The 61,675-nt window shown below is 55.3% G+C and overlaps 4 protein-coding genes and 1 non-coding gene across 8 annotated transcripts; 3 read left to right on the forward strand and 2 right to left on the reverse strand.

Annotated features, from left to right (window-relative positions):
* The first annotated feature begins 1,561 nt into the window (after nucleotides 1-1,561).
* Nucleotides 1,562-3,183, forward strand: VPS37D (VPS37D subunit of ESCRT-I). The gene is made up of 4 exons (XM_031591345.2): nucleotides 1,562-1,733; nucleotides 1,812-1,983; nucleotides 2,108-2,190; nucleotides 2,339-3,183. The coding sequence occupies exons 1-4, from the start codon at nucleotides 1,611-1,613 to the stop codon at nucleotides 2,729-2,731; spliced, it is 771 nt and encodes a 256-aa protein (XP_031447205.2). The 5' UTR covers nucleotides 1,562-1,610; the 3' UTR covers nucleotides 2,732-3,183.
* A 3,014-nt stretch (nucleotides 3,184-6,197) lies between these two features.
* Nucleotides 6,198-8,716, reverse strand: DNAJC30 (DnaJ heat shock protein family (Hsp40) member C30). Of its 2 annotated transcripts, none has more exons than XM_031591996.2 (2): nucleotides 7,820-8,716; nucleotides 6,198-7,241 (listed from the first exon to the last, which is right to left on the reverse strand). In XM_031591996.2, the coding sequence occupies exon 1, from the start codon at nucleotides 8,630-8,632 to the stop codon at nucleotides 8,018-8,020; it is 615 nt and encodes a 204-aa protein (XP_031447856.1). In that variant the 5' UTR covers nucleotides 8,633-8,716; the 3' UTR covers nucleotides 6,198-7,241; nucleotides 7,820-8,017. The 2 variants fall into 2 exon arrangements, with proteins under 2 accessions (XP_031447856.1, XP_031447855.1); XM_031591995.2 differs by having other exon boundaries at nucleotides 7,787-8,716.
* Nucleotides 8,684-13,511, forward strand: BUD23 (BUD23 rRNA methyltransferase and ribosome maturation factor). 2 transcript variants are annotated; one of them, XM_031591992.2, is made up of 12 exons: nucleotides 8,684-8,804; nucleotides 8,892-8,929; nucleotides 9,033-9,128; nucleotides 9,220-9,302; nucleotides 9,376-9,472; nucleotides 10,224-10,320; nucleotides 10,642-10,692; nucleotides 11,275-11,360; nucleotides 11,567-11,612; nucleotides 11,840-11,901; nucleotides 12,878-12,967; nucleotides 13,119-13,511. In XM_031591992.2, the coding sequence occupies exons 1-12, from the start codon at nucleotides 8,757-8,759 to the stop codon at nucleotides 13,171-13,173; spliced, it is 849 nt and encodes a 282-aa protein (XP_031447852.1). In that variant the 5' UTR covers nucleotides 8,684-8,756; the 3' UTR covers nucleotides 13,174-13,511. The 2 variants fall into 2 exon arrangements, with proteins under 2 accessions (XP_031447852.1, XP_031447853.1); XM_031591993.2 differs by lacking the exon at nucleotides 8,892-8,929 and having other exon boundaries at nucleotides 8,709-8,804.
* Nucleotides 12,398-12,534, forward strand: LOC116228254 (small Cajal body-specific RNA 20). The gene has a single exon (XR_004166735.1).
* A 175-nt stretch (nucleotides 13,512-13,686) lies between the features above and the next one.
* Nucleotides 13,687-59,162, reverse strand: STX1A (syntaxin 1A). Of its 2 annotated transcripts, XM_031591989.2 has the most exons (10): nucleotides 59,003-59,161; nucleotides 49,434-49,511; nucleotides 48,257-48,356; nucleotides 30,909-30,983; nucleotides 28,610-28,683; nucleotides 22,650-22,758; nucleotides 19,708-19,781; nucleotides 19,308-19,445; nucleotides 17,378-17,488; nucleotides 13,687-17,051 (listed from the first exon to the last, which is right to left on the reverse strand). In XM_031591989.2, exons 1-10 carry the CDS (start codon nucleotides 59,030-59,032, stop codon nucleotides 16,974-16,976), a joined length of 867 nt encoding a protein of 288 aa, XP_031447849.1. In that variant the 5' UTR covers nucleotides 59,033-59,161; the 3' UTR covers nucleotides 13,687-16,973. The 2 variants fall into 2 exon arrangements, with proteins under 2 accessions (XP_031447849.1, XP_031447848.1); XM_031591988.2 differs by lacking the exon at nucleotides 13,687-17,051 and having other exon boundaries at nucleotides 17,378-17,582; nucleotides 59,003-59,162.
* Between the last annotated feature and the right edge of the window lie 2,513 nt (nucleotides 59,163-61,675).

A 61,675-nucleotide genomic window follows, 5' to 3' on the forward strand; every position in this document is an offset into this window, starting at 1 on the left:
GTGAGTGATCTCCCCTTCCTTATCTCAACACATTTGTCACAGAATCACAGAATCACAGAATTGCCAGGGTTGGAAAGGACCTCAAGGATCATGAATCTCCAACCCCCCTGCCACACGCAGGGCCACCAACCATTCCACCTAATGCTAGACCAGACTGCCCAGGGCCCCATCCAATCTGGCTTTTAACACCTCCAGGGACGGGGCATCCACAACCTCTCTGGGCAGCCTGTTCCAGTACCTCACCACTCTCTCCGTAAAGAATTTCCCCCTGACGTCCAACCTAAATCTCCCTTCCCTCAGCTTAAAACCATTTCCCCTTGTCCTGCTGTCACTCACCCTTTCAAAGAGTTGATTCCCCTCCTCTTTGTAGGCTCCCTTTAGGTACTGAAAGGCTGCAATGAGGTCACCCCGCAGCCTTTTCCATCCTATTTTCTCCCCCTGTCCTTCTGCAGAGAGAAGTGAGGGAGCCACATGGTGGAGACCATGTGGTAAGAGAGAGTCTGGGGAAAGGAAGACTTCCACTTGGGCCATTGTTGTGCAGTGATCGGTTAGGGGGCAACAGTCACAATCCCAGACAGTTCACACCAACACAGGGAAGAACTTCTTTGCTGTAAGGATGGAACAGCTGCTGAGAGAGGTGGGGCAGCCTTCTTCTCTGGAGACATTCACAACCTGCCTGAATGCCTTCCTGTGTGACCTGCTGCACAGAACTGCTGGGGGGAATTGGACGGGGGGAGCTCCAGAGGTGCCTCCCCATCCCTATAGTTCTGTGACTCCATGCAGCTGCCCATCAGGGTGAAACCAGCTGTTGGTCAGTTAAGAACTAACCTTTGTACAAGTCTCTATAGGTGTGTCTTTAGATACAGCAAAGATGTACTTTTATCTAGGTCAGGATGACCATCCTAGAAACTGCTGGAGTCATTTATTAGAGGAACTCCTAAATTCACAGTGAAATACTGGACCCCACAGCCCCTTGCACAGTTTTCTCCTTCAGCACCAGCCAGGCAGGAGGATCTTGAGGGTGCAGCACTCAGTGCCTGTTCCCTAACGAGTTGCTGGTGGCACTTCAGGATGCAGAGATGCTCCCTGAAGCTTCAGCAGGGGAGCAGAGGCTCGAACCCTGAGCATGCTGGGGACAGCAGCAGGCAGCAAAGCATTCCAGAGTGGCCTCAGTGCTAGAATGTGCATGGAATGCACAAGTGCAATGCAGGCCAATACACTGCGAAGCAGGATGTGCACAGCATAGTGCTGCATGGGGCACATGCGGAGTGGTGTAGGATGCTGCTCACTGTGGTGCAAGATCCACACCATTTGATGTAGTGCTGCATATATACATGGAGTTGCAGCCTGCACACAGTGGGAGCAGTGCAGGCTGCACGCAGCAGGTGCAGACGCACACAGCAGGTGCAATGCAGGATGCAATGCAGGTTCGATGCAGGATGCACACAGAGGGTGCGGCGCAGAACGAGCACAGCCGAGGACGGCCCCGCGCACGCCGGCGGCCCCTTTAAGGCTGCGGGGCGGGGCGGCGCGGCGGGGCCGGGTGTGAGATTGCGGCTCCCGGTGCTGGCGGCGCCGGCGGCGGGGGGGGCTCCGGCTGTGCCCGGCCCATGGCCCGGCCCCCGGCGCCTCCCGGGGCCCCGCGCTGCTTCGGGGCGCTGAGCACGGGGCAGCTGCGGGCGCTGCTGCAGGACGAGCCCCGGCTGCAGCGCGCTGTCCGCCTCAGCAGGAAGGTAGGGCTGGGCCGGGGTGCGGCGCGATGCGGTGCGGCGCGATGCGCGCCCCGTGCCGCTCACCGCCCGGCGCCGCAGTTCCAGGCGCTGCAGAGGGAGCGGGAGGAGCGGCGGGCGGCCAATAGCGCGCTGGCCCGGGACAACCTGGCGCTGCGGCCGCGGCTGGAGGACGGGAAGGCGGCCCTGGCCATCAAATACCAGGAGCTGCGCGAGGTGCGCGAGGCGTGCCGGGCCAAGCTGCGGCGCCTGGGTGAGTGCGGAGCGACGGGAGGGTGCGGGGTTCCCGGCGGGGAGCGCCCGTCGTGCCGGGAGGGGGGACCCCGTGAGGGGAGAGGAGGGGAGGTTCCCGGCAGCACCGCGCTGTCCCCGCACAGAGGCGTACCTGGAGGAGTGCGGCCCGCAGCGCGCCCTGGATCGGCTCCGAGCCGCGCTGGATGCGTCCGAAGCGGAGGCGGAGGTGAGTGGGTGAAGCGGCGGCGGGTGAGAGCCCCGCGTCGTGCCCTGTCGTGTGCGGAGCACCGAGGGACGGCGCGGGGCTCGGGGATTTGGGGGGACCTCGCTTGTACAGCGCTCCGTCCGACGCTCCCGCACCGCCCGTCCCGCAGGCACAGATGCAGCTGTTCCTGGCGCACGAGGTGCCCCTCGATGCCTTCCTGGAATCCTTCTGCCGGAGCCGCGCGCGCTCCCACGTCTCTCGGACGCAGCTGGAGAAGCTGCAGGAGCTGCTGCAGATGGGCCGGGACCCTGCGGGGGAGACCCCGGGGCTCAACCCGGCGCCGGACTGCGGCGCGGCCTCCCCCAAAGCCCTGGAGCTGCGCTGCGGCTTCGTGCCCGCCGTCCTCGTCCCCGCGGCAGCCGTTGTACCCTTCGCCGTGCCGCCCAAGCACCGTCTCCCGGCCCTGGGACAGCCGCCGGTCGCCCCGCACCCCGCCCAGCACGCGACCCCGCTCAGCCCCCGGCCCTTCCGCCGCCGGGAGCCGGAGCTGCTGCAGCCGTAGAGGTGCGGGACCAGGGAACGGCGGGCGCGGAACTCCGGGAGCTGCTGCGTGCGGGGAAGAAGCGGCTGCATCCGCTGCGGGAGGGGGGGAGAGGGTGCGTCGTTGGGCCCGGGAGGTTGGAAGTGGGGAAGGAGGTCCGGCAGCATGGCCCACTGTGCGCTCCCCAAATAAAGGCTTTGTTCCACACCGTGTGGGCCTGGCTGTGAGCAGAGGAACGGGGCAGGCAGAGGCGATTCCTTGGCTTGGGGAGACCCCTGGGCTCGGCTGTGCCCGGGGATGATGATGGCTGCTCCAGGGTGGACACAGAGCCCATGGGCATGAGGAGCGCGGTTTTCCCCTGGCCAGGCACCAAGTGCAGCCCCCCAGCTCAGCCCCACACGTGGCAACAGTTTGGGGTCGTGTGGGGGCCTCGTGCCAAGCAACTCCCCTTTGCCCCCATACCCATGGGCACAGTGGGAGGTAAGCACAGCCTGGGGGCACCCTGCTGTGCTCTTAGTGCCCATTGCCCTCCTGACCCTGGAAAAGGCCACAGAGTGCTGAGCTGAGCTCTGCTTGGGCACACCCCGTGTTGTCCCACACTGCTCTGCAGTGGTCCTCAGTCTCGTGGGATGGATAGGGAGACGCAGGCGAGAGGCAGAGGGGAAGCTCTGCATCTTTCAGCCACTGCCCTGTAGCACTCCTCCCCACTCCCATGCTGCTGTTTCTGCCATTTGGTTTGTTAAAACATGGCTTTAAGATGAGGATAAAGGGCTGGTTGCAGGGATGATGCTGTGCAGGTTCTCTCCCTGGGGAAGCTCCATATCGCCCATCTCAGGGCTGTGCTGCTGGGCTGTGCTGTAGTGCCCCAGAGCCCTCAGGCTCAGGTAGAGTTGTGGGAGCAGAGTGGTGAGTGCTGCTGCACACACAGAGTGCCATGTGCTGAGCCACAAGGGCTCAGTGTATGGGGTGCTGGGAGTGAGCACAAGGCTTCTCCTTGGGGATCTGGCTACTCATATCTGGGAGAAAAAGGCCAACACAGCATGTGGCTCAGGAGGAACACATGCACGGGCTGAATGCTGGCAGTGGTGTGGAGATGTGCCATTTCCCTGCAAGACAAGACCTGAAGCAGCACTGGGACTGGCACTGGAGCAAGCTGTCTTGGAGGAGTCACACCACCCAGAACACAGCACAGCTGCAGGTGTGCCCAGAGCCTCTCAACAGGCTGCCAGGGCCAAGTGCTCCCAGGTGATGCCATGTGGGCTCAGCAGCAGCTCCAGGACCCTCTGACCCCAGGAGTATGAGTTCCTCTAGGCAAGCAACAGCCTCTCTCAAGCTCAAGAAGGCAGCCAGCAGCACAAACCCACCAGCAGCCCCAGCTGATTTCTGTCTGTGGAGTCCTGCAGCCCCCTGGGTCCCTGCCTGGCTCATGAGTGGAGGGACTGCACAACCACACTGGGCAGAGCTGGTTGCCCCAGCCTGGCACATTTGGGCCTTGTGGTCAGGCAGTAGCCATGGGCAGGCAGAGGAGTGCCTCAGTGCAGGCAGGTGCCTGGACACCCTGCACACCACAAGGTTGCTCTGCAGGGGATAAAATCCCTGGGGTGGGGCTGCCAACAGCAGTGGTGACGTGGCACAGTATCCCCCCTGGGTCTCCCTGTGTGGCAGTGCAGAGCTAGCAGCAGGGCTGTTAATGGGGAACTCTATTAACAGAGGTGTACTGCAGGGCATGCTATGAATGGGAGGGGAGCAGGTGCTGCCAACCGTGCAGCTCTGCCCTGGGACGTTGCACCAGGACCCACTGCAGCAGGGCTGGGGGCAGTGCTCTGCCCACGGACCCCAGGGCAAAGCAGGGCCAGAGCTGTTCTAGACTCCCACAGTCCCCTTGCTGCTGCTCAGGACCCTGTTTGTCCAGCCTGCAGCCCCCCCCCAGCCCTGTCCACAGGCCTGTCAGGTGCCAGGTCTTTCCCGGCTTCTCCATATGGCTGAAGAGGCCCTGAGGAGGCACGGAACCCCTATGCCTGCATACCACTCCACCCACAGCCAGGGAGAGCAGCCCAGGACTGGACTGGGGGAGGGCAGCCAGCACAGCACCAAGTACGAGGCCTTTTCAGGCAGCTCGTGAGCTCCTGTGCCCCTCTGACTACAGGGCAGCTATGGCTGCAGGTGTGGGGGCAGCAGCTGCAGCTCCTGATTAGCTGCAGGAAGGCAGCGGTCACAGCATTGCTGCTGCAGCACCAACCTATGGGCTGTGCCTGACTTCCAAGGGGCTGGCAGGCTCTGTGCAGACCTGTCTGTTTGCAGGGAGCTTTCATTTGATTCAGCATTGCAACAGCTAAGCTTTGCTTTTGTCCTCTCTCCTCTTTTTCTCCACGAGCTGCTGATCCCCGTGGGCTTTTACAACTTACACGGTCCCTGCTGTGACATTGGCAGGATTGCCTGCCAGATGTACTCTGGCACTCATGGCACAGGTAACCCACAAAGAGTGGGCTCACCTGGCTAAAGGAAAGCCGTGTGCACCTGGCAGCTCTCCATCAGGGAAAACAACTGGGGAATGAGAAGAAATATTGAATATGATAACAGCATGGACACAAGGTGATGAGAGGCTAGAAACCTCAGGTGCTGGAAGGTGGCTGCTGGTCTGTGAATCTGGACAACCTCCAACCTCTAGGCACCTGATTTCCTGACATCTGTCCTGCAGCAGCTGGCCACTCTGCCCAAGAAACAGAGGTGATGATCTGGAGAAACCAATGTCCGGCTTTTGGCTGGAATAGAGCTACTTCACTGGAACAGGTTGCCCAAGGAAGTTGTGGATGCCCCATCCCTGGAGGCATTCAAGGCCAGGCTGGATGTGGCTCTGGGCAGCCTGGTCTAGCAGTTGGCAACCCTGCACGTAGCAGGGGGTTGGAACGAGATGGTCATTGTGGTCCTTTTCGACCCAGGCCATTCTATGATACTTTTCTTCCTATTAGCAGGTATAGTGCTGGTAACATCCCAGACACAAGGGACGTTACTTTTGGGGTGTAACACAAGTGTCTGGTTGTAATGGGAGTGCATACTGTATACAAAGTGGCAAAAATAGCACTACAGCAGCTAATGGGAAGAAAATCTCCCCATACTCTGCATGCCACACTTCCCCTCCTCCAACCAAACCCAGCAGCAAAGCTGAGCATTTGCTCACCTCTTCCAAAGAAGTGAACCCAGCAGATATGTCACAGCTCAGCCCAAGTACATCAAAAGCGGCAGAGTGGGTCTGTAGTAGTAGGAGTGAAGTCTGCCCACAGAAGTCACCCCACCCATTCCCAGTGACTGCAAGCTGCATGTCCAGCCTCTCCCAACAGGTCTCAGGGTAAAAAATGCACCTCCCCACAAACACATCATTTTCAGGCTACTGTGGTCACTGAGTGAACACCATCCCACCTCCCACCTTCCATTTTCCAGCAAGTACAAAGAACATTTACTGCCCATCAAAAGAAAGACACGTCAGTTCATCATTAGTTTATGGATTTTTTGTTTTAATTTTAATGTTCAGGATGTGTCACGGAGACCTGAAGAGGAACAGGAAGAACCAGCAATATGAACTGCGCTAACCACCATGGTAAGGCACATTGATGAGCCCAGCTTTAGTGCCTTGATTTCAGACACAAGCACCAGGCACAGATCAGGAGAACCAGATATCTCACAGGAGTGCTTCCCTGTTCCAGTGCCAGGAGCACAGCGCTCAGCTCCTCCACGCTGCACTACACCCGACCCACTCCCTGCATGGAAATCCAAGCATCGTATACAAAGAGACCAACCCAAAGACAATGTGTGTTTGGCAGGACAGCCTTAAAAACTGGCAAATCACAATACCAGGAACTAAAGAGATGCTCCTTGTAGTACCTGCTGCTTCCCATGGCTGTGCAGAGCTCTCCCAGCCTCTGAGAGAATGCTGCTGGCCAAGCTCTTCCTGGGAAGCTGCTTCTGGGGGGCAGTAAGGGATGTGGCTTACAGCACAAAAGTGCATGGGTGTGCTGGCACAGAGCTACAGTTCTAGACTCTTCCACTCTATAACCAGTGCCCTCAAATGCCAGGCTCCCCCTGCTCTTCACATGCCAACATTTCAGGATTATAATCCCAACAACAACAGAAGATCCTGGAAAGCCCTCTCTTTTCTTGCACTGAATTTGCCCAAACACACAGCAGCCTCTGCAGTTAATAGTGGTACAATTCTTTGCAGAAGAGACAGGAGACTCCCTTGTAGCAGCACGTACCACCTACCAGTACACATTGCACTCTGCCCTGCTGCTGCCTCGGGCTCAGCTCAGTATCACAGAACTCCATCGCTGAAAAACACGAGGCATTTGCTTTTGTTTGTATTGAGAGAAATCACAACCCTGTGTCACAGCAGTGAGGGAAGGGCATATCTTTGGCACAGTCCAGCCCAGCAAACACAGAACAAAGTACTGCAGACGTCGTCCTTGGCACTCCAGGTGTTGCAACACAGTGTTCCAGCAAGCTTCACTCTCTGCCAGCAGTACCATGTAGGTAAAACCTTCACCCAAAGAAAGACAGGCACTCTTAAAGACAATCTTCAGTTCCTGAATCACTTCAGTACTTAATTAGGCAAACACTCCTATTGCAAAAGGTGCTCACAGACATGTCAAACAAATAATGCCACTGACAAAAGCATACTGCTCGAAGCCACAACAGCTGTACAAGACAGTCTTGTGCAAAGCTCCTAGCAAGCCCTCACCAAGGCGGGCTGCTCTGCACAGCCAGCTGTTTGGGGCAGCACCTCCAGGTGATGGCACACGCTGACTGGGACATGGGCAGCCAGAGGCCCACATTCCATTCTTTCAGGCTGCTGAAACCGAGAACTCCGTGCCCAGCACAGTGAGGCAGACCCCAAGCAGAGACACACAGAGTCACGGCGCAGGCTGGAGCCAAGCACTCCATAAACGTACTAAGTGTGACAGCACAAAGGTAGCAAGCTTGGGATTAATGGAACCCGCAGAGAGAAATTACTTAACATCAGCAAGCGCATATCCAGGAATGCATGCAGCACACAGACACTGCTGGCTATTATTTAATCTCTACCGTGGCTCAGCAGAACAGAGATGTGGTTCCCACCAGGGTCACAGCGCAGCGTCAGTGGAGATGTCAGAGGACACAGAGGTCTGTGTCCCTGCCGGGCGCCTCGCGTCGGTCCGCTGGCAAACGGGGCACATGGCTGCGGCAGCGCGGGGCCGCACGACTTCAGAAGCGACGCCGAGCCCCCGCACGGGTCCCGCGCCGCCTGAGGGCTGCCGGCACCGCGCCGGTCCGCCGCTACTTGAGGCCGTAGAGCATCGCGAAGCCCAGCACGAAGACCAGCCCAACCGTGAGGTCCGTCAGGAACCGCAGGCGGCCCTGGGCCGCGGCCTCCTCCCGGCAGAGGCGCAGCCGCTCCCGACGCGCCCGCAGCGCCCGCTCCCGCTCCAGCTGCTCGCCGTAGTGCGCGCGGTAGAAGGCGTCGAAGTCGAAGGGCGGCGGCACGGGGCCGCGGCGTGCGGCGGCGGCGCGGTCGGGGGGCGGCGCGGCGGGAGCGCGGCTCGAGGGCCGGGGGACGCCGCGCACGTCGTCGCGGCCGAGGGCGCCGAGGTCGTACTTGCGGCGCAGCGCGGCGCTGCCCAGCACGCGGTAGGCCTCGCTGACGGCGGCGAAACGCTCGGCGGCGGCCGCGCTGCCCGCGTTGCGGTCGGGGTGGAAGCGGAAGGATTGCCGGTAGTACGCCGCCTTGATCTGCGCCGGCGTGGCGGTGGGCGGGACGTCCAGCACTTCGTACAGCGTGCAGCGCGGCGCCTCGCCGCTCCCCGTGCTCCCGCCGCAGCGCGGGGCCGCGCCCAGCCCCAGTCCCGGCCCCGGGAGCAGGAGGCGCCGCAGGCCCAACGGCAATGGACCCATCGCTCAGCACCCGCGCGCCGCCATCTTGCCCGCTGCGCAACGTCACTCGGGCGCGACCGATCGTGACGTCACTCTGGCGCGACGCGGAGACGCGCGACGCCGTGCGGTGACGTCATCGTGCAGTATGGCGGGCAGCGGGCGGCGGCCGGAGCACCGCGGGCCTCCGGAACTGGTGCGGGCGGGGCGGGCGGGGCGGGCAAACCGGGCCGGGGGACCGCGCTCACATCCCTCTCCCCCTCTTTCCATTCTGTTCTTGCAGTTCTACGATGAGACGGAGGCACGGAAGTACACTCAGAAGTACGGTGGGCGGTGGGACGGGGGGTGGGCTGGAGGCCCGGCGGGTGCTGGGGGTCCGTGTGTGCCGCGGTGCCTCCGCCGACCTACCGCCTTCGCCCCGCAGCTCCCGCGTGGCCGAGATCCAGGCGCAGATGGCGGCGCGGGCCGTGGAGCTGCTGGCGCTGCCCGAGGGACGGCCGTGCCTCCTCCTGGACGTGGGGTGAGCGGCGTGGGGCGCGCGGCGGGCGGGGTGGGGCCGGGCCGTCCCTGGAGGGCACCATGAGCCGCCGTTGTCCCCTTCCCGTCTGCAGCTGCGGCTCCGGACTGAGCGGGGAGCACATCTCCGAGGAGGGACACTGCTGGATCGGGGTGGACATCAGCCGCGCCATGCTGGGTGAGCGTCCCGCCGCACCCCTCTCTGCAGGGAGCGCCGCGGGCGTGCGCTGAGCGCTGCGCTCCCTGCATAGATGTGGCTGTGGAGAGGGAGGTCGAAGGAGATCTGCTCCTCGCAGATATGGGCGATGGCATTCCCTTTAGGCCTGGCACGTTTGATGGCTGCATCAGGTGAGTCTGAGCACCTGAACGAGCTCTCCTGATAGTCTGCATAACAGCCACCTTCTGCAGTGTGCGCAGGGTGCGCAGTGTGCACAATGTGCTCATGTTCTGTGAGAGAGGAGTGCGACTCTCCCCGCTCTGCTGGCATGTGCAGTGTGCAGCTCTGTGGGCTGTCTGACTGTTTTTGTGGCAGTGAATCAGGAGCATGATTGGACTAAATAAATTAGAGATGGTGTACTTTCAGGTGAGTTGAGATGTGCACCAAAGCATTTCAGTACTGTTGATTAAGGGACTGGCTTCACAGCTGAGCAAAATTTTGATGGTTGGTTTGGGGGTGAAGGCCTGGAGGAAATAAACACTTTTGTTAATGAATGCTTCTTAAAGGTACTGGAAAGAAGCAGGGGCTCTCTGTCACCAAGCTTCGTGTTCTCTTTGGGGTCACTGGCAAAACCTGTGTGGCTACTTATGGGCTTTGTTAGGGCCACAACCAAGCACTGTATTATCTGAACATATGGCCTAGAGGAGAGGTCTGATGTTTCTGTTGCTTGACTATCTGCTGCACCAGGTTGCTCGTGGCGTAACTTAGTGAGTCTCTGTAATGACTTTACTGCAAAGCAAGGCAAGGCTATAGAGAAAAAATGAATCATTTTCTCTGAAGCCGAGCACATGCTCAGTGCTAAAAGAATGCTCAAAGGGAGGTGGGAGGCTCTGCTAAGGAATTGATGGTTCAGGGTCCTGTGGGTCTTGATTTCTTTTGCAGTATTTCTGCAGTGCAGTGGCTTTGTAACGCTGACAAGAAGTCACATAGTCCTCCAAAACGCCTCTATAGGTTCTTTTCAACTCTTTATACTGCCTTGGTAAGTGTCATGCTCTCTCAGTCAGCCCTCTGCCTATTTTGGTATCCCTATCAGTGCCTTGTAGCAAGATTTCGAGTAACTGAAATGTAGGATTAGCTACAGCACCCGTTCCTTGACTGCTTCCCTGTCTGCACAGTGCCTGTGTTTCTGCAGTTCCTGCTGCTAGCCCTGTGCCTTGCTGTGCTGTGGTGACTCTGTCTTTGCCATCTGAGCTGCTCTCCTGGGAGAGTTCTCTAGGAGGCTTCCTGAGGATTGTGGACTGGGCAGTAAGAGGGGAAGCCTGCTCTAAGCCATGCTTGTGACTGACCTTGTTTCCCATAGGCCCGAGGATCCCGAGCTGTACTGCAGCTGTACCCTGAGAACTCAGAACAGGTACAGCAGAGAAGCTACATGCATGTTTAAGGCTCAGGATGCATTATGTTTTCCTGCATTGGGTCTTCGTCTGTGTCCTTCCTCTCACTTGTAAAGCTCTGTAAGAACTAGAGGGGATAAAAAAGAAAAAAAAGAAAAAAAAACAACAGTAAGGAGAATGCCCTACGTCCTTTCCCCTGTTCACAGTTGATCTTGGGCTGAGCCTTAAAATCCAAGAAATTGGCAGGATGTGATCTACAGCTGCTGTGCTGTGTGTTCCTTTGTGTGATGGGTTTGAAGACTGAGCTGTAGTTATCAATGCTGTACTGTAATTTCCCGAGGCTGGAAAATCCCTCCCTGTATCCCTCTCTGAGAGTCTGCTCTTCCAGTTAACCCAGGGTAGGCAGAGGAGTAGGGAGAACTAGGGAAATGCTGCAGACTTTTGTCTGGATCCTACTGCAGAGCTGAGAGCGAGGGACAGGGATTAACAGGAGTAGGGTTGACTTGTCTTTGGCACACACAGTCAGCTGTGTCTGACAGAGGGCTGGGCATCATTGGTAGTGACTGCTAAATAAATGTCTTTTGTTTGTGCTCCTTTTTCAGCTGGAGCTCATCACAGCCCAAGCCATGAGAGCTGGCTTTACTGGTGGAATGGTCGTAGATTACCCCAACAGTGCCAAAGCTAAGAAGTGAGTTCTGTATCTTTGTGTATGGGCGTCTGTGAGGTGAAGCATAGCTTCAGCAGCTATTATTGTAAGCTGTGTTCCTTTCTCTCAGGATACAGTCCTGGGCAGAGATGACAGCTTGGATCTGACTGTGTTATAAAAGCTGACGGTCTTGCTTCAGAACTGGGAATTGCATGTTGACTCCTAGCTCCTCACTCTTGTTCTTTCAGGTTCTTCCTCTGTCTCTTTGTTGGGGCATCTGGCACATTACCAAAGGTAAGGAACTCAGCCAAGGAGCAGAAATGGCTGTTGGCTGATGTGGAAGAGCTGTGGGCAGGGGGCAGCCCTATGTATGCAGATACAGCTTTATTCATTGCCACAATTTCTGGGAGATCAGCTTGCTCCTGCCACAGTCCTTCTCCTGGCAAAGCACTGCTCCCCATAATTAGATGGCAGTGAACATTGGCTCTGTCTTCTCCAGATGAAAGAATTTTGTTTTTCAGGGCCTTGGTACTGAGTGTGCTGATGGAGAAGAGATACATCAGGCAAAATTCACCAATGAGAGGTATTGTTTGTTTAGTGAAGTTGTTCCCAAGTGTCAGGGGGTGTAAGCACTCAGTTTTGCTGGCTGAGGACCAGGGTGCTACCATGCATGAAGTGGCTGGAGGGAGGGAAGGGGAGGGGGGCATTGGGATGACTCTCTGCAGTCCAGATGGGCATTGCTCTGTCATGCTGAAGGGCATGACAATGCCCTTCAGGAAATGAGCAGGACAAGCTGCTTCGACTAGAGAGCTTTGCAGTGCTGTCAGGGAGCTGTCCTTGATGCTCACTGTGAAACTGCAGCTGAGCAATTAGTTGGAGGTGCACTTCTGTCTAGCACTCAGTGCTGTAGCATAGGCCATTGATGGTGGGAGAGAGGTTGTTTACAATGCTGGCTTATGCCAAGCATTGCTTTTTTGGTGGGAAGGCTGTGTCTGAAGTCTTATATTCCATTCCTTCCTCAGTGAATTTTTTTGCTGTGATTGCATAGCAACTGCTTGGGTGGTTTTTCCTTCTGGCCAGGTCTCCTTCCATGGTAGCGTTGCAAGGAGGAACCCCTCTTGCAGCCAGTGGAAAGAGACAGAGAACAAAAACCAGAGGAAAGTCGTCGTGGCTGCCAGGAGCTGGTGGCTGTCATGTTTTCCTGCCTCTTACACTGCAGTGCTCTGCTCATTCAGTCCAGAGGGTATCTCATCTTGTAAGGCTGTAGCAGAGCTGACAACTTGTTGGGAATTTGGGGCATTTGCTGTATTCAGAGTAGGGCAGACAAGGGTGCATGTGAGGTGTCAGATACAGCAGAGGGGAGTGCTGGCCTGCTGCAGCTGTGAAGGGTAGGTGTTTCTTTGCTCAAAGCCAGGGCAGGTGGCAGCCTCCCTCCTGCAGTAGTGCCTGGGCTTGGACTGTGTGGCCACACCTTGCTGTTTCTGAGTGGAAATCCTCAAGAGCACAGAAGTGTGCCCCCATTCCAGTTCCTCCCTAGCTGCTGTTTGCTCTCTTTGTAGGATACGATTCAGAAATGCCAAGGGCAAGTCTGTGAAGAAAAGCCGGGACTGGATTCTTGAGAAGAAAGAACGCAGACGACGACAGGGCAAGTAAGTTCAGCTGGGTCCTGCTTCAGCTGAGGCTAACTGTGCTGGTCTGGCTTGCTGTCACCCACTTAGACTCCTGCCATGATCCACCTTCCCTTCCTGTCCCAGAGTGGCCTGTGGATCACACTGAATTGTTCTTTGCTTTTCTCCCTAGGGAAGTGCGGGCAGACACAAAATACACAGGTCGGAAGCGCCGCCCTCAGTTCTGAATTGCTGTGGACATTGCTGACATGGAAGACTGTGTGTTGGCCTCATTAGTGAGCCTCTAGTGGATGGCCCCAATGGGCTTCCTTGGCTTAGGACTTGCAGAAACCACGGTGACCCGTCTCAACAACTGTAGACTGGCTCAGGTGTAGCCAAACTGCTAACTACAAATCTTCCAGCTGTTTTCTTCGTGAAGGGAGAGCAGCACAGTGTTCTGGCCACTTGGAGTCTGCCATGACATTGCTTGTCTTCTTAACAGGGCAGTGAGCCATCTGGAGCTTCAGGCAAGCTCAGAACATTATATGCAGACTTTTCTCTAAACAGTCAACAAGTTGAAAGAGTTGCTGGTCTTCTGTGTCATGTCAGTGCAGGGGAGCGCTGAGGTGGGAAACAAAGTAGCTGGTTCCCTGCCAGCTTCCCCTCTGTGTGCAAGGAGTAGCCAGGCAGTATTAGAGGTGTGTGTTTCTTCTGGGCAGGTGAGCACAACTGTTATTTGACTTCTCCTGTGGTGATTCCTCTTGCATGTTCTTCACATCAGCCCCCCTGTCTGTGTTACTGCTCTGAGGGTGTTGGAGTCTCCCCAGTCCTTGCTCCCCGTCACTTCCACCCTTCCCCTTTAACAGAAGTGCCAGCCAGAGCTCTACAGTTACAAATGTTTATTCTACATAAAAATTCCACAAAATGGGAAGCTGTTTTGCACCCAAAGCTTTTGGGAGAAGAAAGGCAGGCCAGCAGAGTGGGAAAGGGGGGAAGAGGGGAAGGAGATAAGAGGCAACAATACAGTGTCATCCAGCCCAGTGAGACAGAGCAAGCCAGGGTCAAGATCCACATAGAAAACAAGGACACTTAGCTCACAGTACAGCAACAGTACAACTCCACATGGGGCTTGGAAAGCCTTCAAGTACATTACTTACTAAAAAAAAAAAAAAATTAAAAAAAAAAACTGAAAAAAAAACCAAAACAATCCTCAGTTCAAGTGCAAGCTGTGTGTGCCCCACACTGCTCGTAAAATACTGCATCAACATGCTCCCGGCGCTGGGAAGGCAGGTGGCACTTGGAACAGAGGTGGTGGAACCCAAAGGACAAGTGGGCTGAGATTGGAGGTTAGAAAGAAAAAGTGAAATGTTTCCCCAAAGCACAACCACACTGTTGGTGATTTGGTCTGTACATGCAATGAGAGGCAGGTAAAAAGGAACTGAACGGGGCTTCCCGTAGTGCAGGGGTAATTATTGCACCAAAACACCCTCCCCTCACAGTGAGGGCAGTGCGAGACAGCCTGCGGGGCAGTGATGGCAGTGTGCTCCTCTGCCTCCCTCGTGTCAGAGCCTGCAGCCACTGCTGCCTGCACAGACCCAGTGAAGTGCCAGTGGCAGAATCACGGCTCTGCTGCTGGCACTGGCAGCACTCACAAGGAACAAGCGTCAGTTGTTCCAGCACTATTCTGGGCCCCGTGCCTTTACTGGGGCGGGTTGCAGCCCCGATGTCATGTGAGCTTGTGCCACAGGAACCACTTGTTGGAAGAAAAGTATCCCCTTGTGCTAGCAGTGGGCATTGCTACAGGGAGAGCCTGAGATGAACTTTCTTGCCTGCCTGCCTAGGAGCAGCGCTACCAGCAGTAGTTTTATTGCTTCCCACGGGGGGCCCGGTGCTCTCCCTCGCTCAATACGGCATTGTGCAAACTGCAGGAGCAGGCACTTGCACAATGGGGCACATTAGCCCCAGCTCTGTCTCCCATAGCCAGACATGCCCACAAAGCAAGGGCTGTGCCCATGCCCAACTTCCACATGGGAGGGGAGCTTCACACCCAGCCTGTCCCTGCTGGCAGCAATCCAAGTACCCCAGACCCTCGTGCCCACGCAGGCTGCAGCACTGGATCTCACACCAGTCATCACAGGAATGTGAAAGAAGGGGGCTCCAGTCTTGGATGGTCTGACAGCCACAGCTGCTGGGAGCTTGGGCTGGGCAGCACGAGGGGCCAGGCTGGACACACTGCCCATCAGCAGCCAAATGCAAGCAGGGGCCTTGTGGTGGTACCTTTGGTGGTGGTGGCAGGGAGCACTGCATCCTAGCTATGGCCAATGGTCTGCACCCTCCATCTGAGAGCACACTGTGCAAGGTTGGTGCCAGCACTGCAGCACCAGACAGGATGGAGCTGGGTGGGAGCAGGACTCAGTTCCAGTAAGGCCTGCCCTCACCCTGCCTCGTAGCTCAAGCCCCTCAGCTGTTGGGGAATGTGGAGGCTGGGTGTACTCGTCTGGCCCTGGTTGGAGTGGGGAAACAGCATTCTGCCTGCAGCTGTTCGTGCTGCCACAGTGCCCCTTTTCTGCTATCAGTGCCTGGGCTCACATCCAACCTCTGCCCCAGATGCATAACTGCAAGCTTGGCACCAGGTACCTGCCCTGCTCAGGCTCCTCCACGGTGCTTTGGCACTTTGTGAGCAAGCCACAGCACTGCAGTCCCCTGAGGAACACAAGGGCAGGAGCCCTGCAACCATCCTGAGGCAGGAGCACAGGGACGACAGCCCGGTGGCAATGCAGGCCTCTCTGCTGCAGCAGTCTCAGGTCACCTGCAGCAGGCAGCAGACGGCTGCAACCCACAGTGTGTGGGTGTCTCACTGGGTGGCCTGGGGAAGGGCGGGCAGCAGGGCACTGTCCCAGGAGAAAGTGGCAGGCAAATGCTAAGATGTGGTGGAGCTGGAAGGAGCAGTCAGGCATTGCCTTACTCAGGAGTTGGTGGCACAGAGGAGGAGGAAGAGTAGGAGGAGGAAGGCTGCTGCTCCTAGTTTGTGGGGGTGGATGCAACAAGGGCTGCTCCCTGGGACTGTGACAGGAGCAAGCCCTCCTGCCTCCAACCCCCAGCCCGAGGGCGCTGTGTGGAGGTGCAGCCTGGCTCCCAGCGAGCACTACCAGGGCTGTGGGTGTCAGAGCTATCCCCAGACACTGACAATCAGAGCCCAGGCCTGGGGGTGGTAAAAGCCAGGGTCACTGTGTGCCAGAGCTGAGTAAAGAACAAGGAAGATGTGGAGCAGGGCAAGCAACCAGTGAAACTCGCTGCCCTTAAAGTCCCTGTGACCTTTTGCTCTGCCAGCCCAGTGCTGGGCTGCAGCACTGAGCCCAGGCAGCTGTCCCCATCCCCAGGCTTCAGCGATGGACCCGAACAGCAGCTCCTCATCCCATGCTGCTCCATTGGGCAGGGCTGGAACAGAACCCACCATGCAACACCCACTGGCAGCAGCAGCACACCCAGCAGCAGCCCTGGGCACCTGCAGCATGGCAGCATGGATGGAGGGCCTGGCAGAGCACAGCCCTGGGAAGTGCCCTGTAGGAGAAGCAGCCTAATGAAAGTGGTTTGCAAGCACAGATGCGGCTGACAGACATGAGAGCTTTGGCCAGCGGTGACGGGAAAAGCTGGGGGGAGGCTGACTGGGCTCTGTGCTCCTGAGGAGCCTGTAACACCCCATGCTGGTCTCATCTCTGGGTGTCACCGACAGGCTCCTGGCCTGGCACAGTGCCCAACGGTCCCTCTGTTCCCCCACTCCCGGCAGCCTCCCAGGCCAAGCAGTGATGAGAGCTCAGGTTGCCCTGAAGGTCCCCCTCACACCCATCACCGTCCCCTGCACCCCATCTGCGCCCTGGGGCCGGCGCTCCCTCCACACAGATGCACCGCACCGCACACACAGCATCACAAACAACCATGCATTAGAAACTGAAATGCTGCTGGGGGGCTCCGGGGCTGCGTGGTTCGCTCCGGTCCCACAACACGCGTGGCTCCGTCCATCACACACAAGCAGTCCTGTCGGGGGAGTCTAGCCGAAAATGCCGCCGAAGGTGGAGGCGATGACGATACCCAGGATCACACAGCAGATAATGATCATGATCTTCTTCTGCTCAGGTGTCCCAGCACCGAAAGGGAGAGAGAGGAGAGGGGGCCATGAGTGCTGGGGACTGGGGCCTGCCCTGCTCCCCGGGCTCTGATCAGCAGCACAGGGCCTGATCCTCCTTCAGCTTGGGGAACAGGGCAGTGCTTGGGGTCAGAGCTCTACCACCTTTCTCCACCGCCTCCACGCCCTGTAGGCCCACAGCCAGCCAGGTCCTTGGTGTCCACTCTGGCCCTTTTCCTCCCCTCATGTGGCAGCCCTGTCCCACAACCTCCCTCCCGTGTCTGGGTGCTCAGCCCCAGCCCGGCCAGCCTCCCCGTGCTGCCACTCACCCGTCTGGCTTTGCTCTGGTACTTCACCGCTTTTTTGGTGTCGGACACAGCTCGCTCCACGTAGTCCACAGAGTGTTCCACATTGTACTCGATGCGGTCGATCATCTCACCCTGCAGAGCAGGGACAGAGCCCACCCACCGTGAGCTCCTTCCTTCCCCGCTGCTCCCTGGCACCATGCAGCCATCGCCCTGCCCATCCCTGGCCCTGTGAAGGAGAGAGAGACCGTCACCCACCTGCTGCAGGCACATGGGCAACAGGCACCCTGGGCAGTCCTGGGGTGGGGGATCAGACTGAAGAGTGCACTGACATTGTGCTGCACACTGGAGAAGCAGGAACGATAGAGGACAAGAGCCAAGAGTACATCCGCAGCAACATGTGGGATGCTCACAAAGCCACGAGCATGCAGGGATGACTGCTCTGATCTGCTCAAGCACCCTGTAGAAAAGCAGAGTCTCCTGGAGCGAGGCTGGTGAGTTTGGAGCACTGGGTCCTGCAGGAGCTGCTGCTCTGCCCGACTCTGCCCTGGGCCGATCCACACCCTTCAGCCCCTGCAGGTGTCAACGATGCACTTTCAAGGGGCAAGGAGGGGCTTGAACCCCAACATCCTCCTCATGGCACAGAGCTGGGGGTCACGACCAGCAGATTTACAATGCTCTTCTCTCATCTCAACTGCTTCCTGCGCCCATCAGTGCCATGTCTGGGGCAGAGCAGCAGCTGCCAACATGTGGTACTCCTCTGCTCCCTGCCTTCCTATGCCAGCAGCTCAGAGCCCCCACCCTATGGGGCAATGCAAGGCGTTGGCACAATCTGGTGGTTACAGCAAGGCAAGTGCTCTGCACAGCAGCCCACTGCACAGCTCTGTGCCTCTGCTTCTCCCAGAGAAGGCAGGTGAGGGCTGGTAGTGCCTCTTGCCACACAGGCACTGCACAGCACCCTTGGGTCCTGCAGTCCCTGCAGACTGCAGGGCTGTGGGGTGGCAGTACGGTTACTGGCAGCACACAAGGCCAGGAATGGTCATGGTGCCCAAAGGGCACTCCTTGTCTGTGCGTACCATGGGGGACTCACTGTCTATGGGCCTCATAGGGAACCAGGATGTAGTGGGGACAGGCAGGGTTTTCAGCAGTGGTGACAAGGCACAGGGATCCCAAAGTAATAGCAGCGTGGGGACACAGGACCTGGCAGCTCTGAACAAGGTGAGGGCGGCCCTGCTCAGACTGACACTCTGCTCACACTGGGGCCAGTAAAGGGGGGACAGAAGATAAAAAGACTCTCCTCTCGGAAGCAGATGGCACTGGCCCTGTGACCTGCCCAGGGAACCTGGCCTGGCCTAGCTCAGCAGATCCAACCCAATGCCCTGCAGAAATCAGGGAGAGCTGTAGAGATGCAGAGGGCCAGGTGTGTCATGGGCAGGATGCACAGACACCTCCACCCTCACCCCACGTCCTTGGGCCTGCCCCAGTGCCACACGAGAGCCGCAGACATGCAGAGTGCAGCCATGCAGAGCCGAGCATGCAGCACTGGCGAAGGCCAGGCGAGGCTTTACCTGCACCGATGTCTCCTCGGGCCGCGACAGCATGGCGGGCAAGAAGGGGGGTGAGCAGAGACATGGAAGCATAGGCCTGGGGCTCACCAGGCTCTGCAGTGGGGCACAGTCCCACACAGGTCCCCCAGTGCCAGTGCCCAGCTCCAGGGACAAGGACTGGTCTGCAGCCACATGCCGGACACCCACTGCCCTCCTATGCCATCCCCACACCTCCCACCCCACTCACAGAACCGCACTCTCCCTGCAGCACCCACCCGGCAGGGGGCTGCATGGGGAAGGTGTGCCCATGGGCTGCCCCACGCTGCCTACCCCTGTGCCCTCTGAGCCCCAGCCCTGTTCCCCTCCAGCCTTGGGATGAACTGGTCCTGAGCCACAGCCGTCCCTACCTGGCTTTCCACCAGCATGGCCATGTCCATGAACATGTCATGCAGCTCTCGAATGCTGTTCTCCAGCTTGATGATTTCACTGTGTCGCGTCTCGATCTCGTTCAGAGCCTGCTTGGTGATGTTGGAATCCATAATGATCTGTGGGGAGACACAGCCAGCACGCAGCTCAGAGCAGTCCCTCGCTGCTGGGATGGGGCACCAGGAGGGGCAAGGGGAGGGCTGGGAAGGAGTGCACCTCCTGGGGTGGACAGGAAGGTGCAGCCAGGCCCCAGCAGCATTTTGCATGTGCCAACGTCCCCGTTGCGGGGCAGTGCTTGGGGCAGGGCCACCAGAAAACTCCTCCAGGGACAGGGGCTGGCGTGGCTGCAGGCCGGCAGCAGGGCTGACCTGCGGTACTTACCCCAGAGGAGAAGATGGCCGGGTTGCCGCTCTCCAGCATGTCCTCCAGCTCCTCGCTGGTGGTGGTCCTGCCAGCTGCAAGCAACACACAGGAGTCAATGGAAGTTCCTAACCTGGCTACAGCCCCAGCCTCGCTGTCTCCTCACTGCCCCATTCTCCTTCTGCAGAGCAGAAGGCTGGTAAAGGCCCTGAAGCATTCAGGGCGCCGTGTGGATTAACAAGTGGAGGACTGGTCAAGCTGGCTACAAAGAGCTTGCTTTAATGCTAAGGCAAAACACGAGGCCCAGAGGCTGCACCTTGTCTGCAGTACAGGAATGGCTTCGGGGCAGCACAAAGTTCATCACACCACATCATCACCATGAGAGGCCAGCTGTGTCCATCCAGCTGCAGCACCTCAGAACTATGTGAGGCAGTTGTGTGTAGTCAGCACAGCTGCAGAGTACCACCACAGGAACAGCAAGGAAGGCAGCACTCCCGACAGCCTCAGCACACTGCCACTGCATACAAGGCACCAGAGGCTTTCTGCTGCCACAGGCTGCAGGAATCAAGGGGTTGTGCATGGATCTGTGCACATACCCTGAACACCAGCTTCCCCCAGAAGAAGACAGGACCCGCAGCGTCACTAATAGGACACCACTGCACCCAACACTGTTAGCCCTGAGCAGACTCTTCCCCATGCCCTGATGGCATGACGTGACAGCTGTGTAGCACGGACAAAGCGCTGCATAATGTAAGCAGATTGGCAGAGTGCTTTCAAAACCTGAAAAAAAAGTTCCTTTTACATTTGTTTCACAGCTTCTCTGCAGATGATTAAGATTTGGGAAAGTCCTTCCAAATCTTCTCTCTTAGAAGGGAGAAATCAGGATACTTCATCTGCCTGCTGTAAGACACCACTGTAGCTAGTATCACCTGCAGCATGCCATGAGCTCACAGATATCAGCACCTGCAGGAGCTGACACACACTCTCCATCCTGCTTCCCACTGAATGCCAAGTGCTTGCTGAGCCTTGTGTCAGTCCCTCTTCCACTCAGACAGCATAAACATTTGTTATCACTATACATCACACAGAGGAATGATGCACACAGTGAAGCCTCCTCCTGGCTTTCCACAGGAGCTGCCCACACCCACAAGCACCCATATTCACAGGCATGATGACTTTTCCACCCCCCAGGTGACCCTGCAGGAATCCCTTCAGCCCTACCTTGCTGTTCAAGGTGGGTTAGAAAGGAAGAGGCACTGACTTATTAAGAAAAATAAAAACAAAATAAATCAACTGGACTGCACTTTGTGCTTTTATGTTCTGATCACAAAAACCCATGGTACTTCTCTGCCAATTAGCAAAGTCTGTGGAAAGACTGTTTACAAGAGTGGATAGTGATAGGACAAGGGGGAATGGTTTTAAACTGAGACAGGGGAGGTTTAGGTTAGATATTAGGGGGAAGTCTTCCACTCAGAGGGTGGTGGTGCACTGGAACAGGTTGCCCAAGGAGGCTGTGGATGCCCCATCCCTGGAGGCATTCAAGGCCAGGCTGGATGTGGCTGTGGGCAGCCTGGGCTGCTGGTTGGCGACCTGCACATAGCAGGGGGTTGAAATGAGATGGTCATTGTGGTCTTTTTCAACCTAGGCCATTCTACGATTCTATGATCTGCTCGCCCTGACTTGGTGCTTATTTCCCTAGTTATGGTACTCTTTTTTGGTGGGAGATGACCCATTTCTCTAAAGCTGACCAGGTGCCACCAATTCCCCAGAGCAAGCAACGGTCTCTGGATTACATGGGGGGGTCTCAGTGAGATCTCAGTGCCACAACTGCTGCAGCCTCAGAGATGTCACCTGGGGCCCACCTGCAGGGAGAGAACACCACTGCTGCTCAGAGCCATCACATCAATAGGGTCAACTGTCGGGTCCTGCATTTTGGTCACAACCCCAGGCAAACCTACAGGCTTGGGGAGGAGTGGCTGGAAAGCTGCCTGATGGAAAGGGATCTTGGTGTAATGATGGATAGTGGGCTGAATATGAGCTAGCAGTGTGCCCAGATGACCAAGAAGGCCAAAGGCATCCTGGCTTGTATTGGGAATGCTGTGGTGAGCAGGACCAGGGAAGTCATCTTGCAACTGCAGTCGGCACTGGTGAGGCCTCACCTCGAGTTCTGTGTTCAGTTTTGGGCACGTCAGTACAGAGAGGACATGGAGGTGCTGGAGCAGGTCCAAAGAAGGGCAACAAGGCTTATGAAGGGCTTGGAGAATATAGCCTACGAGGAGAGACTGAAGGAACTGGGGCTGTTTGGTCTGAGGAAAACGAGGCTGAGGGGAGAACTTATTGCTCTCTTCCAGTATCTGAAAGGTACTTACAGCAGTGGGGCTGGTCTCTGCTCACTGATGACAGGACAAGGGGAAATGGCCTCAAGTTGCATCAGGGTAAATTTAGGTTGGATATCAGGAAACATTTCTTTACAGAAAGGGTTGTTAAGCATTAGAATAGACTCCCCGTGGAGGAGGTTGAGTCACCATCCCTGGATGTGTTTAAAAACCATTTGGATGTGGTGCTCAGGGACGTTATTCAGTGGTGGGTTGTTAGAGTCAAGGTAGCATGGTTAAGTTGTGGTTGGACTTGATCTTTAAGGTCATTTCCAACCTGAGCAATTCTGCGATTCGATGATTCTATGGTCACAATGCTAGGACAGGGCTGCTTCGAGGGGGAACGCTGGAGCAGAGCGTCCGGGTCTCAAGAGCTTAATTCTCTCCTATTACTTAACACCAGCACACCTGGAACAAAAGCAAGGAGCAGCTCTCTGCCATTCTTAACCTGAGCAGCTGAATAAGCACCAACCGTGGCTTTAAGCCGCAAACCCTCAGGATGATGGCAGCCATCCCCACTGCCCACAGCCCCGGTCTGCTCCTGCCAGAGCCCAGCAGCCAGCGCAGCACACGGCCCGTGTTACTCACTGATCTCCAGCTGCCGCTGGATCCTGCCCTTGCAGCGCTCCCGATAGTCGGTCTGCGTGGCGTTGTATTCAGACATCACCTCCACAAACTTGCGTGACAGCGTTGAGTGCTGCAGAGGGAAAAGCAACAGAGGGGGTCACTGCCTCCAGCCGCCCACACACCGCCTGCAGGCCGGGCTGCCCCAACCACGGCAGGGATGCACAATTTGCAGCCTCAGCACAGTGCCCTGTGCCAACCCTGTGGCCAGCACACAGCAGCACTGAGCTGGAAGCCCAGCACAGCCCGCTCACGTCCCCAACCGCTCCTGCAGCACATGGGCCTGACAGCACCGCGGTGATCTGTCAGAAGCAACAGGGTATGTGCTGCTAAGGGAGTGGGGCCAGCGCAGCTGACAGACAAAACATCGCTGAACTGGTTTCAAACCAGGCTGTCCTCACTGGGAGCGGGCAGTGAGCTGGCAGCCCCCAGGTGTGCTGCCCAAGCCCTCCTGCTCATGAGGCATGGGCAGGGGCACCTGGACACAGCTAGAGAGAGTGACTGCCTGTGATGGAGGTCACACCGTGCCCTGCAGCCTCCACACAGTACTGCCCCCCTTCAGGAACCCTAGTGACAGCAGAGCCTTTAAATGGAATTACAGCATGGTTGGGTTGGAAGGGAATTCAAAGACCTCCAGCCCTATCCTTGCTGTGGGCTGGGTGCCCCCAGCTCAGGCTGCCTAGGGCCCATCCATGGCCTGAGGTACCTCCAGGGATGGGGCACCCACAGCTCTCGGCAGCAGTGCAGCATCACACTGCCCTCTGAGTGAAGAATTTCCTCCTTTTATCTCATCTCAACCTCCCCTCTTTTAGTGTAAATCTGTTATGTCTTGTCCTAACATGATAGCTGCAGTGAGGTCTCCTCTCTTCTCCAGGCAGAACACACTGCAGCTCCCAGCAGGCCTGATGCTCCAGTCGCACGTCCACATGTCCTGAGCCAACACAGCCCCTACCCCTGGGCACGGCACTAGAAACATCTTCGGACACATTTGCCTTTGCTTCACAGCTATTCTCAGCAAGCAGCAGCTCGGTATTTATGGCAGAGCCTCAGGCTCAAGCAATCTTATTCCTCCGCTGCTGGCAAATCTCCCACGGAAGCCCAGGGCAGCTCCCATGTCAGCAGGCAGCCTCTGCTCCAGGTGCCATGGCACAGTGGGAGTGGCTGCCATCACCCCCAGCTCACGGCTCAGAACCCCATGCGGCTTCCACACACATTCTGAGAGACTCTCGTTCTGCCTTCTCAAAATGGTCTTCCTAAAATCCAGCTCATCCTCCTGAAAGCTATCAACATATGCTGCTCTGAAGCCAGATATCACCTTGGGTGCTGAATGACACTCCTTGCTACTCAGCAGCATAGTGTACCCTTTCTCTTTTACTTAAGAAGTTATTTAACTCGATGTTTATTTAATCAGATTGTTATTTTATGTTCCCACGGGCGTCCCACATGTCTACAAAATGCATCTGATTTTCAAGGAACACGAAGTTTCATGAAAATGGACTAGAAAAGGCATTTTAAACAGCTTTTAGTCATTAAATAAAAGCCACCTGAATACTTGGAGTAAATAAAAGCACATCACGATGATCTTTCATTTGAAACAAATTCATTAAACAGCAAATATTAACTGGAGTTCTGAAATGGAACTGCTTCAGCTAAAGTCAGCGCCAGGGGAGGGTCAGAGTGGGTATGAAGGAAAACCTCTCAGAAGGAAGGGCAAAGCATTGGCACAGGCTGCCCGGGGGGCTGGTGACCGTCCCTGCGGGTGTTTAAGGAAAGGGCAGATGTGGCACTGAGGGACGTGGTCAGTAGGAAACTGGTGGCAGATGGGCACTGGACTGGATGATGTCAGAGGTCTTTCCAGCCCCTATGATTCTGTGCTTGTCCTTGAGTGTTTCCATCATTAAGAGACATTTCTAAAGTGCTTATCCTGAGGGGCTCCTGTGGTACAGCCCAGCCCTCCCCCATGGCTCCCCTGTGCTGCACAGCTCTCACCTGCTGGGCAAATATTTCCTCCAGCTTCAGAAACCAAGTGCAGAAGCAATTAAAGCAAAAGCTATTCTGAATAACAAGCACTGACATTTGGAAGAACATAAATGCCAGTGTTCACTCCGTTATGAACTCGAAATTACTTTCATACTTAAAAGTCCATAATCTTAATGCCTGGCCACTCCTGATTTACAGTCTGCTAACAGGGAACCAGCTCCTCGTTTCACTCAGAGGTCTGCTCATAGCACAAACCAGCGAAGCCCTCACTGCAGAAATACCTACATAAGGATTGCACTTCATGTACCAGACATCTAAATCAGATCTCCAGTTCAACCTGTCCTGACTCCCACACACAAATGCGCCTTTCAGAAGAAGAATGGCTTCCTTGGGCTTCATTCTAGACAGATCAGAGCATGCTGCTGAACGTATGACAGGAAAAGTTTAAAAGTGACAATTTTGACATCTTTGGAGGCTTAGCCATTGCAAAATCTTCCTTGCAGACCAGTGATTTAAAATTAGTTTCACTCTGGTTCCCAACAATTTTTTTGGATCCAGATAGCACAGCCAAGTGAAGGTGAGCCTGGCCACACAGACGGTGGTGTGAACTCTGGCAACACTCAATGCAGCTGGTGATAAGCAAATGCATGGGACCAGACAGGATGCATCTGAGCGTGGAGCTGACCAACTCACTGCAAGTTGCCTCTATGTCATCTTCTGAAGACAGAGGTGATCGCAAGTTAACCAGAGGACTGACAAAAAGCAAACGTGACACCAATCTTTCAGGAGGAGGATGTGGGAAACCCATGCTCAGCATCCTTGAGTCACTGCCAAGGTCTCTGGATACAGAACCATCATAGAATCATCACAGAATGGTTTGAGTTGGAAGGGACCCCTAAAGGCCATCAGGTCCCACTCCCTGCAGTGCACAGGGACACCCACAGCTCCATCAGTGCTCAGAGCCTGACCTTGGCTGTCTGCAGGGATGGGGCACATTGTCCCTCTGGGCAACCTGTGCCAGTGCCTCACTGCCCTTATTGTAAACAAAATTGGAAATGGCCAGTGTGAATATTCCAGGGGTGAATCATGCTGTACCAATCTGATTGTCTTCTTCAATGGTATGAGTGGCTGTGCAGATGAGGGAAGGTCAGGAACAGTGTGCACATCCTGAATTTCAGGCCTTTGATGAGATGCAGACTGGATAATGCAGAGAGAAAACTGGACTGCTAGGCAAAAAGGATTGCGAACAGCGATACTAAGTCCAAACAGATTTTTAGGTGACCAAGATGGTCTGAGCTGAAGCAGGGGATGAATGAGGACAGACAGAAAGACAGGTATGCTCACTTGGAGGGACAAAGCTGAAGAGATCTTGTTGTTGACTACAGCAACCGAATGGGAGATGAGAATCCGGAGCCAGACTCATCCTGGAGGTGCAGAGTAGTGGGACAACAGGTGATGGACCAAGCTGGGATACTGGCAATTGGAAATTTCCCATAGGAAATCTGACAGGGATTAGGGGCAGTGGAGGGGTGGAAATCATTACAAAGATGATCAAGCACTGGACCAGGGCCCAGAGAAGCTACGAGCCTGGTGCCCATAATGTGTCCATCCTCATGCAGACAGTGAGAATGCAGACCAACAAGGGCATGAGCAGCCTAGTATGGCACTGCTCCAAGGCAGAGGCTGTGGTCTCTTCCCACTGAAGACACTGTGATCCCTCTGTCAGGACCTCATCCGCGTGTCAGACTTCCAGTTGGGCTCTTGGCTTGTTGCTGGATGGCCAAGTCCAAGCACCAGGACTCAGAAGAGTAAGAAGAGGTAAGAGATGGCCCAAATTTCCTCTGTCCCTGCTAAGGAATGAAGTGAGATGACAGTTCAGAGGAGGTCCTAGCTCTGCTGCTATTCCTTTGCCTGAAAAAGACCATTGGGGATGGTCGGTGGGACTGTGCAGCCACAGCAGAGCTGTGCCACGATTCCTCCTACAAGCAGAAGGGAAGAAATGACACACAGAAGGGCTTGCTGCCATCCTGCTTTGCTGCACACTGTGCACTATGCTTTGCTTTGGCTTTGCTATGTCCTCCTAAAAGCATGGCCCTGCACTTGGCATTCCCACTTGCTCCTGAAACACATATGAAGCATTTCTCTTGCACTCATTCTGCGCAGCATTGCTTGTACACCACCTCAGGCTCAGCCTCCCTCCACCTGTTCAGTGTTTGGATCATGCAGGACTCTATGCTGGCAGCAGCCTCTGCAGAGGAGATTTACTAATGTCACAATGGTATTGATTAGGGGCTGACTGCAGCACAGGGGAGCAGTGCTGAAAAGGAATAAAAACAATCAAATTCCTCTGGCTTACCTGCGAAGTGTTTTGAGAAAATAAGATTCCTGGTGAGCTATATTTCTGGGTAAAACCCCCATGAGAGCGAAGTTGCCTGCATCCCCCCACTCATGGGCACTGAAGAACAATGCTGGCAGCTGCTATTTGCATTATCAGTTTAATGGCTTGCTAAAACAAGACCTTTGCTGCAGAACAAGGCCTTATTTGTCTACTCTGAGATGTCTTGTTTTTGTTTACATCTGCCACTGCATTCTCTGAGGTCAAAGCGCCAGAGCCTGCCCTGAAGAAAAGGAGAAGCAATGGCCAAAGAAGCACTGCCAGAGCAATGGTCCCATTCTGCAAGGTGTTTTCTCATTGAAGGCCCACTGGTAGATTGGCCAACCCATAACAGAGACTGCAGCATCACTAAGCAGTGCGGCAGCAGATCACAGAACCACAGAGTCATTGAGGTGTTCAGCCTGGAGAAAAGAAGGCTGCGAGGTGACCTCATTGCACCTTTCAGTACCTAAATAGAGCCTACAAACAGGAGGGGAATCAACCCTTTGAAAGAGTAGATAGCATCAGGACAAGGGGAAATGGTTTTAAGCTGAGGGAGGGAAGATTAAGGTTGGATGTCAGGGGAAAGTTCTTTACTATGAGAATGGTGAGGAACAGGCTGCCCAGAGAGGTTGTGGATGCCCCGTCCCTGGAGGTGTTCAAGGCCAGGTTGGATGGGGCCCTTGGCAGCCTGGTCTAGCATTAAATGTGGAGGTTGGTGGCCCTGTCTGTGGCAGGGGGGTTGGAGATTCATGATCCTTGAGGTCCCTTTCAACCCGGGCCATCCTGTGATTCTGTGATCATCTAGTTCCCACCATGCCCACTGAACACGTCCCTCAGTGCCACATCTCCATGGCTCTGGAACACCTCCACACTTCCTGAGCTTCATTATAAGGATGTTGTGGGAGACAGTGTAAAAAACTGTGCTGAAGTTGAGGTACATAACACTTCTTGACAATTTTTCTTTCTGAGGTGGTGGGAGGGGATGTACTCAGAATTATATGATATTTCAGCCCAAGAAGGGACTTCACTAGGTCATGCAGCCCAACATCAAGCTCAAAGCAGGATCAGTGACTCCCGGTTACCAGTGCGTGTTGCTGGACCTACAGAACCCCATGTCCCTCAGCCCCCATCTCTCATAAAGCCAACACACTCCATCCCCCTTGACAAGACCAGAAATGAGAGCAGCACACATATCTGTCAAAACCAAGCAGCCATGGGACTGAAATACAGAATATCCTAAGTTGGAGGAGATCTGTGAAGATCACTGAATCCAACTCCTGACTCTACACAGCACCACCTAAAATTCTTACTCAATGTCTAGAAGCATTGTCCAAACACCCTTTGAACTCTGTCAGCTCAGTGCCTGTTCCATGCCCACCGCCTTCTTGGACATACCTGGAGGAATAGGTACAGCCTTAATACCTGAGTCTCATTAACAAAACCCAATTTAGCTTGTTAATCTCACATAACACACCAGACAGAACATAACACTTCAGACAGAACAAGGTCTCATTCCCCCAAAAAAGCCATGAGAATGCCACCCAGTGCCAGCAGGGCAGAGACTCACCTGAGTTTTCCTTATCCTCAGGTCGGCAGATGACCTGTTCAGTCCTTCCTCTTGTTCGATACTCTGCTCAATACCTGGTCAGGATAGAAAAACATGGATTATTTCAGGCTGGTTAGAGAAGAAAAAGAGATTGTTTGCCAAAGAGACTTTAGAAATGGATGTAATGCTTGGCTCTGACCTCGGAGCTTTCCCATATCCAAACAAAAAGGAGCACAGGGCTGCCCTCCTGCTGTGCAAGAGGAGGGAACCCAGAGCTGAAACACCTCCGCAAAACATCAAAGCTTGAGACTTCTTCTGGGACCCTACGAATGGCAGCTGCACAGGGACAGCCTGGCAGCACCGCAGAGGATTGTCCTTTTCATTTTGCTAAAAACCCTGGAAGAAAGCTCCTGCCAGCATTTCCCTGCCATTTCATCAGCAGTCAGCCTTCTTCAGCATTTGTAATCAGTTGCTCCCTGTTCCCAAGAAACGGTATTGGCAAACACTGTACGTTTACAATAATTAATAAAGTCACATTTTCCCAAGAAGCCAGTAATTAGAATTAGCCACTGCATGAGCAATATCTCTCCTAAAGGAGTCAATCCGCTGTGAGCAGATGGTGTTTTTGATCATTCCTGACTGTTTCCTTCCAATGATCACACTGGCCACAAGGTGGAGCGGGACAAGGCACAAGGATCGACAGGGAAACACGTACTGATGAGTCTTTTCTGGAAGGGAAGGAGAACCAGAGCTCGTCCTGCCATTCTTTGGGCTCTTAAAGCTCCTTTAAAAAAAAAATACAAAAAAAAAACAACGGATATGGGAAAGGACTTTTTTTTGCATAGAAGCCTGAAAACCTGTGATTTGTACAGTTGGTTACACGTTCACAAGAGGAAGAACCCATGCTCAGCTGTTCTCCCGGTGCTGGCTGTGAGGTCGGGCGTCACCACTGCATGTGGTGCCTGGAAGCTGTCTTGGACATAAATACCATGAAATGATGGAGTTCTCTGCACTTGGTGAAGTCAGAAGGAGGGTCAGCAAAGCTGACCTGCTTAGAATGTTGGTTGGGAGAATCCCATGGGAGTCAGCCATGAAGGGCAGAGGGGCCCAGCAAAGCCAGACATCGTTCAAAGAGGAAATCCTAAAGGCACAGCTGCCTGTCTGCCTTCTGATGGGCCAGAGGGGAAAAAGACTGGCCTGGAACAGGGAACAATTTTTGAGACTTCAGGAGACAAAGAGAGTTTATGACCTTTGGAAGAAATGTCAGGCAACCTGGGAAGAGTTGCCTGTGTGTACACAGGGTATGCAGAGGGAAAATCAGAAAGGCAGAAGCCCAGCAAGAACTTCATCAGGTCAACGTTGTTATAGATAATAAAAAATGTTTTTACGAATATAGTAACAGCAAAAGGAGAACCAAGGAGAATCTCTACCCTTAATTGGTTGCAGAAGGGAACATTATCAGGATGAGGAAAAGGCTGAGGTTCTCAAAGCCCTCTCTACTTCTGTCTTTAACAGACTGGTTATCCTCAGGGTACTTGTGGTAGTGAGGGTCTGGCGCCCGGAAGATATCGCGTTGTACGGGATGACAGGGTCCCCCTCCCGATAGCCAATAGCGTTCAGTGCCCAGGTTATATAAGGCTGTTTTTCCCGCCAATAAACGCCATTTGCCGTCCACCACATTGGTGTCAGCGAGCCGATGGACCGAGCGACCTGGGATTGGTCGCCGTGCCGTTCCCGAACCAGGTCGCCACGCCTACGATAGGCAACAGTACTCAGGCCTTGAGCTGGAACACAGGAGTGGGAGCAGAGTAAATCCCCACAATTCAGGAGGAAAGAGTGAGCGAGCTGCTGCTCCACCTGGGCTGCAGCACATCTGTGGGACTGAATGGGACCCACCTGAGGGTGCTGAGGGAAGAGGAGGTGGAAAAATCACCTGGATAGCAGGTAAAACTGAGGGCACATCTGATGTTCCAGGTGAGACTGCTCTGCCCGGTCACTGCCCAGAGCAGCAGGTGCCCAGGGGGTTTGGGGCTGCCTCTGCTGGCCTGTCCTTGGAGCTGTTCAAGGCCAGGTTGGATGGGGCCCTGGGCAGCCTGATCTGGTATTAAATGTGGAGGCTGGTGGCCCTGTCTGTGGCAGGGGGTTGGAGCTTCATGATCCTTCCAACCTGGGCCATTCTGTGATTCTGTGATGGGCTCACACCAGAGCTGGGGAAAGTGAATGCCACAGCACAACAGGGATCATTGAGAAGTGCTGGCCTCAGGGACATTGCCAGACCCCCCAGTGCCTTGCAGCAGCAGCAGCACCGGTGTGTACTCACTCTTTAGCTTGGAGCGCACTTTGTTCGCTGTCTTTTTGATGTCTGACATGAGCTCTTCCAGCTCCTCCTTTGTTTCTGCAGAGAAAGAAAAGAGCAAACATGGGTGTGCTGTGGACACTGCTCAAATCTGCTCATCCATCCCACACCGTGTGGGGCCAGGAGCTGGCAGCACTGCCCCTTCCTGGTCAGAGACAGACGCCCAGCTGGCAGCACTGCTTCCCACAGTGGAGAAAAATGACTGCTGTACATCAAAGCCCTTCTGCACATCAAGTGCCGCAGTGTGGGCTGACTTCCCTTTGGCCCTGCCTCGCTGGGCAGTCTTCTTCAGAATACATCTCCCCCAAGGACAGCCTGCTGCTTCTCAGCTCTCTCCTTCCCTGCCGAGCAACAAGGACTCAGCCCAGCCGTGCCCTGGCTCCTCTTGTGGCCACGTGGCCACAGCACCTCTGACACCATCCGATTAACAGCCACTTCGTGCATACTCACTGCTTTTCGCAAAAAAACATACAGGCTACAGCAACACAAGGCCAGAGAACACCCCCAGTCCCACATCTCAGAAACGGCTCTGAGGAGCACAGTAGCACGGCTGTGTAACACAGCCCTCACAATGCAGTGTGCAGGGGCACAGGAAGTGCCAACAAAAACATAGGCAAGCAAATTCCTTCCTCCCTGTACTCCTTCACATTCCTATGCGCTCACATGCACATCCAGAGCACAGTACCAGTAGCTGCAGGCTCCTGCTGGGAGCAGAGCCCTGCTGAGCACCCAGAGCCCCGCAGTGAGTCCCTGCCATCACCAACGCCTTCTCCCAAGGACTGCAAAAGCTTTCTAGCAGTGATCCTCCTGGGCTGCCAGGGATATTGACTTGGCTACAGAGAGAAGGAAACCAAAGTGTATGACACGCTTCAGAGCAGTAAATCAGCTGCGAGCCCTGACTCACAGACAAGGTTTGGCACACAGCTATCTATCCTCTTTCCCACGTGCAAGCAGTGGAAGTCAGGCAGTAAGGCTCTGAGCTCACCACTAACAACAGTGCCATCATTAGAACGTCTCTAGATACCTTGCAGGACTTCTCCCTGCACTGCAGCACCTCCACAGCACCACCAGTGCTTGGCAAAACCGATCAGAGCAGAGCCCCTCCATCTGCATTCCCAGGAACCAAAGTGCCGGTGGCAGAGGCCAGGCCTGCTCGCCCATGAGAGCATCAGCATGGCATGGGGAGCTCAGCTGGCTCAATGGCAGCTAACTCTGACCTCCAACTGCACGACCAGCTCATCACAGCAATCCATATCCCACAAACTACCTGCCATTTCAATGCAACTTCTCAGCAACGCTGCCATCCTAACAGTCCCTCTTGATTTTTATGAGATCAAGACTTACTTCATTGAATAGAACTTTGTTGAATAGTCTCTAGGCACATTAACTGAGTCATTTCGATGGCTGTGGTAGCTATGATGCTGTATGCTTCCAGCTGGCATGGATGATGATGATGTGTTGGGGGAAGGTCACATCCTACTGACAGTTGTACACATTTCTGAGTCAGAGCTAGGAGCTTAGAAGGGCTGGGAAGACAAGGAGGTCTGCGAGTACCTTCAGCCAGGCTGCCATGAACATGAGGAGAGCTGGGAGCTGTGTCTGTTCACATGGAAGCAGGAAAATAAAGAGGATCCCACAGCTTCCTCCAGTTGCACAGTCGGAACGGGGAGAGACCAGGAGGGAGATGCTGCTGGGAAGTGCAGAGGGACATCACAGCAGAGATGGAGCAAACTGGGACATGGGTCATTCCAACTGGAGGTGGGAAAAACTGCGATTGTGAAGATGATGGTAGATGCAGAGAGGATAGGGAACAGATGCCCAGCCTTTTGGCTTTCTGGGCTGCAAATAGTGAAGAAGAATCGTCTTGGGCTCCATATATGTAGGATGCTCCAAAAGTAATGCTTCCTATTTATTTCCATGGAAATGACAACCGATAAAATGAGCACAATAACGCTATTTGATAGAGAAAATTCTCTGCTACAAAACACTATTTTTCAACAGTCACCACCATTAGCTATGAATTTTCACCAACAAGGAGCAAGAGCCTGCAAGCTGCGCTGGCACAAAGCTGCACCAGTGGAGCTGACCCACTGCTGATATGCACCACCCATCATTTCACTGTGCTCACATGCACGGGCTGGTCTCCATCAGCATCCAACAAGCATCAGTGAATGTCAGTGGATGCCACTGTTTCCACATGGAGGAGTTCAATGACACCCTTTGCTCCATCCACACTTCTGTGTCAGACACCGTTCTGTCAGACTGCCCGTCTGCTGCCAGCTGTCACACAGCAACAACACAAAATGGGGCACTGGTGGGAAGGCTCAACCTCTACTGCTGCACCACCAATATCCACCTCTGACACTGTGGGCTGACACCATAAAATGGGAGGCATTACTTTTGGAGCAGCCTTCATAAAAGATACAGTGAATGTATACAAGTAACAAGACTTATTTTAAGTTTTATTTTAACTTTAACGTTTGTCAAAACATTAAAAAACAGTAGAGCAACAAGACCCATAAAACCAGGGTCTGACAGCGAGCCAGGCACTGACCTGCAGAGGGCATCTGCCTCCTGGCACCCAGCGCAGGCTGGTAATGGGAGCTCCAGAAATGCATGGGCTCCCTGGCAAAGGGGAAATATATTCCCTCCTACTCCCCTGCCCTGCTGATTCCAGAGCTCCTGGTATTTTTCCCCTATGTGACAGGGGAAGGGATGAAACAACCCGCTGAATGCTCCCACGTGGGCTGCTGCTACAGCCTGACCTGGGCACTGATGCTCAGCGTCAGCAGGCAGCAGACTTCCCATCCCACTGTGACAGGCGACTGCCATCATGTCATCACTGCCACGATTCGATGTCAGCACATAACACCTCTACACAGGAGCAGAAGAGAGATGATGTGCACAGGAAAGCTTTTACAGACCCCTGACACTGAAGGTATCACCCTGAGCACCACCTGTCCTGTCCTGCAGTGAGACCTCTGGATGAAGCGCAGCTGGTGCTGGGCAGAGCCAGCAGCCTGAGCCCCGTCCATCAGCTCCACCAGCAGCTTTGCCTGCCTGCTGGTTACAGCCCAGCAGCACCAACAATGGGCTGAACTTTGCCTGCAAGAAGCAATTTGATTTTATGACCAACCTGTGCAAAAGGTGGAGGAGACAGACAGCCCGGTGCCTTGGTGCCTTTCCTCCTGGGAGGAAGTGGCGGGATTTGATTTTCTTTCCAATTACTCAAAGGCAAAAAGCAATAATTACGCATCCCAAGTTACAATGCAAACCAGAGAGCTTAATCCTGCTTTCCTAGCAGTGAGACCCTCCTAAAGCACAGCTTAAAGCAGCCAAGATGCGGGCAGCTGGCACCCACTCATCCCAGCCCACGCAGGAGCTGTCTCCTCAAGGAGCACTCAATTAAGACTGCAAGATTTGGGATAACAAACAGCTCTGACTGGCTGCTCCCATGGGCTGTGAGCATGACCATCTCACAAGCCCAAGTCCTCCCTGTGGGAGGCTGCGAGCTCCTCCTTGCCTGCAGGGCACTCAGCACCATGTGGAGCTGATCAGACCCACTTACCAACGCCTTGCGGAACTGCACGAATTGTATTATCCTCCCTTAATTCTCTATTGATCGAATTCCACTTCAAGGAGTCCATTATTCTGCCCAGAAGCAATGTCAAGTTAATCAGTCAATAAGAACTCGGCTCCTTCCCCTTCTCTTTTTTCCAAAAGTGGATGCTGTGCCACCTTCTGAGCTCCCAAAGCCTCTCAGGTATTTGGAGTCTTAGTGGAAATCAACACTAAGGGCAGACAAACCACCTTACTCAGCTCTTTGCAAGCTTCCCTATCAATGCCTCCAGGTAGACTGGATCCAGCGTGGTCTATTTTTGGGGCCCGCTGTTTAAGAACCATCCAAACTCCTCTTGCAATGCAAGAATTCAATCATCATAAAGTATATCACTTTTCCCAAGCACTCAAAAAAGGCATTTTCTTTATATTTCCATCCCTTCTGCATTGTTCTGCCATTGTCATTGATTAATGTGCTGGAACTGCTGATCGTTATCTGCTTGTGCTGAAGGGCACTTCAGGCAGGCAGGCCATCCTTCAGGCTGCTTCACTGCTCTGTGCCCCTGCAGCACCAGGAGAATGTGTTCTCCTCCTCCTCGTCAGCCACGAAGGGATAAGCAGAGACAGTGGGAAGAAAATCTCCCCAAGTAGGAGTTATTGAAAAGCAGTAAGAAAAGAATGTGCGGAGGACCTGCAGCATGCTTCAAATTTATTCCATATGTGCGTGATGTAAATCATCGAGTCGTGACCATCTGCACCGAATTCATGGCGTTTCATCCTGCTGGTGGTTTCCCATGATAAAGAGCAATTACCACCTAACACTGGAAATACCCTCTCCTGGTGCTGGTGGGAAAAAACGACTTGAGCAAGTCTGACCACCCAGAGCTGCAGCTGCAGGAGAGCTCTTCAAGAGCCTGTAACTCTCTTACAGAAGCAGATGTGAAATGCAGTACCAAAAGGAACCTGCTGCAGAGCTCAGACACTCTTCTGACCAATCCAGCCTTTTTTCTCAGAAAAAAAATGGCCTGCTTTGTATTTTTGAGCACTCGCCCACAGCCCCGGCACAGGCAAGGGGTCATGGCCACTCAGCAGGGCTGCAGACCCTCTGCCACTGCTCTCCCCATTCTGAGCAGCAGCTGCACAGACACACGGTGCCCATCTGACCACTGCCGCCTGCACGAGACCTGATGCACCAATACCTGGCCAGACCCAGCAGCCACTGTGACCTGCTGCTCTGCTGGGTCTCACAGCATACAGCTTTGAGCACGCTACAGCCAGGCAAGTCTCAGAGAGCTGTGCCCCATCCCCCTTCCATGGGCACGAGGCTGGGGACAAGGCATGGCTCTGGCAGCACTGGACACATGGGAACATGGGCTGCACTGCACACTGGTGTGTTTCAATAGGCAGCAGTACACGAGCAACAATCATAACGCATTTAATCAGCAAAGAGAAACAGGCACTACTTGTCAGGATACTCCAGGAGCAGCCCCGGTCACTGAGCATCATTAAATGGCAGTAGGAAAGTAATGGGAAATGGCAGAATAAGGAAAAAGCTGCACCTCACAGGGCCAGGCACTGACTGCAGCACCTTTCTGCTGGGATGTGCTGTGAGACAGCGCTGGGCTGCAGGACCCCCACACTGCCTGCTGTGCCTGGGACACCCCGCAGTATAGCCAGCTCTCCCCAGCTCCAGGCGCTGGATTCCTTCCTCGTTTGGAGTCACCCACGCCACCAAAGCTGTGTGCTGAGTGAGGAGAGGCAGGCAGCAGCACAGTGAGGTTACGTCCATCCCCCCTCTTCTCCCCATCCTGCAGCTCCCAGCATGAAGGCTGCACGGTGACCACCACCTCTCCCTGTAGCCCCTGCTGCCCAGCAGCTCAGCACTGCCGGCCCTTCCTCCTCCCCGGCACAGAGACGTGCTGCCCGGCACGCTCACCCCACTCCTCCCCATGCTGTGTCACTGCCAGCGTCACCGCCCCTACTTCCCTGGTGCTCGCTAATTCGTCAGACCACAGCCCTGCTCTGTGCTGCCCGGCTCTGACACGATGTCACCACTGCCATGTCTGAGAGCCTTCAAGAGGGGACACAGCCAGTAGCCGTCCTCTGGGGGGCAGAGGGGTTTTCATCTCCGGCGGAGCTGAAGCAATGTTATGGAACATGTGCTTGCCCCCACCAAAGGGGGGGCCGCAGCCCTGCTGCCCCAGGAACACCAGGGAGAGGAGAATGGGGAACCCCAAAATCACAAGGGCCACAGAGACCACAAACCTGTGCAGCAACACGGCAGCTCCATGGTAAACCCACAGCTCCAAACCTAACCCCTCCTTTCTCAGAGAAGGGAATGGTAACTCTGACTGCCTGAAATAAGAGCCAGCTCTGGGAATGGTGGCAGGAAGGGAAGAAAACCCCATTTAGTCCGTACAGAAGTGACGGGGAAATATGGACAGATGCAGGTCTGGCTACCAGCACTCATCTGACCTCCTCAGCTTCTGCATAGTTAATATTTTCGTTAACTCAGCTCATGCCTCCTCCCCAGCATGGCTCATCTGCTCCTTCACACCCACAGACACCACCAGCAGCACTGAGTGCTGTGCTGGGCTCCTCCTGGAGCTGCAGTCTGTCTCCCTTAATTACGGCTTCCCCAGCCCCTCCTTCTCCCCACACTGCAGCTCTCCCTCTGCTGCCGCTTCACACTCTGCATTTCTCTTTGCCAAGATTTGCCTTCCCCACTCACAGTACTGCTCATTCCTTGCTAATGGCTGCACACAGCAGCAGGCTCTGCCCCGGCAGCCTTCCCACTCCACCACCAGCTTTTTGCCTGGCCAAACACTGCTATCTCTGTCATCATTTGTGTGCAAGCATAAAAATCCCTTAAAATCGAACTACCAAGCAAGAACAAAGACACCTGCATGTGGCAAGGTAGCTGCAGCCACGGGTATTCCTTCCCAAACCGGGTTTGAATAAAAACAACATTTGCAACAAAGGTGAGGCAACGAGGAGAGCACTACTAATTACCCTGTAGCAACAGGAACACAGCCCCAGCTGGGGGATCAGATCAGGAAGGAAGGATGGATGGGTCAAACTCCTGGCTCTGACCTCCCACTGCCTTCAGAGGTGGAACAGAGTTCCTTGCCAACCTCCCCCCCCCCGTGGCTCTGTAAGGAACTGTTTTTTACCGAGAGGTGACCCAGAAATGCCATAACTCTATTACTGGAGATGTTCAAACACGACCCTGGGCGACCCACTGTGAGCAGGAGGTTGGGCCGCTGACCTCCACACGTCCTTGCCAACCTCAGTCACATCGCTCTTCACCTGCCCCATGCTGCCTGTGCATCCCAGAACGAGGAACTTCGCAGGGATGTGCAGCGCTGCACTCAGCCAGGATGCAGCAGTGAGGGCATGAACAGCACCGCCGACCCCACAACACCACGCACAGCCAGCCTGGCACGGGTGAACCTGAGCAACGCTGTTTGGCAGAAGGTTTCCCAGCACAACACTGTTTGGAGCAGCAGCTGCTGCTGTTGGTTCTGCCTTTCCACAGTGATTACAGACACAAGTGCCAGCAATAGAGCAGCTCCCTTTCTGGCACACGCAGTATCTGGGACAAACAGAATTACTCTTATCATTAATTACTGCACATCCTACTAGACATAATAAGGAGCATGCGAAGTTTTAATAACTAATTAAATACGGGTGCCCAACCTTCTGGCTTGCCTGAGCCACAATGAGTGAAGTGGAACCCCATTTAGGTTGCTCCAAAAGTAATGCCTCCTATTTATTTCCACAGAAACTACAACTGATACAATGAGCACTGTAACTCTGTTTAATAGAGCAAATTCCCAGCTACAAACAGTATTTTTCAGCACAGTCACTACAACTACAAATTCTGTAGCTGTGCATTTTCACCAGCAATGAACAAGAGCCTGCATGCTATGCCCATCAAAACCTGCATCAGCAGTGCTGCTGCTCTCCCATTGCAGAAACACACCATGCACCCCCACTGTGCTCACACCCACTGGTTGATCTCCATCAGCATTCAACAAGCAGCAATGAATGTCAGTGGATCCACTGCTCCCACAACAACAGGAGCATTTGAGCCTCGCTGAGCTCACTTGGGCTGAATGCGGCTTCATGCAGCAAGAGAAAATGGAGTAGCATTTGCCACCTGGGCTCACTGCGCTCTCATGGTGGGACGTGCAAATAGTTAAGCAGAACATCCCTAAAGCCCAGAGGAAAATAAGGGAGGTGAGGTTCTGCTCATGTTCTTCACATCGTTTTCCTGCCTGGCTGCCTCCTGCAGCAGTACCAGCTATTCTAAGCTATTCTAAGCCCTCGCAGCACTCTCAAGGCACAGAATTAACTCCCAGATTGGGAGCTCCGGATTCCTTTCGGTCACAGTGAGATATGGAATCTACACATGGTGCCGTTACCCACTCCAAGCGTCGCCTTTGCAAGAATCCAGATGGATGCCAAGAATAAGGCACTTCTTATAGCTGTAGCATTTTAAGAGATGCTAACATGTCTTGCATAAAACTGCCCTAATTTCCGACTTGGGCTGAACATGCGATAGATGCATGAGTCACTCGCTGCATTCTTCAAAAACTCATCACAGATCATACTTCTACAGCAAACACCTGGGGATGAGAGTCACAGAACAGCTCAGGTTGAAGGACCCCAGGACCCCAGGCTGCCAACCACCATGGCGTGCTTCCAGCTGTCTTCCATCAAATAACAGTGTGGGATGCAAAGAAGTGGAGCAGGGATGGCACTGCTCCTTCCAAGCTCAGCACAAACCAAGCAGCTCTCCAGCACAGGAGGACACTCAGAGCCAAGTGTCCTTTGAGAATCCCGCCCTCCTTCTTCTGATATCTGAGCCATCAAAGGAGGGACCACTCCTCGTGTTCAAGCTGCACAACTAAGCGGCTCAGGAGGGGCTGCAGGCAGTAGTAAGCAGTCTGTGCCTGAGCTGTTCCTCAGCTCTGCATCCACTGCATGTGCAGATCAGCAGCCAAGTTCCGACCTGCTGGAGTCCACACCAGTTGACTAATTGTGTACCTCAGTACTGATTAATCACCTATTAACCCTTTGTGAGATCTTTTACCAGCAGGGTGCACTCACAAAGCGACTCAATAAATGCATCTATCATCTACAGCTTCGTCTAATTAAGAAGGAAGATCTGCCAGCGGACAGCCCAGCCCGAAATCAGCAGCCGCATCCCAGCTGCTCTGCATCTCCTTCCCTCATCCTCCCTTGCTGATTAACCACCACACCGCAGGGCTTAGTTTTGACTCTTTTCCCTTGTATCCAAAGCAGCTCTTTCATTTGCATTTTTGCTACTAATCTGATAACTCAATTAGGGAAATGCAGTTCTGCTCCACCTCTGTGGGGCCTGAAAGCTCATTACAATACCACCAGACTGCCGACATTCAGAACAGCTCGAGATTGATGCTGCCTGCCTTCAGAAGGCGATTCTCGGCAGCAGCCTGTGTCTCTCAGGCAGACAGGACAGCTGGGGGCTCTGGGGGAGCACAGCCACTGAGGTGGGAGCCTGAGGCGCATACACTCCGTGCTCTGCTCACGGCATCTTAGATCCCAGTGCTGAGCAGCTGCAGCCATCCTGCTTCAAATGACAACACTTTCTCCCCCATTTTCCTAGCAAAATGCCGCTATTTTATTTTTTTAAATCAAACATACTGGCAAACTGATGCTGACATTTCAGGTAGCATGCGTAAACTCCGCTGTTACAGACCCTGCACACGGATGCTGGCACAAGACACGTGCACCTTGCTGAAGGGCTACTAGCTACAATGGGCAGCCAGCTGCCAAGCTGCTGGCTTCCAGCACGTACCTGCAGCCCCAAATGCTCCCCTTCCTGCTGTTGCTGCTGCAGCCATGCAGCTCACCCCCTCTTTGGTTCCCATATAAAGTAACTGCATCAGCATCTGTCAGCTGTGCACATTCCCCGCTGCTTTTCCAATCCATTGCTATTTGCATTTTATTTTGCCAAAGGAATTCTCTTTCTGCTTAGTCTGAAGCTGCAACTCATCGGGTTTCCTGGGTGGATGAGAAGTACCCAGATGACCCTGTGCCAACATCTCCCAGCTCCTCCATGGTGCTCTGATGTTCAGGGTCTGTCACATTCTGTGCACTCGCGTCCAGAAACATCTTGCTCCCACACAGACGCAGCCTTTCCACACACCATCCAGCTTCATTTGCTTATTATTACATGCAGAATTCGGTCTGGGATTTTTAGGGGGCTTTGTTTCCCCACATCTTTTGTTTCCCACAACCCCACGCAGGGCTGTGATTTGGGGTCCCTGCCCACATGTGCTGGGCATTACATAGCTGCCACGAGGGGCTCTCAGCCCTACTCCCTGCAGCTACACCACCTGCTCAGTCAGAGCCCAGACCACTCCTTTTGGAGCTGTTGGAGCAAAGGGAGACTGAAGCAGATCAGCTGCTGATCACCAGCTCTGTAAGCTCCATTCTGGCAGAAATGCACCAGCTGAGCAGAGTGATGGAAAACAGAGGTGAATAAGGCGGGATGTCACCTGGCCATCACCCTCAGCAGCCCCACAACATGCCCAGCTTTCTGCAGCTGCTTGAAGACAAGACCCCAAATGACCCCACAGCCAAGCCCTACGCACCATGACATCCAGATTAAGTGACAGTTTCTGCATCCCCCCAACAGCTGCCATCCCAAATGCGACTGCCATCTCTTGTGACACAACCAGCACTACTGGGGCACAGGCTGCCAGGTAAGTGGTGCATCACCATCCACAAAGGTATTCAAGGAAAGGGCAGATGTGGAACTGAGTGATGTGCTCAGTGGGCAATATGGGCAGTAGGCGGACAGTTGGACTGGATGATCTTACAGGTCTTTTCCAACCTCTAATTGTGTGATTCTGTGAATAAGAACCGATGATGTACACTAAGTCCCCACTGAATCAGAAGCACCACGAGCCTGCTCAGGAGAGTGAGCAGACATAAAGCCCAGTAATCCAGCACCCATGGGCACTGGGGGAAGGATTGGGGCACTGGGATTAAAAACCTCATCAAGTCAAAATGTCGGCAAAGGGGTTTGGTCAGAGCACCTCCCCCAAGACAACAGAAAACACAACCAAGCAAACTATGACCTGGGTGAAGGAAAAGGGATGAGCACAAGGGGAGACCTCACAGCAGCCTGCAGGTACACGAGAGGAGCTTACCAGCAGGAGGGGGTTCTTACACGGTGGGACTCTGCCCCACGGCCACCAGATGGCATGGGCCAGGAGATGCTCCCACAGGCAGGACAGCCCGCAGCGCAGCTGCTTCATCACCGCTGATGTGAAGTGACACCGCTGCAGAGCTTTGGCTGGGGGGACAGTGAGGGGATCTGCACCCGGAGGCGGCAGGGTGGAACGCAGCACACATGGGCAAGCCAAGCCATGCCACGTGCTGGGAATTAAAGGCACACCAGGGCAAACAAAGGGAGGCTGCTAACCAGGGCCTGCACCTTAGTGAACAAGCTGCTAATTCACTGTTAATCCCAAGCAGGTCAAGCTTTTACAAAGCTCACCCCTATCTGAGCCCTCACAACTGCTGGAGTTTTTGGTGAACTCCAAAAACCCAGACAGCCAATGCCCCAGGTGGGACTCACTTTGCAGCTGCACAGCATGGTACACCTGCAGCTCTCACCACGTGATCTACGAGCTGAGAAGCTGCAACGAGCCCCTGCTCATACCTCCTCCTTCTCTTCCGTGGTCAGAAGCAGATTTCAAGGAGCTGCAACAGAATAAACAAAGGTTTATCCTCTAAACCTCTAAACAAAGGTTAAGTCAGCAGCTTGGATTTCCAGTACCCTCAGCCCCAAGAGAGGCAGCAGGGCAGAGCCCAGGGACACACATATTGCAAGACCATCTGCAGTGTCTGCATGGGCAGCCAGCGCTGCACCGAGGCCGGGGCAGAAAGGAAAGAGAGATGCTTGCTCTCCTAACAGCCTGCACACCCTGCTCAGGTTGATGACACCTGCGTGGACACCCACGTGCCTTGTGAGCAACGGGGTACCCAGCGGCACTGCAGAGCTCAGCAGAGGCAGCGTGGGGCAAACCGGGTCTGGTCGCTGCCAGGGCACAGCTCTGCAGGGCTCCCAGTTAACAGCGAGCGGGCAGCAACGTCCCCTGCAGCAATTAACCACCTTCCTGGTGCTCGGCGCTCCCAAGTGCCGCCGTGCAGCTGCAGAGCAGCCGCCCCTCCGCCGGGCAGCATCCCCGGCCGCAGTCACGGCAGCAGCGGGAGCAAAGCAGCGCCGTGCTGGGACTGTAGGCGGGAGCGACGTGTTGCGGGTGGGCGGCGACGGAAGGCAATAAACGAACGGCATCTGGGGGAAGAGGGAGGTCGGGGAGATATTTTCTGTGTGAATATTTTCTCCCAAAACCGAGCGCTGAAAGATTTGGAACAACATCGCAACACTGCAGCAATTCAAGCAGATACACTTCAGCGCGGTATTAACAGCTTTCTGGAAAACAAGCAGGATTATTTTCCAAATCTTCCTCTAAAAATAATTTATTTCTTTACCACGCCGTAGTATTAGGCCACCCTTCTGCGTACTATTTCTGAGCACCGAATCAAACATTCCCCTCCGAGCCGAGAGCACAGATTCTGTTTGCGCTCAGCGTTCTCCTCGCATCCCCCCCGCAGCCCCGGGCTCTCTGTCCCTCCGCATGAACGTCCGGGCGCAGCGCAGCCGCAGTGCGCAGCGGGGTCAGCAGCAGCCTGGGGGCACGGCGCCAGGGGAGGGGGAGCGCAGGAGGGGAGCGCGGCGTGCTGCAGCCCGGACAGCCGGGGGACAACGGGAGCCGCTTCCGGCCGACATTGCACGGATTGCGCCGTCCCGTCACCTGGAGCGAAGGGAACTGGGAGCCTCCTTCCACTGCTGGGGAATCAGAACGGCTCAGGTTGGGCTCCCACCAACGTGTCGCCTGGCCTTTCCCCACACCCCGCACAGAAACGGAGCACTTCTCCCATTACCGCAAACGATGGCACCTTTCTTGCTGCTGGCGCATCAAAAGAAAATTGCTCTACATGGCGATTTTAGGATTCCTAGTGTTTCTCCATGTTTCCCAACCTCTTCAGCATTCCGATGTCCTTCTCCATTCCCCTGCTCCCTCCTAGACCACTTGCCTAAAATTTCCACTTCAATCCACTCCTCCTTCTCACCTGAAACACAGCAGCCATTTCTCCAGCCGCCCCATCTCAGATGGGTTTTCATCAGTAAATCCCCACCAGCTGTTTCCAATCCATCGACCCACGGTCCAGGATGGACACAGTTACAGCTCTGCAAAGCCAGTTCTTGTAACCCCCTGCAGGCTGTGGATGACTGCAAGGTCCCCGGCCCCATCCTGCTGTCCCAGCCATGGCCACAGCCTGCATTCCTGCTCTTAGCGTGCCTGGAAAGCACAAAGCCCACAGCCCTGCAATGTGCAGCAGTGCCCACGTAATCCCCAGTAACAGGATTTACAGCTTGCTCATCTCAGCCTCACTAAACTCATTTTGGCAAATAACGGATTATCCCTGTCTGTCAACACCAAGACAAAGGAGATTTTGTGAGAGAAAGCCGAGGTACAGCTGTGGAGCGTGTGCTGCTGGGTCTGGATGCTGTCTGCTGGAGGGATCACCTGCTGCCATGCCATCCCATCCCACCCCATGGCACGGTGTGGGATGCAGACCCACCCAGGGGCAGCTCTGCAAAGGCCACGCACACATCTTCCAGAAGGACCACCGTTTGGTCTAAATTAAGCCCAAAATAATCATAGAGCAGACAATTGGGTTTGGTGTTTTTTTGTTTGTTTTTTGGGTTTCTTTTATGTTGCCAATGAATCAGACTGCAGTTAATTGCTATTTACTCTGCGTTCACTCAGTGTGGCAGATCACCCAGCAGCAGCACTCCGGATGATGGAGCAGAAAACAGAGACCATAAACCTGGGCATGCAAGGGGCTGCATTGTCCAGGACGTGGCACACCACTGGGACAGAAGCAAAGCACAGCTGCATGAGGAAAGGGGAAACTGGCACACCACACCAAGCTGCAGGAGCTGAGGGCTGAGTGCACGGACATCCAGGTAAAACGGGGATACAGCTCTGCTACAGCAAACAGCTCCATGGGGCAAGAGCAGCCCCCAGCAATTGGCGGGGACAGGTGGCAGGGGATGGGAAAGAGCAGAGATTGTGTAAAGCCCTTCCAAAATGAACAGGCACAGACCCAACAGGATGAAGCCAGAAGGGCAAAGAGCTATTTAAGCTAAATATATTTGTTCTTGCAATGACGTTGGTATTTAAATTGATCATAAATAGACTCAGGCTGGAAATGAGAAGATGGATCCTGACCACTGGAGGTTAAGTCCTGGAGCAGCCCTTCAACAGGAATTACTGGAACAAGAGACAAAACTACTTCAAGATGGAGCTGGAGAAACGCAGCAATGCACAAAAGGGTTATAGAAAGCATCTTGGTGTGAGACAGAGGCGTGATGCAGAGAGCCAGGAGCACCCCTGGGCACAGCCCTCTCCATCACACAGCGGGCGTTCACAGTGTGGCACAATGCTGGGCAGGGACCTGTGCTTTGCCCCAGTGCTCGGAGAGCAGGCTGCCGGCTGTAACACACTGTCAAAGGACCTGGCGAGCAGCAAGGTTACCGACAGTGAAAGCACACAGCCCCCTCAGAGGCGCACAGCCAGCGCTGAGGCACTGAGATGACCCAAAATTGCCTTCTTAGCAGCAGACAGCTTAGCTTCAACATGTCACACAGAGCCCAGCAGCTACGATTTGCCTCCTCGACCACCTGGAACAGCTCTCTGCCATCAGATGTTCTGTAAGGAACATAAGACCTCTCCTCAAACAAAGCTGCGCAAAGACTTGGGAGCTGCACCAGGGGAAATTCTGCCCCACTGCAGAGCAGTAACAGACCCACTGCGAGGTCTGAGATATCTGTCGGGTCTTCTGAAGCCTGCAGAGAGGGGCTGAACTGACATGCTGAAAGACACGACTTAAGATTGAAGATTTATGTTCCTGGAGGCAACTCATTCACCAAACAGCATCTCTTATATAACTCAGCACCAAGGAACTGCGGGCACGGAAGAGGGGAGGAAAGCTGTGTGCTGAGAAGATGAATGGCACAGAAGTCCCTCCCGACAGCTCCAGCAAAACATCATTTAATCCTTCTCCGTGAGGTGACTTAACATTCAAAGCCACCTTTTCTGGGAACCAGCCCAGCCCAACCAGCCAGGCTAATGGCCTGCTTCAAGCCCCACGAGGGGCAGCAGACGCAGCAGCTCTCCAGGAAGGATTTTAAGAACAGATCTAGCAGGAGTTTATTCAACCCAGAGGAGCAGCAGCAGCCCCTCTGTGCCGGCACACAGCTCCAGTGCCGCTCCAGTGCCCCTCCGAGCGCCCACGCCTGCAGGTGGAGCTGCAGCAGGTGCAGAGCTGCCCAGCAGGGAGGTGCTGCCGTCCCCCCCACCTCACTGGCACGATGGCAAAGCGAGGCAGATGCCCACCCACAGGGCACCAAAATAAGCGGTACTGCAGGCGGCAGCGGCACTGCAGATCTGAGAACAGTCTGTGCAGCCAGAAGAGACCAGGGGAGGGAGGAGAGGAGTACGATGACATGAGTGCAGCCTGGCACCACACAGGCAGGCACGGCAGTTGTCACACTGAGCCCTGACCCCTCCACTTCACAGGGGCAGTACCTGGACCTGCCTGAGCACGGCCATCCACAAGGCAGGCTCCGGCAGGAGCAAATCCTCTCCTCTGTTAGATGCCCTGCAAACAACTCAACCACTCCCTCCCTCTCTCCCTCCATCCATCCATCCTCTTGGTGCTCCAGCAGCATCTCTAACCACCGCTGATCTGTTTCCCAGCTTATCAGCCCAGCTCTGCTCCCACCTTCTGAAGCCCTGCCCCAAGGGCAGCTCCAGCGTGTGCTTCCCCGTGCTGTTCTGCACCTCCTCATGCAGGAGCCAAACCACACACAGAGCCAGGCAGCACCACCAGCAGCACAGCTGCCTCCAGACAGCAATTACAAGTCTGTATTTTTTTTTTTCTGAAACTCAGAGGAATCATTTCCCACCACCTTTGCAATGGAGGTCTTACAAGATGCTGAAGCACCGAGGCAATGCTCCCAAGGATTCAACTCCTAAAACACCAACCAAAATGCAAGGCCGAGCTTCAGCTCTTTTTGATCTGCCACTACCTCCTGGTTTGCTACCTACCACTGAGCACCTGGTCAGCCCCACTGCACCTTCTCCATGTGCGACAGTGTTACAAAACATGGATTACTTAACAATGCAGAGGCTCCTCTGCGCTGCCCAAATGGTTTCTGGCATCACATGCTGAATTTTCTGCAATACCAAGGCAAGGTAATTTTGTAAAACAAAACCAAAGCACTCCCAATGCTCCTGCTTCTAGAAGTCACACCAATGTCACAGTATCTTGTTCGCTGCAGATCTCAGACTTTTAAATAGATCATACTTTGAGGCCATGAGTGCCCTTTGCAGCTGGAGCAGTGGCTCAGTGCTGAGCAGGCTGCTGCATGCTGAGTGTGCCCAGCAGCAGGAAGCAAAGTAGCAACAGCTCCTTCCTAACAACACCCGAACAGAAACACTGCTAAATCCTACACTGCAAGCACAGAGCAACTGAGCCTAGAGGACGGGCAAACCGCAGCCTGAGACGCGGTGCTCCTCTTTGCAACTGGAAAGTCCCCGTCCTGAGAACACCAGCTGCCCTCACCAAGTATCTCCAATGACCGCCCAGCACCTCAGCTGGCAGCCAGGGCACAGCCTGCACCTGGGACAGCTTCAAGTCAGCAATGAGACGTCCTGAAGGACGGAGGGGACAGGGCCAGCAGCGCACACCTGCGGCTCACAGGGCTGCACCGATGGCTCTTGATGCCGAGTCAGCGCGGGCTGTGCCTGTTCTGCCTGCAGTTGGTGTAACAGATACAAACAGGGATGCTGAACAAGCACTTGGGCTGGGCAGAGCAAGAAAGCAGCCACCCAGCCTCAAAACTGCCACTGCTATTTTCAGCCTCTATGCTGCCCTGTCCTTCAGGAATTCTCCACCAGCCTCTCTGGAACCTCACCTTCTCTCTCAAGGTCAGAAAGCCAGCAGGAGTCTTTCTACTTTCTGTATAGGTCTCATCCTTCTCTCACATGGACTGCTGTACTGGGCTCACAAAGCAAGGTTCCTGGCTCCCAGCAGTGTGAGGAGCAGGCTGTTCCCATGCAGCCCACGGGCACCAGGCAGAGCAGATCTCCCCGTGCAGCTGTGAAGGACCTCACATGGAGCAGAGGCACCAGCGGAGCAGCAGAGACAGAGCACCCTATTGCTGAGCACAGCACCACTCCCCTGTGCTGTTCAGAGGGGAAGGGAGGACAAGTGGTAGTCACTGACAGCACTGTCACTGTGAGTAATAGGCAATAAATCGCATTAGCCTCCCTTATGCTGGGTCTGTATTGCCCATGACGGTAGCTGTTAGTGATCTCCCTCTCCTTATCAATTCATTTTCATATTCTCTCCCCCGGGCTTTTGAGGAGGGGAAGTGAGAGAGCAGCATAGTGGAGCTGCACTGCCCACCAATGTGAGACCCCCACAACTATTGGCCACCTCAGGAATGGAGTTTTCCAGACATCACTGCCTGTAGACAAGGAGACTTCCACCCATCTGCTCAGCCCAGGAGCAGCCCCACGGCCAGCAGGGACATGAGCAGCTCCCAGCTCACTCACTCTCATCAGGGTTGGGTGAAGCAAGAATGGCACTATGCTTCCTCTTCACTTCCTCCACATTCTCTGAGATTTTATCGATGAACCCTCGTATTTCTTCCACCTGTGGAGACAGAAAAGAACACAAGACTACCATGAGAAGCTATTGAAAGGCATCCATGGCACATCTGACCTTTAACAAAGGTATTCCTGGGCGAGTGTTTTCCAGTGAATTTTCACACTGCAGGGCTGCCATGAAATCAAGCTTTCTATATCACAAGCTCTGCAGTCAGAGCAAAGCAGTATAAGCTCTGGGTCCTTGTGATAAAATGAGAAGCACCGAGGGCCTGTTTAAATGAGCATCAGATCTATGAATTTCCAGACTCCACAGCTCTGACATGAAGCACGTGGCTCAGGCTGTACCAGCCCTGGCTCAGACCCCAGCCTCTGCTCCAGGGGCTGAGGACTCCTCTTTGTCCCTCACTTGTGGTGGCAGCAAGGCCAAATGAGATGAGGTTTCTCCATGCTGGCATCTTTCCTGCACCTCAAGGAAATGAGGTAGTGAGCCAGCATCATCAAGACTGGGAACCTCTGCTTGTGCCCTCTGCCTGCACACACTCAGCTCTGTCTTCTTCAACTCACACCACCACTTTGCTAATCTTCATTCAACCACATATCAGATTTTTCATTCCACACTCCATTGCCTGCACAGATACATTTCTACACTCCCCACACACATGCCATGCTAAGGGTAGGCTAAAAAACCACATGCATATCTCACTGCCACCCACGTGCCATAAGACAGCCTCTTGTTTGGTAACGAGGCACAAAATTAAATCAGTCCCATGCAGAAAGTGCTACTCTGCAGAGGTGCCTTCAGGAGACACGTTAGAACCTGTCTGCTCTGATGGCACTCTGGAGGCATGCATGCTGCAGCAAGAAAGCCTCCTATATGGCAGCCTGTGTCCACAGCCTCCCATGCTCCCACTGAGCAGTCAGCTGCCTCAGCTGCCCCGCTGCTTTCTACAGGAGCAGCCCTTGGGTCAGGGAAGACCTGTGTGGCAACCGCTATTCAGTGCTCGGTGCAAGCCCAGGGACCTGGAGGCCGAGCAGCAGCAGAGCAGCATCAGTCAGGGCAGGACATCCAACCTGAACTGGACCACCTGCCCTAGGAACCCACATCACAAATGAGAGCTCTCACCTGTTCAAAGAACTCATCCATGAAGCGGTCCCTGTCCACACTGACGGTGACTTCATCATCGTCATCACTGTCCTTCGCCTGCAACAAGACAGAGAGAAGGATCAATGAGTTCTTCCTGCAAACAGACAGACCCACCCAGGAGCTCCCCTCAGGTGCCCCTTCACTCAGCAGCTCCCAGCAGCTGGGACAGCACTGCTGCACCACGGGCAGCTCCAGAGAGCAGATGGCGTCCGGCTCCAGCAATAAGGACACGACGAACATCACTGTGCAGCAGGCCGTGCCAACCCTCAGCCTGCTGTGGCGAGTGTAGGAGGCTCACAATAGCCACACACACCTGATGGGAGAACTGCATGTGCTCACTGAGCTGTCCTCAGCTCTGCAACAACAGGAATGGGACAGCAGGGCGGATGTTACGGAGCATGGGAAAGATGGGACAGAACAGAAAATACATTCAAACTGGTAAAAGCTCAGCAGGTAAAGGGAAGGGGAATAGGGGAGGGCCTCTCTGGAGTAACACGTGTCATCATCACCTTGTGTCCCAGCAAGGCAGGGAACACAAACTCACAGTGGGAAGAAAAATAACAGCCTTCATGTCCTCTGTATATGGAGACATTTAAAAGACCATCCAGAGGAGATAGATGACAGAAAGAAATGGAAAAGTAATGGGGTAGAAAAGTTTCTTCATACTCTGTTCGAAGCAGTAAATGGAATGGGGAAGATTTAACAGTGAGGACTGCCTTTGTTCATCTAATTATTGCCACACACTGCACGCTGCCACACAGCAACTCACTGCCCTCGGTCCATTGACACATGCACACAGCTGGCCAATACAGACAGCAGGGATCTACAGAATTCCTCTCACTGTGAAATATGCCAGGTGACAGCCAGCTTTTTCCATCTGAAAACTGTTTTTCCAACCTAGGATGGCTGGGTTGGGTGGAGCCCTCTAGAGTAGACCCCAGCTTTCCATTCTAGCCACTGCTCATGGCACCATTTGCTTTGGTAGCCATTAAAGCCATATCCAAAGATATCTGAGAGCTACTAAGATGTAAGTGACAGTCTGGCCCCAATAGGCCAAAGAACAGTACTGCTGCCCAGACCCATCCGTGGGCACAAAGAAGGGTGTCCAGCATCAGAAAGGATGACAGAGCTGTGGGGCACGGACCAGACGTTGTCCCCAGCCCTGTCTATGTGGAGCAGGGTACATGCAGGGCATGATTCAATGCTGGGCTGCAGATCTGCTGTTGGCAGCAGGGTTTGAGGTCCTGTGCTGAGGCCATCCACTCGGAGAGATGGGACCCACCTGGCAAACCAAGGAAAAGACACTCTTTGCCAGGAGGATGCAATGCCTGACCTCATGAGGAAGGCGTTACACCAAGAATGCAAGGAGGAGTAACCAGCAGCTCTGTGCAGGAGGGATGAGACCATGTAATGGAGGTCTCACAGGATCAACAAAATGGGGTTTAAGTAGAGTCACCTCCAGCACCTGTAGGTAAGCAAGGAAGTGCCTACACAGCACTATCACAGAGATTATCACAAACCCTTTCTAGGAACCCTGCATGTTGGGGTTCCTTATTGGTAACATCCCCCTCCAAAGGACAGAGCAGGCAACGAGGAGAGATGCTCAGCTGGCCCGCAGTTGACTACGAGGCAGTGATGTGCCCTCCCAGAAGGAAGATTGATGGCATCCTGGGCTGCATTAGGCCAAGCAGTGCCCACCAGCCAAGGGAGGTCACCCTTCCCCTCTGCCCAGCATGAGGGTCCTGGATCCAGATCTCCATCCTTGGCACAAGAGAGACCTGGAGCCACTGGGGAGAGACCTGTGAAGGGCCACGAGGATAATTCAATGTTCGGAGCACCATGTTAAGGGGACAGGTGGAGAGCTGGGGCTGCTTAGGCTGGAGGCGACCCAGAGCGATCTCATCAGTGTCTGTTAGTACCTGAAGGGAGGGTGCAAAGAGAACACAACCAAGCTCTTGTTAGCAGCACCCAGGGCCAACATAAGAGGCACTGGAATGCAGGAGGTTTCTCAGAACACAATGAAGTGCTGTGTGTGTGACCAAGCAACGGCACAGGCCACCCAGAGAGGCCACAGATTTCCCTCCTTGGAGATGCTTAAAAGCCATCTGGACATGGTATGGAGCAACCCAGCCTAGGACCAAAGGTTCTAGAGGTTCCTCCCAAGCTCAGCCCACCCACAATTTGGTTCCTGGAAGCCCAGAATTCACCATTTGCCCTCCTTCTCCCCCACTGGTGTGAATTCCCCATGGGGCCACACAGCAAGCCCCGGGGATGATGAAGAAGGCTCCAGCAGCCAGCCCGGCAGTGCAGCACAGGAGAAGTTACAGCATCATCTCCCAAAGCCAGCAAAATGCTCTGGGATCCACGTTTGCATTTTGGTTTACACGTGACCACAAATCCCACTTCATTTGCACTGTGCTTCATTTTCAGCATCAACCGTCTGCCGCTAATTAAGACAGACGGCGTTGCAGCACAGCCGGGGAAACCCCGCGCCCAGCAGCGGCCGCCTGGTGCCCCCCAGTCCTGCACAGAGCCGGGGGAGATCTGCAGCTGAGCACATGCAATGAGCACCTCTTCTGTCTTCCTTGTGCTGGTGCAACCCCAAACAGCACCAGAGGTCATAAAGGTCCCCCTGTGCTCCTTTCTGTCATCCCCTCCCGCAATGTGCTGTTATTTAGGGCAGGCACTGAGCGCAGTGCTGCCCTGCTGTGTGCAGGGAAAGCGGCACAAGAGCCCGGCTGGGAAGAGGAAATTACACGGATGGAGCCTGATGGCGGGGAGGGCACGTGTCACTCCCACAAAGTCACTGCGGGCTGCATAAGGGCACCATCTGTCCCAGCCGCATCACTGGAAGCACCCTCTGTGCCGTGCCACGTCCAGCACGCAGCGCCCAGCTGACTGCCCGGCCCCAGGGACAGGCAAGGAGCAGCAGCGGTCCCCAGATACCTGTGGGGCTCAGCAGGACTCCATAAGGACAGAGCTGTCCCCAGGTGGGCAGAGCACACCTCAGCTCCCAGCGATCCCCGGCAGCGCAGCTCGGTACACAGGTCACACCTTGCCTGCTTCACTCCCACAGCACTGCACTGCAGGCGCCGTCACCCCAGGGCTGAAGCAGCTTCCCTCACACTGCTGCCAAAGCAGACACAAATCTGAGCAAAATTCCCCATGGAAACCTAAGCACTGACACGAGGGACAGCATGTGGGTTTCTCACCAAGAGCTGCTGCAAAAGATGTCCCAGTGTGGGCACCCCAAGTTCCCCAAGCAGTGGCCAGACACCTGTGAAGCTCTGGTCTAGATCCAAGTGGGGTCAGCTTGTTACCCCAACAGCCCCAGCACCATGCAGGGAGCAGCCAATGCAGGAGGCAGAGTTGCACCATGAGGCACAGCAGGGCTGGGGAAGGTGCCCAGCATCCCATGCTTCCCAGCTCCCAGCATTTGGTAATCGGCACGCTGCTAATACATTAATTAACGAGCAGATTACATCCCTCTGCTTCAACCAAGCCTCATTTCTGAAAGACAGCAGAGAAGCACAAACCCCAGTGAAAAGGCTGGAAGCCTGCTGCTCCACACTGAAAACCAAGAGGCCCCAGGCAGGGAGAGCTGTGGCATGACGGTAACGAGGTCTCTATTATCTCTGCAGCAGCCACACGCAAGCTCATCCCTGCTCTGCGCCGTGAGCGCTGCGGATCGATTTGACCGCATCCGGATGCATCTGAGGAGCCGGCAAAGGAACCTCACAAGGGCACGGCGGGCTCAGCGGCCCAGGGGACAGCACAAACCCCTGCCGGCTGCCCCAGTCCTGCAAGACAACCCCTCCCTAAGCAAGGCCAGCAGCGGGCAGTACACAGCCGGAGCCCACAGCCACCCCATGTCAGATGGCTGCAGGGCCAGCACCACGTGCCACCCCGCATCACCGCAGGAGGAAACGCAAGCTTCATGGAAGCACAGAAGCTCAGAAAAAGGCCACAACAGCTGCTACCCCCTTTAAAAGACCATTAAATTAACATTTCCCTCAGAAATGCAGGCTGCTGCTCTCCATCGTCCCTTCCATGGTGAACCCGTTCTCACTGAATGGACACCTCTGCAGTACAGGCTGCTGAGCTGCACACACATGTCCAAAAACCACTTGGCTCTTCCTGCCTCCCAGCCCAGAAGCCCCCAGAATCCCCCTCAGCAGCCACAGAGCTCCTGCCATCCTTCACTGGCTGTGCAGCTCCAGCTCCTGGCCATGCACGTCGCTGTGAAGATGGATGAGGTCAGAATAATTCAGTGATGAACTGCAAGAAAAATCTCCTCTCAGCCATCTTAAAAGCCTACCGGCACAACGCACACAGACACCAGGCTGCATCCCAGCCCGGCTGCACGTGCAGCTCTGCCATGCTCAGGAGCACAGGGCAGGTCACTGAAGCTCTGCTTCATACGAACATGGTTCTGAGCACCCCAGTCTGCTGCCACTGACCAACCACCTCCTGCTGGGGGCTCTGCTTACCCTTTGTACCTTACAGCCACAGCCCGAGTGAGGTTCAGGAGCCCAGAGGGAGAAGTGCTGCCAGAAGCTATTCAGGAGGTGCTGCTAGAGCTGAGGATGGTCTCCAAAGAGCGCAGTCACTTGAGACCACGGCTCGTGCTATCAACAGTCTGGGCTCCGAAACTTTTGCAACTACATATATACAATACAGCTAGGAAGCATAATAAATGGAGCATTTCACAGCCCTAGACATTTTATAGCACGTAGGCCATCATTTATTTATCACAGAAAGGCTCAGATTGGAGCAGACCTTAAAAACCATCCAGCCCTGTGGGCTGGGTGCCCACAGCTGAGGCTGTCCAGGGCCCATCCGTGGCCTGGGACACTTCCAGGGATGGGGCACCCACAGCTCTGGGCAGCCGTGCAGCACCTCACTGCCTCTGGGTGAAGAATTTCCCCTCACATCTGATTGATTGTTGAAAATTGTTGAACCTCGGTTGGTTCCCATGGGGTTGCTGTCCATGTCCCTCTGGATGCCATTCCTTCCTTCTGTTGTATCCACTGCACCACTCAGCTTGGTGTCTAAGGGTGCACTGAATCCCATCATCTATGTCCCTGATAATGGTGTTGAAGAGTACAGGTCCCACAGCAGCAGCCTGTGGGACACCACTCATCCCTGCCTCCACCTGGCACAGACATTGACCACAGCCTTCCAGCTGTGACCTTCCAACCAATTCCTATCCACCAAACATCCCACCCCTCAAACCCATATCTCTCCAACTTAGAGATAAGGATGTGGTGGGGCACCATGTCAACGGCTCCGCAGAAGTCCAGGCAGGTGATACCAGCTGCCCTCCCTTTGCCCACCAACGCCATCACTCCATCACTGAAGGCCACCAGGAGAGTCAGCCATGGTCTGCCCTTGCTGAAGCTGTGCCTGGGGTCACTTCATCTCCCTTGTGCCTTAATATCTCCTCCATGGTCTTGCCAGGCACAGAGCTGAGGCTCACAGGCCTGCAGTTCCCCATATGGGAATATGGCAGCAATGTTTCCCTTTTTCCAGTCCCCAGGGACTTCAGCCACGACGTTTCAAATGTGATGGAGAGCAGCTTGGCACTCACACCAGGCAGCTCCCACAGGACCCTTCTGTTATGTCCAATTCCAGTATTTCAGACCAGCAACTTTCAATGAATAAAAGTTGAAGGCAAAACTGACTATCACTCACCAACACCCACATGAGTCATCGTGCTTCCAATTTCCAACACCAATAGCACAACAGAGAACAAGATTTCCAAGAGTTTTGTCCTTAGGTGTTCATTTTCATCACTGCAGAATTATGTTACCAACCTTTGGCGTGAAGCCCAACAGCTCTGTTAGAGCTCTGGCCAACTCTTAAGAGCCCTTCTGGAAAGAGGCATGCTCCATCCCACCCGGCTGCTGAGGGCAGCCAGGTGCATCCATGATACCACAAAGCCTTCAAGGATTCCTCAATGACACACTATGGGTACCAATAGCTCAGAGCATGGCATGAAGGTGCTTTCCATCCCCCAGCACAGGCAGGGCTGCAGCTCAGAACAGCTCCACCTCACAGCCTCCACCAAGGGACCCTCCCTGCTCATCCTCCCTCAAATATGTCCCTGGAGTCATTCAAGGCCAGGCTGGATGTGGCTCTGGGCAGCCTGGTCTGGTGGTTGTCAACCCTGCACGTAGCTGGGGGTTGAAACGAGATGGTCATTGTGGTCCTTTTCAACCCAGGCCATTCTATGATTCTATGAACACAGATTTACTTTGAAACATTGGAGAAATGGAAAGCTTCCCCTTCCGCTTTTTCCCACAGCTCACTTCTCTGGGAAAGACACGGAAACCAATGCAGCTTGCAACACCCGCATCCCTCCCATCAGACTTTGCTGGCTATAAACACAGTGATGAAATTTCTTGGGTGCTCTCATCTAGACTGTAAAGGAAACAGCACCATCCATGAGAGACATCAGCCCTCCCAGAAGGCAGAGCTGAAACGTCTCCTGGCAAAATGAACATTTGTTTTGTGCATCGCATGCTGCACGTCTGACAGGTCCCACTGGAAGATCTGAAAGCAACAGAAGACAAAAGGAAGGCTTAATGCTAAAGAATTTGTAACAGACATTGCAGCAGAAGCGCTATAGGATGGAAAATGCCAGTGCCAGGATGGGAGCAAAATGCAGCCCAGGAAGTTCCCCACACCATCAGGGAGCACTGTTGTGCTGTGTGGGCATAGAGGTTTGGAGTCTCCTCTGTTGAGATGGTCAAAAGCTGCCTGCATGTGTGCATGGGCATCCACTGTGGGTGTCCCTGCGTGGACCACCCAACATTGAGAAGTGGGCCCACATTAACCATCTGAGGTTTAACAAGGCTGAGTGCACGGTGCTGCCCTTGGGTAGGGGCAATGCCAGGTATGTGTTCAGAATGGGGGAAGAACTCCTCGAAAGCAGCCCTCAAAAGCAGAGAAGGCCTTGGGGTTCTGGAGGAGGGAAAGCTGACCTGAGCCAGCAGTGTGCAGCCCACAAAGCCGCCAGCAGCCTGGGCTGCATCAGCAGAGGGGTGGCAGCGGGCAGGGAGGGGACTGTCCCCCTCTGCTCTGCCCTCGTGAGGCCCCACCTGGAGTCCTGCGTCCAGGCCTGGGGCCCCCAGCACAAGAAAGACGTGGGGCTGTTGGAGCGGGTCCAGAGGAGGGCTCAGAGGGCTGGAGCACCTCTGCTGTGGAGCCAGGCTGAGGAGCTGGGGCTGTTCTGCCTGGAGAAGGGAGGAGACCTTGCTGCAGCCTTCCAGCACCTAACAGGGCATACAGGAGAGCTGAGAAGGGACTCTTTATCAGGGAGCATAGTTAGATGACAAGAGGTTTTATACCTGGAGAGATTTAGGTTAGACGTGAGGAAGAAATTCTTCACTTAGGGCAGTGAGGTGCTGCACTGCTGCCCAGAGCTGCGTGTGCCCCATCCCTGGAGATGCCCCAGGCCATGGGAGGGCCCTGGGCAGCCTGAGCTGGGGGCACCCAGCCCATGGCGGAGGGGAGGTAGGCAGGGTGTTGAGGGGCTGTGAGGTCCCTTCCAACCCAACCGTACTATGACTCCATGGCACAGAGATCCCCACCAGCCTCAGCCAGTCCACGAGCTCTGCCCCACCTTGAGCATCTATTAAAGACAGCCGCCCTGCCCGCAGCAGCTCTGCAGCCCTTCCATCCCTCCTGCTCCAGAGATGGCTCTCACCATGTTTCTGTACCAGCGCTCTCCTTGGCCCAATGCCTGGGCTGGTATTTACAGCACACGGCTTTGTTTCTGTTTCCTGAGCTGCACCACTCCGTTTGCTGTCTGCTCTCCATGGCTCTGCTCTGAGGCTGACCCCACGGCTGTCTGTGCCCACTGCAGCTGCTGGGGCCGGCGCTGGCGCTTCCCTCCTCCTTTTTGTTAACACACATAATTTTCTGGAAGTAGCAATTTATCACAGTACTTAGCTTAATGAGCCTTACTGTACGTATTCTGCCCGTAGTGATCATTTTGCATATTTCCTGAGCAATCTTGTTAGCGGGGAAATACACGGCAAAACAAACATTTGTACAGCTTCCGAGCAGCTCGCACAAAGGCAAAGACACTCACAATTAAAGCAAGGGCAGGGCTGAGCCTCCACCGCACACCAAGGGACACGGCGTGCTGCAGCCCTCCAGCACAGCAGCTTAGCTGTTCCCCACTACCCCACCACAATCTTGCTCCCGTACAGCAGTCCTGGTGCCCATGCAGGCAGCAGAAGGAGCAGGGCTGAATGACTAACACCACCCTTCAGGTTGCAGAGGACAGTGTGAAAGCATGGCATGCCGCCAAGAGGGTTATAAAACGAAAGGAATACTGCATTGAAAAAAGTAAATCGATCTATTCCTGGGGTTAATGGTGCCTTCTGTGTATCAAGAGTCGGCACCATGGGCCACAAAGATACTCACATAGAGAACAGGGCTACAAAAAGCAACTTTGGTCAACTTCACCACTGTGCCCGAAGGAGAGCATCTCTGCAGCGTTCCCCGCAGCACAGCCCAGCAGGGACAGGCGCTGAGCCCGCCCAGCAGCACCCAACACCGCCCTGCCCAGAGCACCGCACCGCGCAGCTCTTCGTGGGAGGCACAGTCCGACAGCCCATCGGGGTGGGTCTTTCCCAGCCCCACTGGAAGCCAACAACCAACAGTCACCGAAGACCTACAGACACCGATACCGCCGGTGGCCGCACGAAGTGCTGCCTGCAGCCTTGCAGCCGCGCGTTTCCGACCGCACACAGCGCAGCGCACAGCCCGCCCAAAGGGGCACGGAGCTGCCGGGGCTCCTCCATCCCACCCCATCCCACCTCATCCAGGTTCCCCCATCCCACCCTATCCCCGCACTGTGACCGGTGCTATACAGGAACAGCTGAGCCGCCGTCCCCGAACGGCGCCGTGTGGCGGCACAGCAGCGGCTCCGCACCGCCCCTGCGGGCACACGGTGCTGCCACGGAGCGGGGATCTCCCGCAGGAGAGAGGAGAAATCTCTCCGGAGATTCTTATTTCGTTTTTTTTTTTGTTTTTTTTTTTGCTCCCCTCATGTCCACCACGTAGAGGAACCGAGAGATGCTCAAACGCCCCACGCACCGCCAGCGCCGCTCCGGGCAGACATGGGCGCGGGCCCCGCCGGGAGGACAGCCGCGCGCGTCGGCTCTGCTGTTACCGACCAGCCATTTCCCAGCGGGGACGCACACCCGCACGGGGACCCGCACGGGGACCCGCACGGGGACCCGCACGGGGACCCGCACGGGGACCCGCACGGGGACCCGCACGGGGACCCGCACGGGGACCCGCACGGCTCCGCGCCGCGGGGCTGCAGCGTGACATCAGCAGAGCGAGGAGAACAGAAACGCAAAATGGGCGCGGGGGCCGCGGAGAGACCCGACCCCGCACCGCCCCGCACCGCCGCCGTGGCCGCGGAGATCGGCGGGGACCGGCGCCGACGGAGGGGCGAACGCGGCGGAGAGCAGCCCCTCCCCATCTCCCCATTCGGGAGCGCCCCGCATCCCCCGCCCCGCACTCACGGCGCGCAGCTCCCCGGTGCGGTCCTTCATCGTTCCCCGCTCCGAACGGCCGCGCGGGGGGAGTACGGGCACGGCACATGCGCGCAGAGCGGCGGAGCGGCGCGGAACGGCCCCGCGGACCTCTGGGAGCGGCGGGGGGGGTCACGTGGTGGGGGCGGCACGACGGGAGGGGGCGGCACGCGGGGGGGCGCGGGGCGGTGCGGGGGGAGAATCCGCCCCCGGTGCTGCCGCCCCCGCTGCTCTGCCCGTAACGCGGCTGCGGAGTCGCCGCCGTCCCCTCTCCCTCCCCTCGCGGTGATCTTTTGTCTTCTCCCGGCCGCAGCGCTCTGCACGGGGGGTCCCGTTCCCGGGAGCGTTTCTTTGCGCTCCGACATCTCCTCGTCTCTCCTGCGCTGAGCGCTCCCCGTGAGGGCGCGGCGCTGCAGATGAGGAGCGCATCCCTGCTCGCCCTGCCGGCCGCGCTGCGCCGGGCGCACCCGGGGCACGGTTGGCTGAAGGGCTGCGAGGTCGCGCTGCAGGCTCGTGCCCGCCCGCCGGTACCCCGCGTCCCTCGCAGCGGGGCTGCGCTCCATCCTTCCGCTCCCAGATCCCCGCGTCAGCACCACCCCCTTCCTCCACGGCCCAGACCCGCAGAACCCATCGTTGCGCAGCGCTGTCCCCCCGACCCTCCCCAGACCGGGACTGCCGCCCTCCGAGGCACAGCGGCCGCACGTCGAGGAACAGAGCGCTCGGGGAGGGCAGCGCCCGGCACCCGCCGTGCCGAGAGACGGGCGGTGTGCTGCCGTCCTCCGCTCGTGGCTCCGCGGGGCGGCCGGGCACCGTGAGCAACGTGGGGGAGGGTGTGCAGAGGGAAAACGCGATACTGAGAGCTGCAGGGGGTGAGGGAAGGCTCCTGGGCGTCCAGGAGGGCGTCTGTGTGGTGTGAGCAAAAGGGAAAAGCTGTGCTCCGTGCCTACAAAACATCTGGAAAGAACGATCTGTGGTCTCCATCTTCGTTTGAAGATCAGTTGAACAAACGTCTCTCGGGCCAATGTTGGGGTGATCTTAACTGAGCCGACACGCGAAAGTACATCTGGATGCCCCCCCCGGGGTGAGGACACACGGTGGGAAAAGCACCTTCCCACGATCCTCATTCCCGCAGCTCAGCACGAACCCACCCGGAACACCCAAACAGGAATTCCTCTTACACTGCAGAAATCCTCACAACCATTTTGAAAGTCAGATAATTTTTTTTTCAGCATTTAAGACGCTGTGAATTAATCACAGTCTGTGACTGCGTCAGCCCCGTCTGCTTTAGCACGGTGCCGCGCCAGGACCCGCGTAATTCTGATGCAGGAGTCCACAGCCATTTATTTTTTGCCCGATCCGATGCAGTGCGCCGTCTCTTCGGTCAGCTGCGCTCTGACGCGCGCTGAAGCGTTGGGTTCGGCTTCAGAGAACGCAGGCGGTGCCTCGAAGAGACAACGAGCATCACCGGCGGCGCGGGCAGCAGGCAGAGCCGGCGCTGCTCGCCTCGGCGCGGAGCCGACAGCCACCGCGCGGCCACGAACGGGGCTCTCCGTCCCCACGCACCGCACTGACCCATCCCGAGCCCCATCTCCGCGCCCCTCCCCGCCCGGAGCCGCAGCACCGCCGAGCCCGCAGCACAAAACGCGGGGCCGGGGAGGGCCGGGGGGACGCGGGAGCTCCGCTGGCGCAGCGCGGATTGAGTTTATCGCACCCCGCGTCTTCCTCTGTTGAGTAAAACCCATCGCCGGAATCTGACGGCGGTACAAAGCCGTCCCCCCATCGCGCAGATGACTCATTTCCAGTTTTTTCCTTTTCTGTTCTGTTCACGCCGGGATCTCCGGAGGCTGCCGCTTTGCATTCTGCGAGCCCTGCCAACTGCCCGCAGCCTTTTCTTCCGCCGAGCCGACGTCTCCGCCCTCGCCCTTTGTTTGCGACGTCTATTTACGGAGCAGCCTGCGAGGCTCCGGGCGCCTTCAGCCCCGCACGGACCGCAGCGCATCAGCAGGAGCGCCGCAGGACGCAGCCTCCCACAGAGGCCCTCGGGGCAGCACCAGCTCCGCCAATACCGCAGCCGGTACCGCAGCTCCGGCCGCCCTGCAGCAGCAGCAGGCGATGCTCGGAAAGCAGCTCCGTGCTGCAGCCGTGGCAGTACCGGGGGCCGCTCCCCTGCCCCGCCGTTTCACCCCCAGCTCGCAAGCACCCCGGCTCCCCCAGCTGCCCCCAGGGAGTTACTCCCAGTAACCCCTCTCCCCCAAAGCTCCCTGCCCCTCCCGTTGACTTTCAAGTCCGCATGGCCACAGAGGTGCCCTCTGGTGCAGAGTCCAGGGACGCTCCTCCTCAGGGAACACCCTCACCCTCCCAAGAACATCCGTGTCCCCCCATTCTGTCTGTCCCCATCTGTCATCTGTGATGTAATCTGTGTGTACCTGGCAGACACACAACCCCGCTCCCCCCAGCCGGGCATCTGTGTGAGCTCTGAACACAGCCCTGCACCAGCTGCCAGTTCTGATTAGAAGATCGGTGACATTTTCCTACATGTGCCCACAATATGGAAATGCTGTAATTTCATTTGCAAAAGGGCATATTCAAAGAGCACTCGCTGAAGGCTTTCCCTAAAACATCTTCAGGAGCAGCAGCACTTTGATGTGCCCGGCTGAGGCTGTG

The sequence above is a fragment of the Phasianus colchicus genome, chromosome 21, assembly GCF_987193195.1.
Source record: "Phasianus colchicus chromosome 21, bPhaCol1.hap1.1, whole genome shotgun sequence".
NCBI lineage: Eukaryota > Metazoa > Chordata > Aves > Galliformes > Phasianidae > Phasianus > Phasianus colchicus.

What these genes read in the sequence shown, in the direction of transcription:
- STX1A (XM_031591989.2), bottom strand. Translation starts at nt 59,032, where the DNA reads ATGAAGGACCGCACCGGGGAGCTGCGCGCC. An exon ending in TTCACCCAACCCTGATGAGA is followed by an intron (nt 30,984 to 48,256) that starts GTGAGTGAGCTG and finishes CTTTCTCTGCAG; the next exon opens with AAACAAAGGAGGAGCTGGAA. An exon ending in ACCAGAGCAAAGCCAGACGG is followed by an intron (nt 17,052 to 17,377) that starts GTGAGTGGCAGC and finishes ACACCTGAGCAG; the next exon opens with AAGAAGATCATGATCATTAT.
- DNAJC30 (XM_031591996.2), bottom strand. Translation starts at nt 8,632, where the DNA reads ATGGGTCCATTGCCGTTGGGCCTGCGGCGCCTCCTGCTCCCGGGGCCG.
- BUD23 (XM_031591992.2), top strand. Translation starts at nt 8,757, where the DNA reads ATGGCGGGCAGCGGGCGGCGGCCGGAGCACCGCGGGCCTCCGGAACTG. An exon ending in ACCGCGGGCCTCCGGAACTG is followed by an intron (nt 8,805 to 8,891) that starts GTGCGGGCGGGG and finishes CTGTTCTTGCAG; the next exon opens with TTCTACGATGAGACGGAGGC. An exon ending in TGCCTCCTCCTGGACGTGGG is followed by an intron (nt 9,129 to 9,219) that starts GTGAGCGGCGTG and finishes TCCCGTCTGCAG; the next exon opens with CTGCGGCTCCGGACTGAGCG.
- VPS37D (XM_031591345.2), top strand. Translation starts at nt 1,611, where the DNA reads ATGGCCCGGCCCCCGGCGCCTCCCGGGGCCCCGCGCTGCTTCGGGGCG. An exon ending in CTGTCCGCCTCAGCAGGAAG is followed by an intron (nt 1,734 to 1,811) that starts GTAGGGCTGGGC and finishes CCGGCGCCGCAG; the next exon opens with TTCCAGGCGCTGCAGAGGGA. An exon ending in CGTCCGAAGCGGAGGCGGAG is followed by an intron (nt 2,191 to 2,338) that starts GTGAGTGGGTGA and finishes CCCGTCCCGCAG; the next exon opens with GCACAGATGCAGCTGTTCCT.